This window comes from Gymnoscopelus microlampas, assembly GCF_963454915.1.
Source record: "Gymnoscopelus microlampas genome assembly, chromosome: 12".
Classification (NCBI taxonomy): Eukaryota; Metazoa; Chordata; class Actinopteri; order Myctophiformes; family Myctophidae; genus Gymnoscopelus; species Gymnoscopelus microlampas.
Genome location: NC_139949.1, coordinates 17,832,870 through 17,903,744, shown reverse-complemented (window position 1 = coordinate 17,903,744; position 70,875 = coordinate 17,832,870). Strand labels below are relative to the sequence as shown.

The following is a 70,875-nucleotide window of genomic DNA, read 5'->3' as shown; positions in this document are numbered from 1 at the left end:
ACTCCTATCACTTTGTAAACATTCTTTTTTTTTTTACTAATGCTAGATAAAAAGCCTAATCACTTAAGCCGCATTTCAGACGTTCACACATTTTCAATCATAAATAGTCGATCTACAAGCTCACTCACAACACGTTGCATAAAGGTTTGCCTATTGCACAAAATTGGAACATCAGGTTGAAAGTGGTTAAAATATATATATTTTAGGGTATAGAATTTGCATATGGGAAATGAGTGTGCACAAAGTACTGATATAGTAAATTGTTATCACTTTTTGTATAGTTGCAAATATTGCTATTGTTATAATAATGTGTTCTTGTCACTAAATCCACTAAAAGGCACACTGGGACTAAAAGGCACACCGGGACTTATCTCACGGCACACCTTTGGGAACCACTAGACTAGGCCATCACTGTTATGTCTGTTGACAGCATGAGACAAACTCTGTTGTTGACGAATTATTGTGACATTTCAACAACACACTCGATGCAACAGATTACTCTCTACTAGAATGGAAAGGCACTCAGACGTGGTGTAGTGGAACCAACCACATGAAACCTTGCTGGCCAGCAGTGGTGGGAAGTAACTAAGTACATTTACTCAAGTACTGTACTTAAGTACAATTTTGATGTACTTTTATTTTACTGGTGTATTTCCAATTTGTTATACTTTTACTTCTACTCCACTACATCTCAGAGTTAAATATTGTACTTTTTACTGCACAATGTGAGCTTGTAGATCTGCTATTTTCAAAAGATTTGTATACATTTTTGATGTATGATAACGGGACATTCTGCATAATGAGTGCTTTTACTTTTGATACTTTTGTACTTTTACGGAAAAAAAATGACTTTTACTTGTAACAGAGTATTTCGCCATTGCAGTATTGATACTTTTACTTAAGTAAAACATTGTAGTACTTTTTCCACCACTGCTGGTCAGTCAGACTGGACCCTATACAGTACTTGCACCTAGCCTCTATTGCAACTCATGGCTTCCAAAATGCTCCATTCCAAGGACCCCAAATAGACATAGCCTCTGGCTGCGGCCCCCAGATTGCAAAATGGCCATAATAACATGCCCAAAATACTGATGTTGAAATGGGTTGAACTGGCACAATCATCTTATGAATTGAATTTAAGAAAGAAATAAACCTGTGCTGTAACTAATCCATCTCAATAAAATAAAGAACATGCAAAAGGTAGAGAACTGCCTACAAAATTAAAGAGGAATTAAAAGTAGCTCTTAAGGTACAGTATGAGCAATTCAACCAGAAGATTACATTTCTGTTCTGGCAGGCAGAACCACCATAATGTAGGGAAATTAACTGAATGTATTCCTGTTCTGGTTTTGCAACGACAGGATGACTCATCTTACTTCTCCATCTGCATATTCTAAAAGTGGCTTCACTTCATTTACTACATGATTATGTTGACATTTCATTTGATGTTACCCATTGGAAGCTTTCACGTCCAAGCATTGTTCTTTCAACCCAGACATTGTTCTCTGAGCACTGTCTACATCACCTTTGCAAAATTGCTTGCTTTATTTATTGCAAAGCCCGCTTTATGCAACGATGTCACAGACCAAAAATAGCCGATCTGTAAGCTCACAGTCACAACGCATCGCGGTTGCAACGCGTTGTGAGCTTATAGATAGCTATTTTCGGTCCACCCCGCAAAGAGCAAAGTAGGCACAACGATGATTATGTAAAAGCTACGTTTTTACATGGAATAATGCATTTGTACTTCAGTGCTCTTCCTATCATTTGGGGACAGAGACTGTCTTCTTTTTCTTCTTATTCTTTAGGCTAATTCCCACCTGGGTCTCCTCTTGCCTGGCAGCTCTGTCTTCAACATCCTTCTCCCAGTGTACCCCTTATCACTCCTCTGCATATGTCCAAACCATGTCATCCTCACCTCTCTTGTTTCACAGAGACTGTGACTAGCAGTATTTCCTGGGCCATACACTTAATAGTATGTATACTATAATTAACGGAAAGCGTCCGACTGATCAGTCTCAAACTCGCCGTGTGTGTCTTATATGACCCCGAGCTGTGCGGAGCCGAATGGCAATTCGGACGGAATAACGGTTTCTGAGAACATAAAAAGCACGAATATCTGTATCTGTCGGTCTGAGAAAGAGGCAGAAACTCTCTGTGTGTTCGGGGATTGAGTGCATCAGCTTCCCTGATTGGAAAACCCGACGGATTGGCTGAGCATCACGTCACGTTTGTGCCACTAAGCCAATATAAATCCCTAGTTGGCTAACTGTTTGGCCGACCTTCGCATCATGTTTGTGCCACATAGTTAAATGGAACGACTTGCGTCGTTCCCCACATGCAGGGCCCCAAGTTGCAGCGACTTCTGTTAATTACAACAACACAAATTACACACAGTACCGGCCAATATGGTTCAACCCCCAAAACATTGATACAAAAGGTTTTTCTGGCAGTATTGGGCATGCTAAATGACATACTAAACGTATACATGTATACATATTTTTTTGTGTGTTATCAAGCATGCCTAGAGGTACCAGGATCAATTAAACTCTTTTGTATCATTTTCTTCAATTGAGATACCTGTAGCCATTTCTCGCTCCCAGCAGCAATCTTGGACGCCATCTTGACAATTACGCCTTTCCAGAAGTTTCTTTTTGATTATTGGTATGTTATTTAGCATGCCCAATACTACCAGAATCCATTGAAAAACCTTTTGTACCAATTTCTTTGGGGTTAAGTGATACTTTTTCATATCAAAGACCAACCTGAGTCTATTTTGCCCTCAGATGTTTAATGAGTGCTGTGCATTGAGTGCAGTGACAAGCTATTCTTGAAGTGGACTGTAGCAACACTGAGGTTATCATAGCCGACGAGAACCTCCCAGACCAGTCTGGACTTTTTTCCCGTCATCACCACTGGCTTTACGTTATGCACACCACTTTAAAAGAAGGGCACTGTGCTCAGATCAATCGGTGTGTGTGAGATCTATGTACACAGACGACTCCTTATGTAGTTAAGCAGTGTTATGTAGTTAAGTATTTATGTTAAGACTCTCGCCTGCAGAAACGTGACTTTACCCCAGTTGGCCTTGGATTGAAACCTGCAAGAGCAGCTCTTCCTTTGTCTGCACTGCACTGTCCGCCCAACACATCATTAGGCACTCAGCAGCGAGTAATTAAAATAATAACTAGAAAAAGTGCTCCTCGGAGCACAAGTCTCCGCCAGCAGACTTGTGTTGGGAATGTTGGGAATGTTCTACTTCTGTGAATGTTCTACTTCTTATGTTCTAATTATTATGTCCTATCCGTCCTGTCTATGTAAGTGTCCTATCCGTCCTGTCTATGTAAGTGTCCTATCCGTCCTGTCTATGTAAGTGTCCTATCCGTCCTGTCTGTGTAAGTGTCCTATCCGTCCTGTCTGTGTAAGTGTCCTATCCGTCCTGTCTATGTAAGTGTCCTATCCGTCCTGTCTATGTAAGTGTCCTACCCGTCCTGTCTGTGTAGGTGTCCTACCCGTCCTGTCTGTGTAAGTGTCCTATCCGTCCTGTCTATGTAAGTGTCCTATCCGTCCTGTCTGTGTAAGTGTCCTATCCGTCCTGTCTGTGTAAGTCTCCTATCCGTCCTGTCTGTGTAAGTGTCCTATCCCTCCTGTCTATGTAAGTGTCCTATCCGTCCTGTCTGTGTAAGTGTTCTATCCGTCCTGTCTATGTAAGTGTCCTATCCGTCCTGTCTGTGTAAGTGTTCTATCCGTCCTGTCAAGTGTCCTATCCGTCCTGTCTGTATAAGTGTCCTATCCGTCCTGTCTGTATAAGTGTCCTATCCGTCCTGTCTGTATAAGTGTCCTATCCGTCCTGTCTGTGTAAGTGTCATATCCCTCCTGTCTATGTAAGTGTCCTATCTGTCCTATCTGTCCAATTATGTATCCTCCTATCTAATTGTTACAGTATCCACCATTTCTCAGCCATTTCGTGATGGTTCCTGTCTTACCTCACTTTGAAAGAGGCACAGACTCTTTCAAAGTGACGCCATGTATATATAGGCCGCTATACGTCACTAGCCAATCAGATCACACTATTTCCCCGTATTGTCACGTGTCACGTGAGGCTTGACCAATCGGTGTGTCATATTTAGAAAGTGAAAACAAAGTCTCCTGGCGGAGACAACAATAAGTGTACACGTGATGCGGAAGTCTGCCGCGGAGGAGCTGTTGAGAGTGGTCGAGGATACACTTGATGTACACTCGCTCAATGCGGAAGTGGAGAGCCTCCTCGCCTCCTCCACTCGACTCCACTCGCCTCCTCCAAGACGCACATGAACAATTGGACCGCGACTACTTCCGGTTCGAAGTCGGAGTGACCGAGTGGGAGTGAGCGAGTGGCCGAGATTTTCGGTATTGGAATCTGGCTTATGACTCTTTCAAAGTGACACATGTATTTATACTAGGCCGCTATCCGTCCTGTCTATGTAAGTGTCCTATCCGTCCTGTCTGTGTAAGTGTCCTATCCGTCCTGTCTGTGTAAGTGTCCTATCCCTCCTGTCTGTGTAAGTGTCCTATCCGTCCTGTCTGTGTAAGTGTTCTATCCGTCCTGTCTGTATAAGTGTCCTATCCGTCCTGTCTGTATAAGTGTCCTATCCGTCCTGTCTGTATAAGTGTCCTATCCGTCCTGTCTGTATACTGTAAGTGTCCTATCCGTCCTGTCTGTGTAAGTGTCATATCCCTCCTGTCTATATAAGTGTCCTATCTGGCCTATCTGTCCAATGATGTATCCTATCTAATTGTTACAGTATCCACCATTTCTCAGCCATTTCGTGATGGTTCCTGTCTTACCTCACTTTGAATATCATTGTCTCCCTTGCCTCTGAAAACTGTAGCATCAAGTCAGAATACACTCACTGAATTTGATTCCCTGACCCCATCACAGGAGAAACTCACAAGATCCTGATCCCTGTCCCCCTCTGCCCCACTCTGTCCTCCTCTGTCCCTATCCATATTTTTTTACATGATGTACATTTACAGTAGTATCATATTTCTATTATTATTAGTAGTAGTAGAAATAGTGGTATTAGTAATAGTAGTATTAAGTCATACCGCTGAGAAAAGTGCATATCCAGCCAGTTCTGCATTGCCTATATGACCACAGAATATGGTATTCACAAATGACAATAGGAAATTGAGAATCCGAGTTATCAGCTGTAGAGGGACAGAGAGAGGGAGGGGGAGAGACAAACAAGACAGGGACTTTTAAAGTATATGACCATGCACATCAGGAATAGAATAACAATCAGATAAAAGCACTGTTTTGTCTAACGGGGGTAGAGGGCACATACATGTTAAATTGTACAGTGCATAGACGGAGCATTAACAGCACCCCCGCTGTGCTCCCAACTTTCCCCTACTCACCAGCGGGCCTGTGAGCCGCAGGACATGGTACAGTTCCTCCCTGTAGGCCAAAGGTAGCAGTCGCTGCACATACGCACACCGGAACAGCTTGGAGCTGACGGCCGTCGCCTCGTCTCCCTCAGCCCCAGCCCCAGCAGGGGCCCCCATGGAATCGGGAGCCCCGGCAACCGGCAGCAGGCTGGCAGCCGGTTCTGGACTGGCCGGTTTCTCCATTCAGATGAAAGGAGAAAGCCAGACAGTGAGAGAGTGTGAGAGAGAGAGAGGGAGATATGGAGAAAAGGGGAGACGGAAGAAGGGAGAGTGGAGAGAGGGAACAGGGGGAGAGAAGGACGCTGCCCTGTTCGTCGACATGGGGGCAGTCGGTCCATGAAAGCACGGGGCTAGGTTACTTATTAAATCGGAGACCGACCACCTGCCAGCGGAGAGGGAGGGAATAAAGAAGATAAAAGAGTGTAAGGAGGAGGGGGGAAGTTTTTGTAGAGTCCCCGGACAGCCTTTGCTTGTTTCTGCTTTTTGTGTGTGCTATGCATGTGCGTGTGCACATGCGCGTGTGCGTGTGTGTGTGTGTGTGTGTGTGTGTGTGTGTGTGTGCGTGCGTGTGTGCGTGCGTGCATGCGCGTGTTGTTTACAGTACAATACAGTGCAACAGACACCTTTACGCAGCTGTTACGCAACAGCTTAAAGCAAAATTTGGTGTCAGCCAATGGTGAAGCAATCTGGGAACCCAGACCTAACTGAAAATGAAAAACAGTGACCTCTGCTGTTTGTTCTATCTCAGTTAGCTCTGGGCGGAACAAAACGCAGCACACGTGCGCAAGGAAACCGTTTTTTTTGGTCTGCCTTCACGGCTCCACTTCCGCGTGGTGCGACTATGTTTTCATTCCCACTAACAATATTTCTACACGAAACACTAACACCACTTCTCCCAGAGAACATGGATCGTTTTGGTTATAAGCCCACTTGTTTCTATGATTCACAGCCAAAGGAATGCATGGTAATAGAATACAAATGTCATCATCCATGATCTTTTTCTTTCCAGGTTGACTGAGGGACCACTAAAATGGAGCTGATTTTGAAATCCTTTTCCCTCCATTTGCCGCTTTGCTGTGCATCTCAGGCATCCTCTCCGATTTCTAACGTTCCTCTTATTCATGCATGTGTGTGTACATTGATGGTTTAATCTTTTTCCCTCTGTATCTCTCTCTCTCTTTCTCTCCCTCCCTCCCTCCCTCCCTCTCATCTCTCTCTCTCTCTCTCTCTCTCTCTGAAATTCGTATAAAAAATCTTTATTTGCATGATGAAATGTGTTTCACATTGCCAAAGCATGTAACATATACAGTAACAACATTATACAATATACAGTATATTATCTAAGCAGAAAACAAGTGAACAACAAACAACCTAACGACAATGAAATGAGTTAATAACCGAAAATGAAACATTAATGACAGGGTTATGGAGCAGCTAGTGAGGCTTATTTTTTCAGACTAATGTGCTCTGCTCTTCTCTCTCTCTCTCTCTCTCTCTCTCTCTCTCTCTCTCTCTCTCTCTCTCTCTCTCTCTCTCTCTCTCTCTCACACACACTCGACTCACTCACTAACTCACTAACTCACTCACTGTATTTTACCTCTTTTTAAGGTGTGGACATCGAGTCTCAGCCCAGGGTTTGGTGCTGAGGAGTCTATCTGGACAGAACTGGATGAGACGGTATCTCTGACCTGCCTGACTCTCGCTGAGAACGAGGTGGAGTGGCGGAGGAACGGAGCTCTAGTCCAACTCCTGGAGGCCAACAGTAAGGGCCGCAGCAGCCTGTGTGTCTCTCCTGTCACCCGCGAAGACGCCGATGCAACGTTCTCCTGCCAGCTAAGTGGAGACGCCAGTGTCAAATGCCTCCGTCACCCTGAATGTCACCTGTGAGTCCCTTTCAAACTTGGGTTTAAATGAGTCAGAGAGGAAGTGTTCCAAACCCCCATAAGTGGAAAGAGCCCATAGGCATAGACTGTGATTGAGCCCTGAGGTTACCCATTATGGCAGGGGTCTTCAACCTCTTCAGGCCAGGGACCCCCAAACTGATGGGGTGATGGAGCAGGGACCCCCTACCTCGTAGGGTAGGGGGGGCTACCACATATATCGTGTATTTATGTATAAAATTGTGTTTTATATGTATAAACATGAAAAAAAGTGATTGCCTGCTCCTACACACAGGTTGTCCCAGTAGTAGCCATGGTTCACATGACGCTCGTCTGTCACAAGCGTCATGGCACTACTTGTTCCTGTTTTATGAAAATGTTACATTTACAACCAGTACATCTACATAAACATTCAGATTTCAAATATAAAGTGCTGACCCCCCGGCCACGGACGTTACAAGTTAAAGCTCACAGGTCTAAGTACCCGTATCTTCCGTATTGTTCAATAAAATAAAATTAATCCGATCACCGGCCATTTCCTCTTTTTTTAAAAACTGGAATACTGTCATGGTATGACAGTCGTGTTTCAGGGCTATCCAAGTGTGCAAAAGGATCTTTCTCTACAAAATATGTATAAACATACCATGTTATTGTGCATTCAATACTAAGCTATTGAAATATGTCATGTTATGTTTGAAGACAAATTGACAATTAAAAAAAAAAAATACAAATTAAAGTTAACTTTGTTTTTGTTTTTTTTGTTTAATCAAACAACAATTTCGCGGACCCCCTGTTGAAGACCTCTGGCATTATGGGGTTAATTCCAGCCACCAGGGGGCAACATGGCCACTTCTATCTACAGGAAGTCCTAGCTTGATGGTGCGGATGTTGTCTATTGATGACACAGAGACCACGCTGCAGCCATGGACGCCTTCGACTTGTTCCGAAAGCTTGGAGCGGGAGCAAAGTTTGATTTTAAGAGGTTTGGGAAAGATGCCGAACGTTTTAAGGTAATGTTTGAAACGTCCGACTGTTGCTTTGTCAAAACGAGACGGCTATTGGTTGTGAATGTCCACGAGTTGGTTATTTTATGCTGATTTGTAGTAGCACGAAATCCTGCTGTGATGTCAACAGCCCTTTGACTCAGTGATGCCTCTTAACACCAGTCATTAACAGCACAGTGGTGGAAAAAGTACTCAAATGTTTTACTTAAGTAAAAGTATCAATACTGCAATGTAGAAATACTCTGTTACAAGTAAAAGTCTGGAATTCAAAATGTACTTGAGTAAAAGTGCAAAAGTATTGGTATAAAAATGGAAGCAAAAGAAGAAATGACTGCATGCAGAATGTCCCATTTCAGAGGTATCATTTTCACTAGGTATCATTATGTATAAAAATCTGAAATAGATGAAAAATCTGAAAATAGCAGATCTACAAGCCGCATTGTGAGCTTGTAGACCGGCTATTTTCAAATAAGTGAGGGCTTAAGTGGTTAATGTATGTTTTGTGACAATAATCAAAATCTACAAAGTAACTAAAGTTTTCAAATGATTGTAGTGGAGTAAAAGTATAATGTTTGCCTCTGAGATGTAGTGGAGTAGAAGTATTGATAAATGGAAATACTCCAGTAAAGTAGTACCTCAAAATTGTACTTACTGTAAGTACAGTACTTAAGTAAATGTACTTAGCTACTTATCACCAGTTCAACAGTTCAGGAGTTTGATTGTGGGACTAGTTCCCATGTGGAGGCAGATTTTATAAACCTTAATGTGTTATTTTGCACAGATGACGAGACCCAAAAGAGGGGAGGCTACCTCGGATCTCCTCTCTGGAATCGACTACTTCGGCTCAGGGACAGTCAATGGAACCCCAAGCAGGCTTGAACAGGAGGAGGAGGAGGAGGAGGGTATTGATGGGGATGAAGAGGACGGTGTGGGACAAGAAGCTGAAGGAGTTAAGAGGAAACGAGTCGAGGAGAAAACTGTAAAGAAGAAGAAGAAGAAAAAGAAATGTAGCCAGGTGGACACAGAAGGTAAAGTATCATCATTACAGTGTTTGAGGAGTTAAGGTTCATTTACTTGCTTTTGATCAGTGGTCAGTAACATATTTATTTATATTATTGATATATATATATATTTATATTATTGAGATATATATATATATATATATATATATATATATATATATATATATATATATATATATATATATATATATAAACATGATCATGTTTTGACTATAATCTTCATACATAAAAGCTACAGTTCTTCTACTCGAAACATGTTCACAAAAGCCTGTATTGTGATCTCTGAGAATGTATTCTCAGAGATAACAAAGCTGCTTTTGTGTGGTTTCATTTCAACATGAAGCAACTCAGGGAGAGACAGAGGGCTCTGGGATCCTTTGGACCTCTTCTCTGGACAGAAAGACCAAAACCCTTCAGAAGGATGGGAAGGAAACATCCTCACTGAAAAGGCTGAAGCATCTCCACCAGGAAAAGGTATCTGACTTGTTGATGATCGCCAACAAATGGCGATTCACCTTTTAAATGCTAGAATGGTATTCTTTTAATCATACTTGACTTGTAAGACCTTGCTTGCACAAAATCCTTCAAAGGCAATTAAATTGGTCCTACACAAATACAGCTTTTAGTACCGTGTGAACCATTAGAACGGCATGTGACACTCTGTTTAAATACATGTTTCATTGTCTGATCTTGGTGAGTAATAGTGAGTTTGTGCCCTTTTGATCTGATTCAGGTGAACCACATTCGTGCTCAGCACCGCATAAATGTACATGGCAGTGACTTGCCCGACCCAATCTCCACGTTTGAGGAGCTGCAGTCTGAGTACCGTCTAAATGCGCGGGTGCTGCTCAACCTGAACGACGCAGGGCTGAACTCCCCAACGCCCATACAGATGCAGGCAATACCGCTGATGATGCATGTGAGTTCACTTTTAAATGCTTTCAATCTGTCATATTCCTATATTATAGTAAAAAAAAATATGTTTTTCTGTGATGTATAATCAAATGCTCTGTTCTCGTGTGTGTGTTTGTCAGAGTCGTGAGCTGCTGGCCTGTGCTCCTACTGGCTCAGGGAAGACTCTAGCCTTCTGCATCCCTCTTCTAGCTCATCTGCAGCAACCGGCTAACCTGGGTTTCAGAGCTGTTATCATCTCCCCAACCAGAGAACTGGCCAGTCAGGTACAGAACACACACGCATTCACACTCATAAGTGTATCTATTTGGTTTTTCACATAAAGTTGAAGGGTGATCAACAGTAGGTATAAGTGATGGTGAAGCTGTTTTTTTTACTGCCAGAAATATTGCTGCAAAATGCTTGAACTTATTCAGTTGTCAATCAATGCCTAATGATTTCTCAGTTGTGATGCAGCTGGTGTTTCAACTGATTGTGATTCTTTTTGTTTAGCATGTACATGAGCGCACACATTCACACCGACTACTTTGTATCCTTACATCTAGACACACAGAGAGCTACTTCGTCTGTCAGAGGGACTGGGGTTCAGAGTTCACATCATTGACAAGGCTTCCATCGCAGCCAAGAAATATGGGCCACAGTCAAACAAAAAATACGGTAAGATTGCTGCAGAAGATGCCAATGTCTTTCTTCTCTCCTCAGTTTGCCCCTTTCTCACTCTTGTCTCTAACTCCCTCGTTCTCATTCTTGTCCGTGTAGATATTCTGGTCAGCACACCAAACAGACTCGTCTTCCTCCTCAATCAGGACCCTCCAGCAATAGACCTAAGCAGGTGACATTTGGGTGGCGTGTGTGTTGTCTTTAGGACAAATGAGTACAGATGCTCACTGACATATTAGGTTTGTCTGTTTGACTTTGTGTTTTTTCTTTTTGTGTGTGTGTGTGTGTGTGTGTGTGTGTGTGTATGTGTGCTGTCAGTGTGGAGTGGTTGATAGTGGACGAGTCTGACAAGCTCTTTGAAGATGGTAAATCTGGGTTCAGAGACCAGCTTGCCACCATTTTCCAGGCCTGTACCAGTCCCAAGGTCCGCAGGGCTTTCTACAGTGCCACCTGTACACCAGACGTGGCACAGTGGTGTCGTCTAAATCTGGACAATCTGGTCTCTGTCAACATCGGACACAGGTAGCGTTTCATCTACAACACAGACCTCTCTCTGCATCCACTAGGTTTCCATTTTCTTTAAACTATATTTTTGATGAGTTGGAATTACTCTTTATATTTCTTTACTGTTTGTACCTAATTTTAGAAACACTTGATAAGGACATTGAGCTATATTTAATGTCTGAACTGTGTCGATTAGACATATTTTTTATTCTGGCCAAAATAAAATGGTATGAAATAGTGAATACTTTATTACATCTTCCAAATCATCAGTTCCTTTAGTGAATTCAATCGACATAATCAATATAGAATCATGGTAATATTAGGGATTTCATGATGCATTTAATCATTTCCCAAAAAACAAATTGAATCAAATTGTTGTGAGGTCAGACATTTACACTCTACATCTTTATTTTACATAAATAATCGGAATAATCTGTGTTCTCAGGAATGCAGCGGTGGAAACGGTGGAGCAGGAGTTGCTGTTTGTGGGGACAGAGAACGGAAAACTTGTGGCCATGAGGAACATTGTCAAAAAGGTATGCAACTTTTTATAAATGTGATTAACTGAGAGAGAGCGAGAAAAGATTTCTCTGTATGTTTTCTCTCTGACCATCCTGTTCAATCTACTGCTCTCTTATCAGGGGTTCCTGCCTCCCATGCTGGTGTTTGTACAGTCGATAGATCGTGCACGGGAGCTGTTCCATGAACTGGTGTACGAAGGCATCAACGTAGATGTTATTCATGCAGACCGCACGCAGCAGCAGGTACAATTGTATTACAATCACTTTGCACAGGTACTCATGTTGAACATATTGGACTTGACACACGATTACACAACATTGGTTTTAAAAAAAGGCAGTGGATATTCAGGCGTTCAGACAGCATTGGTAATAAAGTCGTCGGGCCTCCCCAGATCCTTGCCCTTAAAATGTATTCTACTAACAGTACCTGACTTGAACCAGCTGCAAGCTATAACCACATCATCAAGTTTTCATAAGCAATAGTGGTCATTTTGAGCCATGATTTCTTTTCAAGTGTAAGTTGATACTTGATAGTTGTCTTTCTTATATCTATGTCTCCCAGAGAGACAACGTTGTCAACAGTTTCCGCTCAGGGAAGATCTGGGTCTTGATCTGCACTGCACTGCTTGCCAGAGGAATCGACTTCAAGGGAGTCAACATGGTGCTGAATTATGACTTCCCCACCAGCTCTGTTGAATACATCCACCGGATTGGTTAGTTCCTCTTCTGTAATTAAATGTAATTTGTAAAGTATTTTAGTCTTTCTCTCTCCCTCTCTTTCTGTCAATGTTTCATGCTCTATCTGTTTCCTTTTATTATTTGCAGATCATTTGTACTTGTTTTATGACGTTTTCGAAATATTTAATAATCAGACATATAGCCTTAAAATATTATTAAATATATTATATTGTAGTAAAAATATGAATGACGACATGAAAAAGACACTAAACAATGTGTTATTGGTGCTTACAGTAACATTTTTTAGTGTAAATAGTGTCAACATAGGTAGGTACCTATACCTAAAGTAGGTATAATAGTGTTGTCCTTTTTTGAAAATTTACTTGACTAAAGTCTGTACATGCTGCTTTCCAGGGCGTACTGGTCGAGCTGGACACACGGGGAAGGCCATCACCTTCTTCACAGAGAACGATAAGCCGCTACTGCGCAGGTACACAGGATATTACACACCATTGGCATAGTTTAAAAACTGCCATTTTGTTTGAATTTGAGATTTGCTGTCCTGACGTCTAAGTCAACATGTATCTCTAGAAGTTCGGGCCGCTATGCGGCCCGAACGTCTAGCGTGACGCGTCGTTCACTTTGCAGTGCCACCTTACAGGCACCTCACAGTGTGAGAGAGAGTTTTGTGCTCTCCTAAATCCACGGCAGGCTTTGAAAGTACCCACTGCTGTCGTGAGATTACGTCACACTGGCGTTGTGTCCATATTCGGGACGACCGTCTCATCGTGATGTCATGCTGTCGTGAGATGACGTCACACTGGCCACATACAACGTTACAACGTACATACTGACAACCGACATGGCGCAGGATTCAAATTGTATATATAGCCACTAGTGTTGTGCAGGTGTTTCATATTTTACTGACTGAGTTTGTTCAAATCAAACTGGACAGAAACTTGCCAATCTTTTGTAACAGAAAAAACAGGAATGCAATGTGCTCATTTTGTGATCCCCCCCCCCCCCCCCCCCAGTGATGTCAGTGCTTTTGCTACCCTGTCTGTAAATCTATATTAATTAATAACGTTAGAGCTTCAGTTTGTGCGCTCTCCCTGCGTTTTAGAAGAACGAGAATTACATTTAAAATCTAAATTTAATATTTGATTCCCTTTCAAAAGAATGACCAGTCCAACCAACCAGAACAGACCATTACTTTACTTTATTTGTTTATTTGGGGTGGGACAATACATATTCATGAACACGGCAACAACATTACAACAGTAAAGTTGGAATGCAGTGTAAATACGTTGGAGTTAGAAAGGATGCTAATTTCCATCCGCAGTCCCAAAGAAGTGGGCTTGCTGTATCTAGGATCCAGCTCAATTAGGCTTGCTTAGCCCTTTTTTTCCTACCCTTTCATTAACAATTTGATCTATTCTGTCTGGGATTTTATCTATTCTGCCTCTTCTACAGCATCGCCAATGTAATGAAGCAAGCTGGCTGTCCTGTGCCTGACTACATTGTGGGCTTCAAGAAGACAAAGAGGTAAGGTTCCTGTACAGAGAATTGGGATTGGTTAAACAAGATGGGGTCAGATGTCATCTAGTTGTTGTTTCTAGATCTAGATTTATTTATTTATGTCCCATTCCTGAGCCAATAATTTAGATGACTCAGTCTCCTACCGGAGACTCTTTGAGTCTCTTACCGGAGACTCTGCCAATCATCAAATTATTGGCTTAGGAATGCGACAAAAACACAAAAATCTCCATGAATTCAAGGCTTCATGGAGTGTGTGATAGAAAATAAATCATTGTTTGGGTGAACTACACCTTTAAGTGTCCTGCTCAGGGACACTTTGTAAGGGGGCAAACCAGCGACCCTCCGATTCCCTGACAGCCTTTCTACTCTCTCGGCTACTGCCACCTTTATAATGATGTATCTATCTATGATTCCAATTGTATCTGTGACTCCAATTGTGGGAAAGGTTTCAGCCCGTTCTGACCGTTGACTTCCATTATAAAATGTGTTAAAGTCAAATATTTCAAAATCAAGAACCTGAAATGTAATAAGAAATTTGGCACTGATCGGTCCAGTGGTTTGCAAGATTAGGCTCGGACAAACTAAAAACTAACAACTCTTGCATTGTGTAAAACCATTTTACTCCTGGGGTAGGAAGCCCTTGGCCCCTGGGGTAGGAAACCACTGGCACCTGGGGTAGGGCACTCAAAAACAAGAGTCAATAGCAACAGCAGAATAAGTGCTTTCATCGGCGTAACCCATGGTGTAACCCACATAATCAGTTGTGCTGCTCATCCCTCAAATGCATGTTCCTTACTAATGGGGTACCAATTTTTGTGGCTTTTTCTGCCTTTATTTGATAAGTACAGTAGACTGACAGGAAATGGGGAGAGCGAGATGGGGAGTGACACGCAGGAAAGGTCCAACTGTATAAAAGTTATTGCCAAGAAGCATTGTTACAATAGTGAAATAATCTACCAAACACAAATGTCCAAACTAGTTGTGCTATCTCTCCCTATAAATACATACAGAGAGATAGATAGATAGAGCTAGAGGGACACATAAATCTAAAATTACACAAAATGCTTTCCCGACCTGAAAGGTATAAAGACGGTAGTTGTTCTCACCTACTTGCATTAATTGGGCTGTATGTTGTTTTTGTGTCCAGTAAGGTGAAGCGACAGCTTCAGAAGAAACCTCCCAAAAGGAGCACCATTTGCACAACACCACGTTTCCTGCAGAAGAAGAATCCCACCCAGCCCAGGAAACATAAGCAAGGACAGGAAAGCACAGGAGAGGGTTTGCAGAGTGGAGAAAAGACACCTAAAAAATCAGACGGGCAGAAGAAAAGGGAAAAGAAGAAGAAGAAGAAGAACGCAGAGAAGATGAATAAAGTGAGATTAGATAAGCCAGGGGCAACAGACAAACAGAAGAAGAAAGAATCGCTTAAGACGGGAGCCAAACTGAAAGAGTAAGTTTTTATAAAAACACGCTCACAATCAAGGCACACACACACTAGCTATGCACCTATGTATAAATGTGCACTCGAGACTGTTTACCTCCTAATATGTTTTTTTTTTTTTTTTATCTTTAAAATGACATCTCAAAATAACACAAAGGTCAATTGTGTTCTTGGAGCCTGTTCATGGCTATGGCAGGTGAACATTTACATACAGCAGAACACTTCATACAGAACACACTCATAAAATTCACACAACATATGGCAACCCCCCTACCCCCTCAACTCATGCATACACACACGCCTACTAGTAGAAGACAATTGATTCTGTTTTTCTTGTATTGCTTTCAATACAGAGCCTTTATTTGGAGGGAAACTGAGATTTATATGGCATAACTGGATTATTTTTCAAAGCCAAAATGCATATACTGTAGTTGTACCTTTTTTGTCCCAGCTCCCCTGTGAAAAGAGTAAAGAAGAAGAAGCTGGGAGGTGTAAAAAAGCAGAATGAACCAACAGCCTGAAGTTACGGAAGAAGACGGACGTGAAGATTCTACTGCTGTTTTCCATATTTGTGTGGTGAACTCTTTAGACCTGTTTTATAATGACATCAGACATGTTCCTTCTTGCCTTCTTGCACATGTAAGAGTAACAAGGCAACACACATGGTTAGCTATCTGATAATGAATGGACACAAATAACCTGTCAACACGCTATGCTGCATAGAATCATTTAAATGCTTTTGATGGAGATGGGGAAAAAGTGACAGTTTTAATTTATTTTCTGTCCTATTCAAGGGTTCTGGTATCAGTGTTCTTATTTGATTCATCCATTGAAACATTTCCACCAAGTGTTATTTTATTGAAAAGAACAGTACAGTACACACTGTACAGTAGGGGTGTGCCGATATATCGTCCCGCGATACGTTTTCGTGACGATATGTATCGTTTTGGAGAAAAATTAAAATATCGTTTTGAAATCGTTTTTTTTTTTTTTTTTACAATAATAATAATCAGGCATGCAAACAGCCCCGAGGGGAAAAGGGTGACAACATTTTTTTTTTCGGGTCAGGTGTCACACTATTGCCCTATTTGGATTCAAAACGGCTATTGTAGCTGAAAAGCTACAAGTTTGCGTGTCTGAATAATGCAAAAACAGAATTATTTGTTTGCACATTTGCTTGTTTTCTCCCCCATATATTTTCATAATAAAAAGGTGTGTATCGAAATCGTATCGAAGTTGTGAGCCCAATATCGTATTGTTTCGTGAAATTACTGTATCGGCACACCCCTACTGTACAGCCATTTGGAGTAATCTCAAAACCAGTAAAACCTTAAATAAATGTGCATCATTTTTCTCCATTAGAAAACATATTTAACGATTTGAGTGTTTGGGTGTATTGAACATTAAAGTTGTATGTAACTGGTTTGGATACCTCTGAAATGTACATTTACGAAAATGTAATAAACAGTATTTTTCTTTTGTTGACAGGCTTGAAAACATTCTCTAAGAATGGTTTAGACTTCATGTAAAAATTAACAATACAAACAAGATTAGGGAGGAAGAAAAGAAAGGGTCTCATTCAAAACAGTACAAATCTAGATTCATTGCACATAAAGTGAAATATTTCAAAACGTTTCTTTGTTTTAATATTGATTCCAGCACATGAAAATCGAAGATCCAGTATCTCAAAATATTCAAATATTATATAAGACACACACAGTCACAAGTCCACAGCCGTCATAGTTTTTGACCACGGTGCCAAAACTATGAAAAAGGTTTTCCCACATTAAATTGACAGGAAGTGATGCCCTTAATTCACACACACCCTTTACCCAGTAAGCTCCCTAGGAAACGTGTGGATAAGGTTTTCAACTACTTTCTGTAACGGTGTGGTATTATGACCACAGCTTCTCTTTGATAGCTATCAAAATCTTCAGAAAAGAAAAAATAAAGCTCACATTGTGACGTGTCGCTTTCTTACGTCGACAAAAGATTGACCTCATACTACATACTATAATATTGTAACAAAACAATTGATAGCCAAACTGTGCCTGTGTTTATTTTTGATTGAAAGTGAAAGTTTGGTGCTCTGGTAGCTCACCTGGTAGAGTACATACATTAACATTTAGTCTTTTTCGGCAGCCGGCCTGGGTTCGAATCCGACCTGAGGCCCTTTGCTGCATGACAGACTCATTCCCAAACTATCTCCTGACATTCATTTCTCTCTACTCACTGTCAAATAAAGCAGATAATGCCCCAAGAAAAATATTTTCACAAATAGAGACTTTGGCTCTAATCCTTATATGAAGAGCATGTAAGACGATGGGTATCCCACAGAATGCAGTGGTAAAATATGTGCATGTTAAAGCAGAGATTGAGAGTTCAAAACCTCAGCCTCACATCTTATGTCTAAGTTTGCACTAGCTATAATACTTCACTGAGGAGCATGCTAGAATATGATTTTTGATTGAAAATGAAAGCTTTCAGATGTCTTTTTCCGACACCCAAGCGACGTTGCGGATACGATGAAAAACCTGTAGGCTACAACTACTGACCAGTGACCAATCATCACCACCACCATCCATGTCAGCAGTGTCTTCCATGCTTCTGTGGTGCTGGGGAAATATGTTGTAAACAGGTTTACAACATAAAAACACAAGGTTTGTGGTTTGAAACCTTGAAAGCACCCGTGGGAACATTTTCTGCATCTAAATTCCACCAGGTCAAGTATTGACATGTCACAGATAGTTTCCATACCTCTACACAAGGGATGTGTTCGTTTTGTAAACACAAATTTATTGTGATACATTTTTTTACCCAGTATTTTTTCATCTTGCCAACCACAGTTTGTCTTATATATTAAGCTTAAGTAATGATTAACTAATGATGCAAAAAATGTATGGCCTATGCAGTGACTCGTGAGGCAGTCCAACTTGGCAGACCCCTGCATAACACAGAGCCATGCACCACATGGAAGTTTTGGAAACAAACACCACCAGGCAGAGACCAACTCTCCTCGCTACTCCTAACCTAATCACCTATGAGCACTCATCCTGGGCATAGAAGACACAGAAAAAAGCAGATCTATAAACCCACCATGTGTGGCCCTTAACTAATGCTATATTAACTTTGGCTAAGTCTTACTGACTTAACTGGGTTCTGCCTTTTTTTTTTTTTTTTCCACTGGTGACAAAAAGTCATACTGACTTAACCATGAACATGAATTCATGATAAATTCATCATGAATTAATGTATGAGTTAATCATTAATTCATCATCATTACCCATGTATTACGTGTATGAATTTGCTGGCTATGGTAAGTTTATGCCCATTTATTATTCATTTTTGGCAAAAATAGCCAATTTAACATTGAGTTGCCCACTCAATATCTGTATCCATACGACACAATACTGGTGTAATTACGGCTAATGACCAATAGTAGGCGTTATTTAGGGTTTTATATAATATCGCGATATAACGGCGCTTGAAATCTCGCGATATGATGGCTCTTGAAATCTCGCCCGTGCATTAACTGCAGGAAACCCCGTCTAAACTTTCTTTTCCAAACATGGCACCGAAGGTGAAGAAGGAAGGTTTGTCAATCCATACATTTTTATGATATAAACTGTGTAAATGCTCCATGTTATTCAACACAATACGGTTTGATGTGGGTATGGTCACAACCCGTCTCAGCGCCGTGTTTTTGAGGGTGTAAATACGTTTATAATTCACACATCTTTCAAGATAGAATTAATCTCGCATGTCGGTAACGCTGTGCGGTGCTTCGCTAACGTTAGCGAGCTAACATGCTAACGTTAATTCTGGTGTCAGAAACCCGTTTTAACAGCCCGCCGCCTACGTTCAGTGAGCCTTTGTGTCACAACAGATGTATAATTATATACGTGTCATTTCTTATTGTAGTACCCTGGGAATTAGTTTATAGAGATTATGGTAACATGAAGGCCGGTAGTGAACAGTCTTGTTTGCCACACGTGAATGTGAGATGGACATGCGTACTGTGTACAACTCACTCATAATGACGCGGATCTTGAGGAAGCTAGAATGCTGCTATTAACATGTTTGTTAGCATCATTCAGCGTGTCAAATGAAGTTATGGATGGTCTAAACTACGATGTTGAAAATGATACATTTCGGGCTGTGTTGTTGGCGCTGTAGTTAAAGTGTTGGTGACGCTAGGATTGCAACAGTGGAAAAAGTATTCACAATTTTTCATTCAAAGTATCAATACTGCAATGTGGGAAATACTGTTATGTTATATTTTTAAAGTTCGGAATCCAAAATTTACTTAGGGAAATGTACGAAAGTATCTGCATCAAAATATACTTTAAGTATTTAAAGTAAAAGTACTCATTGTGCTGAATGTCCCATTTTACAAGTTCAAGATGTATTTAAAAACTTTTGAAAATATCCCACGCATTGTGAGCTTGTAGATCTGCTATTTTAAATGGTCGAAATGTATATAAGGCTGGAGTGTTGTGATCATAATTAAAATCTACAAAGACAGTAACTAGTAATTCATATAATTGTTGTGGGGACCCCAACGGAAACAAGCCCGCAAGGACTTTTTTGGCCGGACCTTTTAGACAAAAGCATTATAAATGTAACTGTGTTACATGTTCACTGTTTTGGCTTCAATGGGCCATTGTCATTATGGTGCCCTGAAGTCTTTATAAGGGAGACCAGAATGCATTAGATAATGATTAAAAGTTCAAATTCAAGTATAGCAAATAAGATGAATAAAAGTTGGGGAGAATAGTGTGTAAATGATCTAATATTGCTTTTCAGCATGAGTACTCTCAAGAAATGTAACATGAATTTGTTTTTATTTCATAGCTGTCCCGGCCAAGACGGAGGCCAAGTCAAAGGCCCTGAAGGCCAAGAAGGCTGTCCTGAAAGGAGTCCACAGTCAGAGGAAGAAGAAGGTCAGGACTTCTCCCACTTTCCGTCGCCCCAAGACCCTACGTCTGCGCAGAACGCCCAAGTATCCTCGCAAGAGTGCCCCTCGTAGGAACAAGTAAGTACCCCGGCCTGATGAGTCAGACTACTAAAGTTGACATGACTTGGACGGTGCAAATGATGGCAAACAGCGATCAAAGTATGAAATCAATGATTCTAGCTTTTTAAACTACTGATGCACCTAATCGGAGACGTCATGTCCATATTTGCTCAGTATGCTGTGATGTATAATGCAACATGTGGAATGGTAGAATAAAACTATAGGGACATTGGATTATAAAATGATGGGGCCTGTCTTCATGCAAGCCTTTAGAAATGGCAGCACAAGGAGACAAGCCATGTTGATGGTCAATAAGCAAAACAGATATTGTAGCCAGTTCTCCATTAACATTGAACCAGCACAGCATAATCTGTGTTGGCTGATAGCTATACAGTAGATCCACTCGTATACTAAACAAACGCATGAATAACAAAGACGGACTTAAGTTAAAACCCATATTAATAACTAAGACAATCATTTACCAAAGTTTTCTCTGCGATAGTCCAGTGTTGGGAACAATTATAAGTCAAAATTGATATCAAACTTAAGTCCAACTGTAAGAACCATTCATATCAGAGTCATTTGCGAAAGCTCCAGGAGTGCTAAACACTTACAGTTGGAGTTTGCATCCCCTCGTTTTATAATCGTACTATGGAGACACTGAGATTTTGAGTCTCAGCAATAATTTCAACCTAATCAACCTTAAATGGATTTAAACTTGTTTTTAAGATGCATGGAGTTGTGCACATCAGCCTAACAAAATGCTCCTGTTCTAGGTTGGATCACTATGCCATCATTAAGTTCCCCCTGACAACTGAGTCAGCCATGAAGAAAATCGAGGACAACAACACATTGGTGTTCATTGTTGATGTCAAGGCCAACAAGCACCAGATCAAACACGCTGTCAAGAAGCTGTATGACATCGATGTCGCCAAAGTCAACACACTCATCAGGTATGACTTTGGATTAGTCTGTTCTCAATAGAACACAAACCTGCATCTTGAACCCAGGATTGCTAAATTAATCAACGGTACAAGGGTTCAGTCATTCAACTCTGAAGAGTTATGAATGATTGAGATGAGGGTGAATGATTGTTTTGATAATTTGTAGGAATGTGCTTTACTTTTGACATTGTGATGAGTTTAGATATTGTCTTTACATGTCCTCATTAATGCTTGTAAGATGTCACCATTTCTGTCTACTTACTGTCTCAAGAGTAGGGCAGTGGACAGTTGAGCAATGCCTACCAATGATCTCATCGGTAGGCATGACAATTTAAAAACATATATTTTTTAATTGATGCAAGAACATTGGCTTCTATTCCAGCATGCTGACTTTCCAGGAAGAGAGAAGCCGTAGTTAATGGTTAGCTTAGAATCCCCATCGATGTCATTCATAGGTGTTACTGAACTGTCCATAGCCCACCAATGAGACGGTGTATAGATGGAAATTGTGACCTTATGATCATTAGTGAGGACCAATTATATGGATAAGGTGTTAAGGCTGCATTTGACCTTACTCTTCTAGCTGTTCTATTTGCTTTTACCTACTTGGTTATCAGGCATAACTGATGATCAAAAATATCATTGTGAAAATGTGTTTATATTTTTTTAAGATGAATTGTCGTCCCCACAATGTTAATGTCAAAAATAGTCAATGCAATAGTCATATTTAATTTCTCATTACCTCATTACCATGCCCTGCCAGGTAGGTTCTCCAGCACCAGTTGCTCAAAGAAAAAATGATTATTAAGCCTCTGACCTATGTGCCTTATATTTTCGTCATTCTTCCTGTCTGCAGGCCTGATGGTGAGAAGAAGGCGTACGTTCGTCTAGCTCCAGATTACGATGCGTTGGATGTTGCAAACAAGGTGAGTCTGTTGGATCATGCTATCCTCTAAACCAAAATATTTCACCCTCTAGAAAGACTCATTCTTAAGATTCTGTGCAAGTGATGTAAATTTAGATCGTCTGACTGCTTGTGATGATTACAAAGGAACCACTGATGCCAGAATTGGATTCCGTATGGTGTGCATATTGTTGGGGACAATATCTAATTATTATCTAATTCTTTATTTTTTTCCCCTTCCAGATTGGCATCATCTAAACTGTAGCTGAAGAGGCATGTTGAATAAATATTTGTAAAAACTCGAGTCTGATTCAGTGTCCTTTGTCTTTGAATGACTTGTATGCCTTGCTTTAAATCTTGAGAATTAAGCATTAGTTGGTTTGTCTTTTCACATCAATGTGCTTTCATTGTCGTTTGATTATTTTATTAGTCAGACATGCAAACAGACATTTAGGATAGTCCTGAGGCCTAGTTTCCATTGTGATCCCAATAACACCTCTTTCGTAGTCTCCTGATGATGGATTTTCAGGCCTGTTTTGAAATAAGCCAGTGATACACATTTTAACCCATTAAGACCTGAGGCCGATTCTACACATGCCTACGGGTCCATTTGGTTACATTTGGATGTAAATCGGTGGTTCCCACACTTTTCGTGCCAAGGACCCCCATCTGAAAATGTTGTGTCAAAGAATTGTGTGTATATAAAAAAAGACACAGATGCTTTCCATCTTTTAATGGGTTAAGGCAGGCATTTCCAAAGTTTTTTTGTGTTGACATTCTGAAGATGTGAAGGGGAAATTGTAGACTTGAAAACAGCTATAGACTAATCCACAGACGCGCTGCCTGTAGGTGGCCATTACTGTGGTGTCGCGTGTCCGGAGCCTTGACACCGCAGCAATTGCTGCGATAATGCGCCATGCATCCAACCAATATGTCTGAGTCTGTGCTCAGGATGTGTCAAAAACAATGAATTCAAGGCTTCATGGAGTGTAATTGATAGAAAATAAGTATTTTTTGGGTGTTCAGGGACACATAGTTGAGGCCTGGGATCGAACCTGGGATTTATGGCTTGACATGCATGCTCTCTAACCATTCAGCTATGGCCACATCATCAGCGGTGATTCTAAGGCAGTTGTACTCTGTAACAGTAAAGGGGTTTTGGGGGAAACCAGCAAAATGAGGAATATAATAAAAGACTGTCTTGCTAATAAAGCGTCATGTAACATTTTCTACAATGTAGTTGATATTATCTTTATATTATTTAATAAATTATGAATTTGATCCTCTATATATTGTCCAGCAACCTTTATGATAAAGGCGAAAAAAGATAGACCCATAGGAGCCAGATTGCTCAGATGCCAAGGATCCTGTGCCGGGATTCAATCCCATGACCTTGTGGTCTGATGTCCAGAGCTCTTCCAACAGAGCTAACCAAGCAAGCACACTGACCTTTGTACATTGACATTACATGAACGTGATGGGTCATTCCACCAAATTAAAGGCATTTGGCTCATGCACTTTACAAGTGGGCTTATTGTCAGCAACAGCCAAGAACACAGGAGTCTATCCCTATTACAGCACTAGACCCCAGGGAGACAGACACATGCTGATTTGCCATTTCCAGGATTTGAGTCTTGAGTCGAACGCATTAGATCCAAGTAGACATCAAATTTCTCTTTTGGGCCTTAAGTCCCAAGACTCAAAGGCCCAAAAGAGAAATTTGATGTCTACTTATCATTTGTATATAAACGCAATGAGATTATTCTAATGATGCTTAATCTCTAAATATATTATTTTGTGACAGTGTGAATACCAGACTGGTAAATTTTTGTATTTAACTGAATAAATTGTTCAGTTTGATTACAAATCATATTTATAGCCTTATACAGTTTCCATACTGTTAGCTGATACATAAAGATGTTCCCTTAATTGTGTCTTGTGTCTCTTTGTGATTACAGTTGGTTGATGACCAATTATTGTATTTAGTCACGTTTAATTATTGGTTATTACTCCATCAATTGTTCTGTTTTTGTTGCTTAATCATTTTAAATAACGGTCACCTTATTTTAACTGAAGCGTTTGTTGTTCCCTTCAGATTGTTGTGTTGACATCCGTCACATCTTAAATAAACAGCTTTTAAAAAGAAGTTTCGTGTAAGTGTGTTTGGGGTATGTTTGAGTGTTTAACCCTCTTTTTGGACAGACTGACTAAAAAGACTAAAAACTGCTGTTTGGACGCCATCTAGTGTCCATCAGCAGACACTACATTGTCTGAGGATATGGGTGTAAAATGTATTTCAGATCTCCCGGTGGAAAAGTGACGCATGTGCTTACTCTATTGATTTTATCCCACTGTTAGGGTTGTTTTATATATATATTTGTTAAGACTTACAGTAGGCTGCCATGTCACCCTGGAATACAGTGACTGATATGAATTAATAATATACTGGGACCATACGTAAAATGAAGAATACCTTGTGATGTCAGTGACATTTTATTACAAATGAAAATAAAAATAAGAAACAGTGCAGTAACCCAGTGAGCCATAGTCGGTTTTTAGACGTTCGTTTTTTTTGTAGACCTAAATTAGATGGTTTAGATTCGGTCTATATCTATACCAAATCTAGCCGATTGAATTTAAACAATTATTCCATAAATATTGATAAAAAAAAACAACTGTAAGTTGCATAACTGATCTCCAAATATTGGACAAAAATAATTTGAATAGCCATTGATCAATATACAGTATAGTTTAGATTTAGCCTTGATCTAGACGTTTATATCAAAACTATATATCAACGTTCAAATGTAGACCATTTCTAAACTTTTATTTTTTATTCATGTTGTTTGAAAATCTTTATTTTAGGGTGCTAACATTAGGTTCAGAAATTATTATATCTCACTATTGTCACTATTGATCAATATACAGTATAGTTTAGATTTAGCCTTGATCTAGACGTTTAAATCAAAACTATATATCAACGTTTAGATTTAGACCATATTTAAACCATTAAATGTATTTTATTTTTTAGTCATGTTGTTTGAAAACGTATTACGTACATATTAGGATGCTAATGTTTAGAAATACTATTACAGCAAAATAATGCAGTTTTGCATAATGGTGATAATATGCAAATATATTTTTTAAATATGTATAAATATAACAAATAAAGGCAGTTTGCACTAATGGTGATAGGCTAATATAAAATACAGAGGAACGAGTGAAAGCCAAGCAGTAAACTGCTAACCTTGCATCACTAGACTTTCTACAGTAAACCGCAGATTGGGTTTGGAGGTAGTTTTGCTTGTTTCTTTCACAAGACTTGGCAACATTGGTTTTGCTTAGCGGTCTCACAAGACGTGGCAACCCCTGGACTGCTCTCATAACAACACGGAAGTCAGCAACGTGTTCTAAAGGAGGCTTCTAAAGGCAAGCGGAAAACTGAACAGAAGAGACTATAAAGAACATAATTGCAAAAAACATTCATTCTGAACTCAGTACACTGCATAGGTGAGTGATAAAGGATACGTTATTTGAAGGAGATGTTTATTTGTGTTGACATAAAGTTAGTTGGTCATGTACTAGTTAGCATTAGCCAACTAGCTACCAGCTAGCTTCTGCCCAAACACAAAGTACTGGTGTTCAATGTTTTTTACTGGTGGACCGTAACAAAGTACAATCACTTGAGTTTAAATATATTTGTTTAATACTTTAACAATAAAATCATCTGTGACCAGATGGACACTGATAATACTTTTGGATAACCCAGTGACTACGCCACTCTCTTTAAGGGGAGAGACCCTGAACAAACTATGCATTTACTCTGTTACTGTTGTGACCAAATAATATCCCCACACAAGTTGGACAAGACTGACAGAGGCTTTTATGTGTACAATCATTCGACCATTTTATTAAATAGCAGCATGGATAGAATCCAAAGGACACAATGTGTCTGTACCAACACTCTCGTTGACCGGGGGGCAAACAACACTTTAATAATAATAACACAGCACACTGATAAAACTATAGAGTAATAAACACTGCAACTAGTTAAAACACTGCGACTTAAATTGCGCACACACAAACTAATGAAATGGGACACTCTGGTTAAAACACTGCACTCTTACAAAAGGGGGGGAAGGGGCAAGCACGGTCATCAATGTGAAGGTACGATCAATCAGGACTCTTTATAAAACTGCACAAAAGGGAGGCACTTGAGCATAGCAACTAATAAAATAAAATGGAGAAAAAGAGCAGCGGCTGCCTGCTGACCACAAGCCTGTGTGTCACCAGTTTCAGCCTACAATATACAAACATATAATTACTCACTGAGCACCATCATCATTACATGAAATACATGCAATATACTGGCAAGCCCATCTTCCTACCTATAGGCCCGAGGCACCTGTGCACCAAACGGCAGGAGCATGGGCTGACCAGGGTCTGGTTCGGTCTGGCACTCTATAATATAATACAGAAAATCATATTATTTAAACATACCAAACAGTGTAGTTTTAGTCATAAACAACCATGCTGGGTGAATGCAATAAACTCAATTATGTACATGAGCCTCTAGGTTGTTATCAACCACCCTGAATATATAAGTTAACTCCTACCTCAAACTCTGTTAATACACATATGTGTGGTTTCTGGCTCCCACACAAGTCTGTTGACTGCTGCACAGCACCACCAGAGATTCTAGGAGTGCAGTAATCATTCAGTAAGTAATGGCTTAAATAAGTACAAAAGTACAACAAACAAATTAAGCATAACTCGAAATGCATTTTGTAACATACCTCTGTAGTTAGTTTGCAGGCACGGTGCTGGCCACCGGCGAGCGACGCAACACAAGGACAGACGAGAACAAACGCGACTCTGTTGTTCTCACGAGAGCTCCTCTTACCATATATAGGCTGCTGGTGCTGCCTGCTCTAAGCTCCCAGGTCCTAAGGTCCTACCTCTCACACATCGTTTATATGTGTAATGTTTAATCTGGAGTTAAAACTTTACAGAACCTTGTGAAATGTTTGATTAATGTATTCTTTTTTTCTTTCTTTTTTTTTTTAACGACCTGTACCAGCAAAACCCACAAAGAACAATAATAATGGTGCTATCAGATCAAACACCACAGGTAATTATTCATTGATTGTTTCGTGAGTTTTAACTGTAACTGGCCTTAAAAACAATATATCTAGCTATTTCTCACCACTAGTAAGACAACATTATTCACCTTTCCTTGAGTTGGGCCATGTGTTGAATATATTGTTTAAATCAATCAGTAGCCTATTTACATTTATTTACAGCTCTCTTCTAGGTGTTGTCTAGAAGTGGCAAACTGCTGACTTTTGTCACATTGTATCTATTTATCTATCTATCTATCTGGCTATTCCACGACAATGACTGCAACTCCTTGCAATTATTTGTGGAGCAGTTACTCTGCTCTCTTCCTTATGATAGTAGGCCTAAGGTCTAGATAATCTGGATGGTAAAGTGCTGAGAATATAGCATCTCCTATCTGTCATATTATTAATAGATGTTAGGATGTGGGTCTATGTCAAAAGCTGTGGAAGGAGGCTAAGGTTATTCCTATAAGTATTTTACCTGTTTTGAGAAAAATCATGGAGAAGTTGGTGCATTCACAAATTCAAGCTTATTTTGTTTTAAACAAGCTTGCAACATATTCTCAACATGCCTATAGAGCTGGTCACTCTACTTTTACTGCTTTGATACAGCTGACTGATGACTGGCTTAAAGCTATAGATAACTCCATGCTGGTGGGAGCTGTGCTGTTAGATTTGTTTGTTATTTTGTCCTTTTTATTTTGGGAGTATTGTCATATTCGTTAATTACAATAATATACATCTGGCCTAATTATCTTCCCCAGGTGAATCACTGCCCAGTGCCCATAGCTAAGACAGTTTTGACAGCCCCTCTACACACCTCAACACCAGGTACATTTAAATGCTATGTTAATTGATTTAAGCCCAAAAATAAGTATCGGTGTTAATGTCCAAACAAAACCTTAAGAGTTTTCTAATTCCTTTATTTATTTTTCTGAGGTAGATCTTGACAAAACTCCGGTCAGCCGTAAAAGACTGTCAGTGAAAAGATGGTCGGGGCTCCCGAAAATTCTCTCGCAGAAGCACTGCTGCGCTGAAAATAGCAGATCTACAAGCTCACAACGCGTCGCAATGCGACCTGTTGTGAGCTTGTAGATCTGCTATTTTCAATTATTAAGTAGGATTGGGTCAGTTAATTTCACACAAATATATAGTACATTCACCCCCTGATAATGGCATGTAGAAAGTCTACTCCTCGAATATAATATAGCTCACCTTTTCAGCTGTTCTGTCTGAATAATAAACTTGCAGATACAGAATAAAATATTCCAAGAATAACTGTTTGTAGAAGACGAAAGAAGCTCTTAAACCAAAAATCTGCAAGCTTGTATATCAGGTATTTTCACAGAACGTTCACCCAGTTTTCGCAGAATGTGAGCCTATTTACGCCAAATGTTTGCACCTTTTTCACAGAAAAGGGCAGTGAGCCCATTATGACAGGCCCAGAATAGGGACGCTAGGGTTCATTTGGTTAATATCCGGTCATGACATCGAACCCCTTTTCCACTCAGGTTTTACCCCAGTCCTGTGATCAAGATGGACTCTTACCCAGAGGCCCTGCGTGTGCCCTCGAACAGCAGTGGAGGAGCACCCTCGGGTGTCAGGGGCCGCAAGGAGGCGAGGGGTCATACGAGTTCCCTGACCACCAACCAGCGGCGGTCCCTGAGCACCTCCCTCGACCGGGCCATCCGAGCAGCTAGAGACATGAAGCGGTGTTCACTCTCCATTCCGACATCTCACCACTCCGACTAGTGGCTTCCGCGTGCGGTTAGGGTTAGGGTTAGGTATAGGGTTCGTCAACGTCGGAAAGGCGACATGTCGGAAAGGAGAAATGCACCCACATGAAGCATACCTCACGACGCATGGCTCGCTCTCTAGCTAGTGGACTGCACTACCAGGAGCTACTGTCCCAGTCCTGCATCTACTAGTCCCATGTTACCATCTCAAACGATATACAAGTTTCTGATGCTGTTGGTCAGAAACCTCTCTATATTCTAACTTTTTGTGCTTTTTCATAAATCAATGCCCTACTTGATCATACTACAGCGTCACACAAAAGTATCTAAAGTTTGCGTCGCGTTTCGAGCTTTTTTTTTGTGCTATTTTTGGAAAGTAACAGTTTTTAATTTGGACATATGAGGTTTCCACCCGACAGAGACGATATATATTGAATGTTTCAAAATAAACAGCCAAATATAAACATCCTACAGATGGAAGCTTGCACGACAAAGAATTTCACCTACTTTTTTTACACTTGCAAACCTGTGATGTGACATTTTAGCTGAAGTTGAGTTGAAGAAAAATATATTGTGGGAGAATATATATTGTCAGTAGCTAAAATATATTTTTGAAAATGGATTTCTAATGACCAAATTATATTTTTTACTACACTTTACACTTGAGTTCCTAAAACAAGCCACTAGAGAAAGTTTTGCAGTTCCAGAACTAAGAGTTGCCATGTCCAGCGTTTAGGATGAAAAAGAATTGGGGGCTGAGCACTGGAGATGGGGACCATAATAATAATGTGCCCATTTTCTAAACATTGTTCATGTAAGGAAAACATCCAATCCGCTTCAGTAATTGCTTGTCTGAATAATTGTAATTCTGTGTCTAGAAACCTAGCGCTGCACCAGTCACTCATGTGAAAGATGTTTACTTGCATCTCTTTCAAAGAACGGTTTACTGTACGGCCAAATGAAAAGGTCATCAGAATTTCAAGCCGGAGATGGAGCCACCATGCAAGGGAAAGGTGTTTCGCACAGAAAATAGAAGATGTACAAGCTCACAATGCGTCACAGATCTGTGAAGCGTTGTGAGCTTGTAGATTGGCTATTTTAACCATGTGACGCCATTGTACGATATAAATCAGGCGTGAAATTGCTTTTAACCTCAGGATGTGCTTTCTTTATTTGGAGGGCGTATTGAACAAACAATATTCCACTGTAGACTCTTACACAATTGTATATTTGTTTGTCTGTATTGCAGTTGTTACAATAATGAATTACTCTGTCATCATTTATTTGTGGATCCTTGCAGTGAAGTAGAATCATCTGTATGGGTTCATTTGTTTTTATCTCAGGATTATTATTCTACATCCGTAGCAGATGTTATATTCACCTGTGTATACTGCTGCACGTTGCAGTGGTAGAACTGAAGTCAGTTCTTCATACTAGCCTTCTGCACGCATCAACCGTTTTAAATTGATAATGCATCATTTCTGTCATACAGTGCTTGTCTTAAGGGTCAGGCAACAAAGTATGATTTAAGCCTTAGCTTTTTAACAGTGTTTTGTTGAACAGTTTGGATTTAACAGTTGATTTTTCAAACCAACGATGAAAGAATAGATAATCGCTGCTATGCTGTGCTGGAAATGATGCGATGCTGACAGGCCTCAGAATGATTTTGTTCTTTAAATTATTGGTAACGTAGTTGTAAATGTTTTTTTTTTGTTAATTAAATGTGAGTTTACTCAGTGTTAGTTATTGTACAACACTATTCTTTTTAACACTACAGGTATAATTGGCTGAACATCACTACTTTGTTGTCCCAGTTGAACTGGGCCACGCCATTTAGACTTACTATGATTCGAAATGTTCACTCCGTATAAATTACATTTTGACAAAATCATAACCTGAATTACAAGATGATTTAACATAAATTGTTATACATGAATACAGCAAAAGCTAATAAATCAAGCATGTCATTGGAACCTGAACTAATATTAGATTAATTTAATCTAGGATTTAATGTTTATTTTCCTCTAATTTGCTTTTTGATTTATTGTTGATCATTGCATGTAAGAGTGTGTTGTGTTTTGTTTTGTATTTCCAAAATTTATATTTTGGGCTTTTTCCTAACCAGATTATTTTCTACCTTTGTACAATGGTTGATTTTCTTACACTTGTGTTCATGAATATTTTGTAGTTTTAGTTTCTATTGTTCCTTGAGAGCCAAATAAAAAAAAAAATATTTATCTCTGCCAGATAAAGCCTGGATTATGTTTTCTGAGTACTTTTTTGGCACCAGGTTTACAATTCCTGACATAGACACAGAGAGAGAGAGGCGATTTCCTAATTAAGGGGTCTTTTAAGTGGAATTCATAATTAATAATGTGCCTGCCCCATAGATAAGGATGATGATGATGATGATGATGATAACAATGATAGAATATACTTAAACCGATTTCATCTTGGTTGAGTGTCTTGCTCAAGGACATCTCGACACATTGTCAGGGCTGGGATTCCAACCTTTACCCATTCAGCTTTCAGCCAATATGATGATTCTTAAACATTTTCATGTCAAGTCCCCAAATGAATATGTATTTGGCAGAGGACCCCCAAAATCACAAATTGAGCAAATGTCACACTATACTAGGCTACATCAATAAAAATATGCCAAGTCTACGGTGGATTTTTATGACATTAGCTCATTAAACATTGATAAACTACATGAACACACTGATGTAAATAAATTTGATTACATAAGGCCTGTTCGCCGTTACCCGCAGCGGTAAGGGGTGTGTTTTTGGGACGAGCGTTCCGCAAAAAAAGATAAGCAAACTCAGAAACAGGCTAATGACTAGCCTCAGTTAACATGCTGAACCCGAGGGGGGCTGCGTAATGCTAACAGCAAAGATGGTTAATAAATCAAGATACGCATCTCCAGTTTACCTCCCGTTTCTGCGTGACGTAGGAGACCGGAAGCAAGTTGGAGTCCACCTACGTCACGCAGAAACGGGAGGTAAACTGGAGATGCGTATCTTGATTTATTAACCATCTTTGCTGTTAGCATTACGCAGCCCCCCTCGGGTTCAGCATGTTAACTGAGGCTAGTCATTAGCCTGTTTCTGAGTTTGCTTATCTTTTTTTGCGGAACGCTCGTCCCCAAACAAACACCCCTACAGTTTTGGCCATAATGAGGTTTCCGCCCGACAGACAATATATTTATATTTATATTGTACATGCAAAATTGCTGCTATACGAAAACGTATTGTTACTGCACTGTTTCTTATTTTTATTTTCATTTGTAATAAAATGTCACTGACATCACAAGGTATTCTTCATTTTACGTATGGTCCCAGTATATTATTAATTCATATCAGTCACTGTATTCCAGTGGGACATGGCAGCCTACTGTAAGTCTTAAACAAATATATATAAAACAACCCTAACAGTGGGATAAAATCAATAGAGAGTAAGCACATGCGTCACTTTTCCACCGGGAGATCTGAAATACATTTTACACCCATATCCTCAGACAGATGTAGTGTCTGCTGATGGACACTAGATGGCGTCCAAACAGCAGTTTTTAGTCTTTTTAGTCAGACTGTCCAAAAAGAGGGTTAAACACTCAATCAAACATACCCCAAACACACATACACGAAACTTATTTTTAACAGCTGTTTATTTAAGATGTGACGGATGTCAACACAACAATCTGAAGGGAACAACAAACGCTTCAGTTAAAATAAGGTGACCGTTATTTAAAATGATTAAGCAACAAAAACAGAACAATTGATGGAGTAATAACCCAAGAATTAAACATGACTAAATACAATAATTGGTCATCAACCAACTGTAATCACAAAGAGACACAAGACACAATTAAGGGAACATCTTTATGTATCAGCTAACAGTATGGAAAATGGTATAAGGCTATAAATATGATTTGTAATCAAACTGAACAATTTATTCAGTTAAATACAAAAATGTACCAGTCTGGTATTCACACTGTCACAAAATAATATATTTAGAGATTAAGCATCATTAGAATAATCTCATTGCGTTTATATACAAATGATAAATTATCAATACAAATAATCAGTTTTCTTCCCCTACATATTCATAATCACACAGGGAAATATGTTTGTCACAGTCAAGTCCTGACAGTAGTACTGTATATCTGTGCTGTCGGGCAGAAACCAGCTGTGTCCAAAATATTATTAAGTCATTGGTTCGACTCAAGACCCAATAGAGTCTTGAGTCGAACCAATTACTCCTGCGAACGCATTAGATCCAAGTAGACATCAAATTTCTCTTTTGGGCCTTTGAGTCTTGGGACTTAAGGCCCAAAAGAGAAATTTGATGTCTACTTGGATCTAATGCGTTCGACTCAAGACTCTTTTGGGTCTTGAGTCTTGGGACTCAAGACTCAAATCCTGGAAATCAAATCCTGGAAATGGCAAATCAGCATGTGTCTGTCTCCCTGGGGTCTAGTGCTGTAATAGGGATAGACTCCTGTGTTCTTGGCTGTTGCTGACAATAAGCCCACTTGTAAAGTGCATGAGCCAAATGGCTTTAATTCATTTGGTGGAATGACCCATCACGTTCATGTAACCACTTAAACCCTCGATATACACAGTGAAACGGATCACTGAGTTGCAACTGTACAGCAACTGTACTGTACTACACCAAATCTCTTTGTCAGAAATAGCTGATCTCCAAGCTCACAACGCGTCACATTTTGACGCGTCATGAGCTTGGACATCAGCTATTTCTGGTGAACGTTCCCCCCAGAACAGTGAAATTTGGGGTTGAAGCGATGAGTGGTCCGGCACTACGCTGTGCTCCTGGGCGATGGCCGCCAGCTCTTTCAGGAACTCGGCGTACAGGATGACAGCAAACACTCTGCTCCAGGCCTGGGGGGGATGGGCGGGCAGGTGGGGGGGGATGGGCGGGCAGGTGGGGGGTGAGGGGTGGGCAGGGGGGCAAGATGGAGCCATCCGCCGTTCTAGAACCACATGACGGTATGCCAGACTCCGCTGTGAAGTCATCACCTGGAGACGACGAGAGAGAGAGAGAGAGAGAGAGAGAGAGAGAGAGAGAGAGAGAGAGAGAGAGAGAGAGAGAGAGAGAGAGAGAGAGAGAGAATGGGGGAGTTATTAAAAGTTGAAATGCTAAGTTATAACTTTCTTCAATATAGTTAAAGGTAGGGTAAGTGATTTGCTTAGGTTAAAATAAGTGTTAAATAGCTCTATATTCTGATAGTACTCATTGCTATGAGTGTTTCTTCAGTAAAAGGAGTCTGCTTGTCTCTCCACCTCTTTATTAAACAGAAAATGCATTTTTGTTTCAGTTTCAGTTTCATTTCCAATTTTATCCAACCAGGACAGAGAACTCAATCAGGATACAGATTAAACAAGTGAAATTGGAAGTGATGACACTAAGAAATGAGCAGACAAAATTGGAACTGGAACACTATACAAATTAAGCTTAAAAATGGGTACTTTCTCCTGATTGGCTGAGATTTTGACACCTACCGAAAAATATATTTTCTGTTCATTAAAGAGCTGGAGAGACAGGGAGACTCCTGTTACTGAAAAAAGACTCTATAGCAATGATTACTATCAGAATATAGTATTTTAACCTTTTAACAAAATACTTTTTGTTTTAACCCAAAAATATCACTTACCCTACCTTTAAATATACGACAAAATGAATGATAACAATAATTAAAATAAATAATATACTATGGTCAAAATAGGCCATATTTAATAATTTTATCTTAAAAATTATGTTTTTTAAAAAGTAGTGATTATAGCCGATCTACACGCTCACAACGTGTCGCATTGCGATGCGTTGTGAGCTTATAGATCAGCTAGTTCCACTACTTTTGAAAAAGTTTGAAAACATAGGAACATTTTGCAACATGGAAACGATGACGCCGATTATATCATTATTGTGACAGGCCTATCAATCAATCACAGATGAAAAAGAGAAAGAAGCTGTGGATCACTCTGCTTTCATTTCTAAATGATTCTAACATGAAGGACCCATCCAGTCCAAAGGAACATTTTAAACAGTTAGCTTCACAAACCACATTTATTTTTGTCCTGAAGGCCTTCTAGGGCTATAAAGGTCCTATACTTTAACTACATGTCCATGTCATTACAGTTCTCAGATAGCGTCCATACTCACTCAGAAACGTGTTGAAATGTCTCACACAATCTCTTCTCCTCCAGGCTATAATGTGTTAGTTGACCAGGCACAGCCCAACTTGTTATTATTGTCAGGTCAGGTGGTTATGGTAGAAATACTGAGCAGCTCCAAACACACAAACATGCTGATATATCCACACTGATATTAATCCCTAGCTCTTCATTTTCCAGTTTTTAACAGACATCTATGTTTTCACCTGTTTCTCAGCTGTGTTCCGTCAGCAACGATAAGGTGGCAACAATAAGACTTACGGTGGACGATCTCTTCAGAATAAGAGTACCCTCTAGAGCAAAAAGGAGCCATTGAAAAACGGTTAATTTGCACATTTAGAGTTGATTGGTAATTTTCGTTTTGGTAAAATTTATTTTACCGAAACGAAAGTTAAATCCGAAAAAATCACTAAGTGTGGAGGCCAAAATCGTTCCCCCAAAAACCTGTTAGGAGTACGTTTCAGGCAATTTAGAGTTGATTGGTAGTACTTTGTAGTGACTTTTTTTGGTCCCTAACATTCATCGAGCTCTGGACTTAGTACATTTATTTTTTCACCATTGTGTCACTACCGAAACGAAAGTTTGTCACTACCGAAACGAAAGTTTGTCACTACCGAAACGAAAGTTAAATCCGAAAAAATCACTAATTGTGGAGGCCAAAATCGTCCCCCCAAAAACCTGTTAGGAGTACGTTTCAGGCAATTTAGAGTTGATTGGTAATTTTCGTTTCGGTAAAATTTATTTTACCGAAACAAAAGTTAAATCCGAAAAAATCACTAAGTGTGGAGGCCAAAATCGTCCCCCCAAAAACCTGTTAGGAGTACGTTTCAGGCAATTTAGAGTTGATTGGTAATTTTCGTTTTGGTAAAATTTATTTTACCGAAACGAAAGTTAAATCCGAAAAAATCACTAAGTGTGCAGGCCAAAATCGTCCCCCCAAAAACCTGTTAGGAGTACGTTTTAGGCAATTTAGAGTTGATTGGTAGTACTTTGTAGTGACTTTTTTTGGTCCCTAACAGTCATCGAGCTCTGGACTTAGTACATTTATTTTTTCACCATTGTGTCACTACCGAAACGAAAGTTAAATCCGAAAAAATCACTAAGTGTGGAGGCATTGACGAAACGAAAATTACCAATCAACTCTAAATTGCCTGAAACGTACTCCTAACAGGTTTTTGGGGGGACGATTTTGGCCTCCACACTTAGTGATTTTTTCGGATTTAACTTTCGTTTCGGTAAAATACATTTTACCGAAACGAAAATTACCAATCAACTCTAAATTGTCTGAAACGTACTCCTAACAGGTTTTTGGGGGGACGATTTTGGCCTCCACACTTAGTGATTTTTTCGGATTTAACTTTCGTTTCGGTAGTGACAAACTTTCGTTTCGGTAGTGACAAAAATAAATGTATTTGTCTTGTTTGTTGTTCAAGTCAAAGCACCAGGAAGGCTGTATTTCTTGGCCAACAGTTAGCTCAATGGGTTGAGACGCAGTATTCATGATCCAGAGGCCATGAGTTCAAATCCCACTGGTGTCTTTACTGTGATGCTTCCCTTTGCAGACTAACTTCTGGAAAAACAAGTTAAAACCACCAGGAAACCTGTAACTCTCACCCAACAGCTTAGCTCAACTGGTAGAGCGTCTGTCCAATAACATGACTTGACTTGAGTGGGTTCGATTCCCACTCGAGTCAAGTGTCCCCGGTAACTTGGGGCAACGGATAAATTGACTGATATCCTTAGTGATGCTTCCCTTTGCAGACTAACTTCTAGAAAAACAAGTTGAAACCACCAGGAAACCTGTAACTCTCAGCCAACAGCATAGCTCAACTGGTAGAGCGTCTGTCCAATAACATGACTTGACTTGAGTGGGTTCGATTCCCACTTGAGTCAGGTGTCCCCGGTAACTTGGGGCAACGGATAAATTGACTGATATCCTTAGTGATGCTTCCCTTTGCAGACTAACTTCTAGAAAAACAAGTTAAAACCACCAGGAAACCTGTAACTCTCAGCCAACAGCTTAGCTCAACTGGTAGAGCGTCTGTCCAATAACATGACTTGACTTGAGTGGGTTCGATTCCCACTCGAGTCAAGTGTCCCCGGTAACTTGGGGCACGAATAAATTGACTGATATCCTTAGTGATGCTTCCCTTTGCAGACTAACTTCTAGAAAAACAAGTTAAAACCACCAGGAAACCTGTAACTCTCAGCCAACACCATAGCTCAACTGGTAGAGCGTCTGTCCAATAACATGACTTGACTTGACTTGAGTGGGTTCGATTCCCACTCAAGGCAAGTGTCCCCGGTAAGTTGGGGAAACGGATAAATTGACTGATATCCGTAGAATAACTTGTAGGAGTGTGCTGGTTCAAATCCAGTTCAACCCAGGACCGAGCGGTCCTGGGTTCGATTCCCACTAACGTCAAGTCCCCGGTAAATTGGGGCAACGGATAAATTGACTGATATCCGTAGAATAACTTGTAGGAGTGTCCTGGTTCAAATCCAGTCACCACCTTAGTAACTGAGACCGAATCTGGCCAATTCGGTCTCAGTTACTGAGATAGATAGAGGGTGTGTAGAGTAGGCGGAGTAGAGTAGGGGTAGAGTAAAGAGGGAATATAGTCGGGGAGTAGTGGTAGGATTAGGGGCCGGGCAGAGTAGGAGCCGGGCAGAGTAGGGCCGGGCAGAGTAGGGGCGGGGTAGGGGCCGGGCAGAGTAGGGGCGGGGTAGGGGCCGGGCAGAGTGGGAGCAGGGTAGGGGCCGGGCTGGGGCAGAGTAGGGGCCCGGGCAGAGTAGGAGCCGGGGCCGGGCAGAGTAGGGGCAGGGTTGGGGCCGGGGCAGAGTAGGAGCCGGGCCTACTCGGGCCCTACTCTGCCCGGGCCCCTACCCTGCTCCTACTCTGCCCGGGCCCGGCTCCTACTCTGCCCCTACCCTGCTCGGGCCCCTACCCTGCTCCTACTCTGCCCCACTCTGCCCCGGCCCCTACCCTGGTCCTACTCTGCCCCGGCCCCTACTCTGCTCCTACCCTGCCCCGGCCCCTACCCTGCTCCTACTCTGCCCGGGCCCGGCTCCTACTCTGCCCCAGCCCCTACTCTGCCCGGCTTCTACTCTGCCCCGGCCCCTACCCTGCTCCTACTCTGCCCGGCCCTTACTCCTCCACCTAGTCTTCCCCCTAATCCTACTCCTACCACTACTCCCCGACTATATTCCCTCTTTACTCTACCCCTACTCTACTCCGCCTACTCTACACACCCTCTATCTATCTCAGTAACTGAGACCGAATTGGCCAGATTCGGTCTCAGTTACTAAGGTGGTGACTGGATTTGAACCAGGACACTCCTACACGTTATTCTATGGATATCAGTCAATTTATCCGCTGCCCCAATTTACCGGGGACTTGACGTTAGTGGGAATCGAACACAGGACCGCTCGGTCCTGTGTTGAACTGGATTTGAACCAGCACACTCCTACAAGTTATTCTACGGATATCAGTCAATTTATCCGTTGCCCCAACTTACCGGGGACACTTGACTCGAGTGGGAATCGAACCCACTCAAGTCAAGTCAAGTCATGTTATTGGACAGACGCTCTACCAGTTGAGCTATGCTGTTGGCTGAGAGGTACAGGTTTCCTTGTCGTTTTAACTTGTTTTTCTAGAAGTTAGTCTGCAAAGGGAAGCATCACTAAGGATATAAGTCAATTCATCCGTTGCCCCAAGTTACCGGGGACACTTGACTCGATCGGGAATCGAACCCACTCAAGTCATGTTATTGGACAGACGCTCTACCAGTTGAGCTAAGCTGTTGGCTGAGAGTTACAGGTTTCCTGGTGGTTTTAACTTGTTTTTCTAGAAGTTAGTCTGCAAAGGGAAGCATCACTAAGGATATCGGTCAATTTATCCGTTGCCCCAAGTTACCGGGGACACTTGACTCGAGTGGGAATCGAACTCACTCAAGTCAAGTCAAGTCATGTTATTGGACAGACGCTCTACCAGTTGAGCTAAGCTGTTGGCTGAGAGTTACAGGTTTCCTGGTGGTTTTAACTTGTTTTTCTAGAAGTTAGTCTGCAAAGGGAAGCATCACTAAGGATATCAGTCAATTTATCCATTGCCCCAAGTTACCGGGGACACTTGACTCGAGTGGGAATCGAACCCACTCAAGTCAAGTCATGTTATTGGCCAGACGCTCTACCAGTTGAGCTAAGCTGTTGGCTGAGAGTTACAGGTTTCCTGGTGGTTTTAACTTGTTTTTCTAGAAGTTAGTCTGCAAAGGGAAGCATCACAGTAAAGACACCAGTGGGTTTTGAACTCATGGCCTCTGGATCATGAATACTGCGTCTCAACCCATTGAGCTAACTGTTGGCCAAGAAATACAGCCTTCCTGGTGCTTTGACTTGAACAACAAACAAGACAAATACATTTATTTTTTCACCATTGTGTCACTACCGAAACGAAAGTTTGTCACTACCGAAACGAAAGTTAAATCCGAAAAAATCACTAACACTCCACACTTAGTGATTTTTTCGCATTTAACTTTCGTTTCGGTAAAATAAATTTTACCGAAACGAAAATTACCAATCAACTCTAAATTGCCTGAAACGTAGTCCTAATAGGTTTTTGGGGGGACAATTTTGGCCTCCACACTTAGTGATTTTTTCGGATTTAACTTTCGTTTCGGTAAAATAAATTTACCAATCAACTCTAAATTGCCTGAAACGTACTCCTAACAGGTTTTTGGGGGGACGATTTTGGCCTCCACACTTAGTGATTTTTTCGGATTTAACTTTCGTTTCGGTAAAATAAATTTTACCCAAACGAAAATTACCAATCAACTCTAAATTACCTGAAACGTACTCCTAACAGGTTTTTGGGGGGACGATTTTGGCCTCCACACGTAGTGATTTTTTCGGACTTAACTTTCGTTTCGGTAAAATACATTTTACCGAAACGAAACATTTTCCTGATTTTTTTGGGTAGGCTAGAAAATTGGAAAAATGGCAAAGACATTCTTTGATTTTTATTCTGGGATGAAAGATTTGAAAAAAAAAAACTATTTTAAGCTTTTTTCAGTGTCAGTCCCAAATCAAAAGAAGCCAAAATACTAAGCAGAATATCAGAAAAATTGAGCATTTTCCTGATTTTTTGGTGGGATAGAAAATTGAAAAAATGAAGCAATACGATACGATACGATACAACTTTATTGTCAGCTTTCAACGAAATTTGCTTTGTGTCCATGACGTCACCGTTCAAGATACAGGCAGGACATACACAATACATTACACAAAGTACATTACAGGACATACATCACAGAAGCAGACAGAAACAAGCAATGTTTTATTTAGGTTCTGAAACGAAAATCAGTAAGATAGACTTGAAGATAGAAGTGAATTTGAATTGAATCTCAGATTATACTAAGATACCTTCACAGGCCCGGGGGATCTTAGTATAATCTGAGCTTCAAATTGGAAGTGAATATTTGAAAAATTGAGCAATATATAATTTGGGGTCTGAAAGGAAAATCAGTAAAATAATTGTTTAAAAAGTGAATTGGAATAGAATGTGAGATTATTCTAAGACCCCCTGACCCATGTCCACAGTAAGGTGGAATGTTTGAACTGTGAATGGAGTTTCTAGGTGAAAGTGTTTTTTAAGGTCCCAAAACCTTCCATCCGCCTCCATTCTAAATCTCTGAACTTTTAAAGGAGTACAATTCTAAAACTATGCAACATTTCAAAGATTCCTTTTCAGGCAAACATGTCCACGGTAAGATGAACATTTTAAAGTATGAATGAGGTTACTAGGCGTAAGTATGTAGTTGTAAGCCTGCCTTTAAATGTCCATTGCCGCATCAACAATACATGGGGCGCTTAAAGTTAAATATCTCCCAAACTATAAATGATTTCAAAGAAAAAATCTCAAGCATGCATGTCGGCCCGGGGGATCTTAGTATAATCTGAGCTTCAATTTGGAAGTGACTATTTGAAAAATGGAGCAATATTCTATTTTGGTTCTGAAAGGAAAATCAGTAAAATAATTGTTTAAAAAGTGAATTGGAATTGAATGTGAGATTATACTAAGATCCCCTGACCTACTAATCCTACATACTTACTGCTAGTAACCCCATTCATACTTTAAAATGTTCATCTTACTGTGGACATGTTTGCCTTAAAAGGAATCTTTGAAATGTTTAATAGTTTTAGAATTGTACTCCTTTAAAAGTTCATAGATTTATAATGGAGGTCGATGGAGGATTTTGGCACCTAAAAAATAAACAAAAAAAAACTTTCACCTAGAAACTCCATTCACAATTTTAAAATTCCACCTTACTGTGGACATGCATGCTTGATATTTCTTCTTTGAAATCATTTGTATGATTTTTGTTTTGGAGATATTTAACTTTAAGCGCCCAATGCATTGTCAATGCGGAAACTGACATTTAAAGGGAAACGAGTACAGGCTACTAATCCTATATGCGCCTGCGCGCATGGCAGCGCTCCGTGGATTCGTGTATATTGGGCTATGCCATTTGAAAAAAAGACATTGAGTGTAAATAGAATAGCAATAGTGCATGCAGGGGGAAAAAAGGCTGTTTTGTTTTGTGCAGATGAGTGGCTTACATTTGGCTACACTGCCTATCAAATTGTTGGTCCAAAGCTTAGCAGATGCAGTTTGCCTTTGCCCTAAAGGTATTTTCAAATATGGCCCCTTGAAAAAGTTTGTACACTCCCCCCTGGGTAAGGATGGTGTCAGGGCGTTTCCCCATGTTCTATGGTAGTACCTTCACTTTTTAACCCATTGAGACCTGAAGCAGATTCTACATGTCTTCTAAATCCCAACAGTATTCTAAAAAACTTATGTTTCTATATCAGTGGTTCTCAAACCTTTTCATGTCAAGGACCCTCAAAATCAGAGGTCTTCAACAGGGGGTCCGCGGAGGTACTGCAGGGGGTCGGCGAAATTGTTGTTTGATTAAAAAAAAAAAAAAACTTAAAAAAAACGTGTCAATATGTCTTTAAACATAATATGACATATTTTAATAGCTTAGTATTGAATGCACAATAACATGGTATGTTTATACATATTTTGTAGAGAAAGAAAAGGTCTTTTGCACACCTACTAGGACAACCTGTGGGTAGGAGCAGGCTCCAGGCAACCATTTGTTCATGTTTAATTGTTTATACATATAAAACACAATTTTATACATAAATATACGATATATGTGGTGGCCTACCCCCTACCCTACGAGGTAGGGGGTCCCTGCTCCATCACCCCAAGCAGGTTTGGGGTGTTGGGGTGAGATGGTGTGTCTTGCCAATTTTGGTGGGGAGAGTCTTGTTTTTTTTCCGTTTTTTTGCTGAATCTGCTGTTTTTTTAGTGTGTTCTGGTGCCACCCCTGAATCGCTAGCCGTCGTCCTAAAACACCCCGCCCCGGGTCTAAACCAGCGGCCTCGGAGCGCGAAAAAAATGGGGCAGTGTGTTTTTGGGACGAGCGTTCCGTTTACCACCCGGTAGTGAAAATAGCAGATCTACAAGCTTACGATGTGACGCATTGTGAGCTTGTAGATCTGCTACGTTCACTGCTTTGGGTCCCGGGGAGACATCAAATATATGTTTTGGGTCCCGAGCTTAAAGGTTTGGGAACCTCTGGTTTAAAAGATGCTAATAATATCTTTGTTTATTGTAGCTACTCCACTTATTCATTTAACTTCTTTTACTTGTATTAAACGTTATAGCTGGATAGCTGTTCTGAATTGTGAACCAGCAGTAGTCTAATTTTTTTACATTAACCACTTGAACCCTATTCCTTTTCTGAGGGGAACATTAGCCGAAAATAGCAGATCTACAAGCTCTCAACGCCTCGCACGTTGAGAGCTTGTAGATCGGCTATTTTTGGCAAAGAGGCTAGGTGTAGAGGGAAAAAAGAGCAGACTAAGTAAAAAGAAATGTTTTTATCTGAAACACAATTGTATACAATATAGAGGGGGTCCCTGCTTCATCTCTCTCTCAGCTAGGGGGTCCCTGGCCTGAAAACGTTGAAGACCCCTGCTCAAAATTATATGTATTTGGCCGCCGACCCCCATCTCAAAATATGTTGTTCCAGGGACCCCCCAGATGCAAAGATTTGCACATATTTTTCACGATTTTTCAAAAATAGCAGATCTATACAAGCTCGTATGAGCTTGTATATCTGCTATTTTTGAATAGCCAAAGTGTAAAATAATGCTTTTTAGCTCAAATCAAAAAGTGACAGACGCGTTCCAAGTCTTAATGAGTTAATAGAATCTCAAAATGGGGAGAAAAACAACCAGCCACAAGATGTGAAATATTTTTGTAGTTTTTATTTGACAGGTAAAAGGCATGGTACTTTGCATTGAGTACAGATTAGTGACAGACATTAATCCAAATGTTTCTGTATAATAAGACAAGATCTTAATGGCATCTATGCCAAAGGGACAAGTTGTAAAAAATGGGGAATAAATAAATATGCAACTTGAACTTATTTCTCCTTGTAAGTTAAAATGGTATATTGCTTTTAGTCGATGGGTGCAGATGAGACTAGAGGAAACAAACTGTTCCCTTAACATGGAGTCCAAATTAAGAGAGGAAGGTTCGGACCGTCCCTTTCACTAAGCCTCTACAGATGGGGCACTTTCGCAGTGAGGGGGCACACTCCTTGCATACCACCAGGTGTCCGCATGGTATGAACACGATGTTCACCTCTTTGTCCATACACACCTTACAGGTGCGCTCCTCCTGCAGGCGACGTAGCTGCTCCTCCATAGGTAGGTCTACATCAAAAGGTGGAGATGGCATGGAAATTGAGAAACATGGATATTTATTAGATCTAGCCATTGTAGTAAAAGTTGCACTACAACTGTTGTTCTGACCCTGAGGCAGGTTTTAAGGCAAAATTAATAAAGTGAACTTTCAACCAATCAATGTGTTTATGTACGGTATATATACACATATTTTAACAATTTCCAAGCAATATGCACTTGCCCAAGAAATATGTATACTGTACATACCTGAGAGATCTTGACTTGGTGATGTAGCCTCATTTGCCTGGGCTGAAAGCGCAGAGAAAACTGTCAAAATTGCAAACCGGTCAGTTACTGCCACTCTGGATTTATACCCCACTCTTATGTGTGTCTATTATGTGTATAGTTTTGTTTGGTTCCATTTTATTGTGGTTTATGCTTAGTAGTGGGTGTAGTACCAATCTAAAATCTTACAAAAACGTTTTACAATGAAATGGTTAAAAGTACAAGTGCTATGTATGTACCCATGAGATCTCGGAGCAAGTGGACATCATTCTTCTGGATCCAGTTGCGGAAAACCTCAGCGGCAGCATTGCCCTTAGTTAGGACTATTTCTATCAGACGAGCTGTCTGCTGCTGGGCTGACGTCTGTGCCTGGAGGCTGGCATATTCTTCAGCAGCTGGTGAACAGATTTATGGTATTACCTTTCATTCACGAAATGAAGCTCAGTGTGCTTTATATTAATTCAAACTAAAGGCAAGACAACACTCAATGACAGAACAAGAAATAAAGCCGTTTTCACATAATTTTCACAGAATGTTCGTCTATTATGAAATGCTCAGAATTGGGACGTGCGTCATGTGTATTATGTGGTTTTACTCCAGCAGTTATCCAGATGGAAAAATTGCATTAAAGATGTACAGTGTGTAGTGGTAACAAAACATACTTATGACATTTTCACCCCTCAGATGCTCCAATACAGTTTCAACGCTCTTCAGGCGCAGGACCAGGGCAGCCTGGTGTCTCTTCAGAAAAGTAAACCCATCTGAGGGAATAGAAATTACATAATGTATTTATACGTTATAAAGAATAGGAAAACAACGTCTTCAACCCGTCCTATACAGTAAGGTCTTGTCGTTATCCCTGCTGTCACTCTGTGGTACCTTACCCAATGCCCTAGGCCTAGGTCAGGATAAGAGATTGCGCACTATGGTTCTGACCTGACTGACCTGTACGTCTAACTACTGTACAACTAACTATGGCTGATTATACTGTTGGTGTAGTGAAGCTTGCTGAACTGAGATTGCACCTATAGCATGTCACTCAGTGCCAGCTAAAACCCTACAATGTCAATGTAGGGGGTTATAATTGCGCTTAAAACATGGAGGTCTGTCGTACCGGACGCCATGGCCTCTGCCAGCATTTCCCGCTCCTCCTCTCTCTTCTGGTCTTCAGCACTCAGGAGATCCGAAACCAACTCCTGGACTGTTTTGTAGTTCTCTCCACTGGTCAGGATCTTACTCTGGACCGTTTGCTTGACCAGGCTGCGCTCAAAGCCCATCTCCAAGGCAGACTTAATCACTGGAGTGTTCATCATGACTGCATCCTCAGAGCGTTCCTCGCCCGGACCGAGGTGCACCACTAAGAGAGAGAGAGGGCAAAAGTCGCAGAGAGAGACAAAGAGAAAGAAAGATAAGAGATGCAACGATATGGCATGCCAAAAGTTAAGCTTTGTCTATCCCGATACCATCCCAAATGAAGGACTGCCCTAAAGTCTTAACATTCGTTCTGTGAAGCTGTTATTTTTTAAATTTGTTTAATTTCTGAATCACTTCCACCCAGTTCTAGCCCATTAATTGAATTTAGATGTCACCATCGTATCAGCAGGCGGAGATCTCCGATTGTCTGACTACGCAAGACCTAAGCTGTGTATGGTTGACCATATTTGATATATTTGGCAGCCATTAACAAAATGGCTGCCATGTGAATATGGTCAATAAGAGTGCCCCTATACATACATTATTATTACTGGGCTGGTATACATGCTGTCTTTTATAATTTTAGTTGTCTATTACGTTGGAAATTGTATAAATGTATTTATCATTGTATCTTTCTGTATGTCTCTGCTACACCCCCCACAAACACATGGTACTTAGTTTACACACATTTGCATTCAAAGGACCACAATAGTGTGTGTTTTATCCTTTTGACAGATATGTAAAAAGATGTATTGTTGTCAATCAACTTGTGATGTCTGATAAAAACTACACTAAGTAGTGATGAGCGGGTCGGGTTTTTTCATGACCCGCCCCGCCCCGCGACGGAACCCAACCCGCCTCAACCCGCCCCGCGAACCCATATATAAATCTATGGCTCAACCCGCCCCGCGACCCGCAATTTTTTTTTTATTCTGTAAAATCATGGTCAGAAAAGAATCCCCAAGTATATTCAAACTGTTTTATTGTTATTATTCTTATTCTTATTAGGAATACAGACAAAACAAGAGCATGTGATTATTTTTATTTTTTTTGCGTGTGAGAGCGGCTGACCCGCTCACCCACAGCCCGCATAATTGCCTCTGAAATTCTGACTCGACCCACCCGCGCCGCGGGTTGACCCGCGGGTCCCGCGGGTTACGGGTCGACCCGCTCATCACTAACACTAAGCAAAGACCTAAGTGGATGGACTTAATCATAAAATAATAAGATGCAAGGCAGGTCAATTGTTACCCACATAGGAACAAGGAGAACTCTTGTGCAAAGTTTAATTGCCACTCCTGTAAAATCTATTTTTTATTGTTTCATGCTCACCTGGGGGATCTACAAACTCCCTGGAGCTGCTGTCTCCATTTGTAAGGAGCTGTAGGGAGAACACACACACACACACACACACACACACACACACACACACACACACACACAGTTCTATTTTCTATTCTTGACTTCTTTTTATTTTGACTTAATTAAATAAGGAGAATTTCACTGCCTGAAATGCCAGCTGTATATGTGCATTCAAATGCCAATCATTCCAGTCAAGAAAGGTGGGGAGGTTCTGTACCAACCTGTTCAAACAGTCGAGGGAAACGAGCCTGGATCTGATGAACAAACTCCTGTCCCTTCTCTTGGAGCAAGTATTCACATCTGCAATAAACCAGAGGAACATGAATCAACACATTTACTGTATGTAAACAACTCATTATTTATGTATTTAATTCACTATGTTGGCCTGCAGTAATGAAGTAATAAGTAATAATAAGCAATAATGTTAGTGCTGACACAACAGTGCAGCTAATATTGATAGCTATAATAACACACTTTTAACAGGGTTTACTTTGTTCAAGGGACTTTGTAACACTGTAACAATAGTGACGCATAATAAAGTATTTATTTTAAATAGCTGTGTTTACCTGGGAAACCATTTAGCATGTTCCACCCAAGGATCATCTCCGGACTCCCAGCATCGCAGTCCTCCGTCACAGCAGAAACACTTCACGTCATCGTTACGACCTGAAACACAATGCAAGACAGTTCAATTATCTGATGTCAAGTAAGAAGAAACAGGTGTTGGGGGATCAACCACTTGAACCCTAGCATTCTGGGGCTAATATTTTCTGCAAAAGCAGATTACCAAGTTCGCAAAGCGGTGCACTATGACTATGAGCTTGTGAACTGTTTTCAGCAAAGATATTTAGCGTAGCGTGAGGGGGCCTAGCATAGAACCAATGGGAATCCGGTCAACCAAGTATAGGGTTTGAGCGGTTAGGGGGGAGTCAATGCTTTGGAGAACGCTTCTCCCTCTCTTTCTTGGTTCTGTACTGCGGTGACCTATACATAGTTTTTGGCTTATTAAGGGGGGGAAGCTCTAAGTATGTCAAAACCATCGTGTTTAAACCGGTAATTTTTCTTCAACTGGACTTTCCTGCTTTAATAAAGTCTAGAAATTGCAACCGTTACACTGTAGTTAAAATAAAGGGAATTGCTGTTTTCATTGGAAAGTCCAAAGAAGAAAGAACATACTTCCAAGAAATAACAAGTGTAAGAAGAAATTAAGTCCTCCCCTCCCTAGCTCTGCTCCAATGCGTTAGCTATGAAGTCATGCCCTCTCTAACTCCATTCCAGTGCTTTAGTCAAGCATTTGAAAAATATGAAACTATTCCCTGACTGGTAATTTCTTCAATAATGAATGCTTCTGTGAAAACCCAATAAAAAAAAAAGAACAGTAAATGAAGAGTTCATTAATTCCAGTCATTAAAGTACAGACGGTGAGAAATCATAACCTCTTTAACAGTGTATTAGTGAGGCACAGCCATAACAATCACACTAGACCTGTGCATGTATTATTATAATATATCAACTACATGATACATCAAATGACTACTCTGCTCTGATACACAATTCTTACCTACGTAGTAGAAGCCGGCTTTGGCCAGCTGGTCAGGACGGACAGGGATGCGAGAGGGCCAGTTTACAAAGGTGAGCAGTCTCTCTTCACTCTGTTGCATGGCTGGGTTGGATACATTACTGAGAGCCGTCACTCCCTGCTGGGAGGCTCCAGGCGCTGCTACCGCCGCGGCCACTCCCCCAGGCCCAGCCCCGGCAGCCCCAGCCAGGGACACGTTGTCGGCCCTGTCCCCTCGGACGAAGCGGCAGTTTGGGTAATGCCTCTGGTGTTCTGACACAGCCCTGTCGCCTGGCTCCCAGTTACTCAGCTACAAATAAGTAAATGGTTTATTTGCATATTCCCCGACATATTTACATAAATAGAGGTTCTGTTTATTTGAATATACAGATGTATAGTAGATACATATTTATAAACTGACCCACACACTGTTGAGCAATTATCTAGAGAAAAGTTCTTGTAAATGAGAAACACTTGTTGGTTCATATAAACTGTAGAGATAGGCATTTCTTTGTAAAGACACATGAGTGTTTGGGGTTATCAGCCATTCACTGTAACATGAGGTCATATACTAATTAATATTACAGTGCACTCATAAACAAAAATTAATATTACAGTGCACTCATATACAAATTAATATTAAAGTGCACATCATTATGGGCCTTGGACAAAGAAACTGCATCAATTATGTAGAGCAACTGACATCAGTACTGTAGTGAACGAAACCATGAGCCATCTCATTACAGAGAGCCTACAAGGTGAACAGAGACTATAATGGAAATAAATACACAATTATACATACATTTGGCAATCTATAAATTCAGCCACCACAACACCAAATCTGTCGTCTGGAAAAGTTTTTAACTGCCTTGAGGTTTCCCAGTTTTGTCCATCAGCTACGATTTCAGAGCAAAGACTTTATTTTACAAGCCAAGCCTTTCAATTTAACTGGGATTAGGATACCCATAACATGCCACTTGTTTTGATGTTACAATTATAGATTTCATGAAAGACAGCAACACTGGATATTTGATGCATATGGTGGATAAATCCAACAGGATAAAGTTAACATTAACATTGAGGCTCTGGGCCTAAGTAGGGTTGCACATCGGCAACGCTCTGTGGCAGGAAAAGCAGCGTGCGTCTCATATTTGAACCAGCACTTCTATAACCATTTAAATGTTAAATCAAATCTGATGCTATACAATGCTGCAATAATAATGTCATTATTATTTATAGTATGCAAGTTAATTTTATAAAGTTTTCAGCTGATTGGGCTTATATAGATAGCGATTAACCATGCATCTGTCCCATCCCTAAATTACATATTAGATATGTCTATCAGACAATACACATTAGGTAATTGAAAGCTCATTATATACATCAACACATTGTCCCATCTATCAACACAACTAGTCCATCACAACACAGTCCTCCGGTGAAGAGAAGCCACCAACATGTATGAGGTTTCACGCACCTGTCCTCCACAAGTGAAGCAAGCCACTCTGTCCCCCTGTCCCAGGTGGTAGAAGCCAGCCTTGGCCAGCTCTGCCGGGGTGATGATAGAGAGAGTCCACGAGTGGAAGGAGTCAAGGCGTTCCTGCTCTCTGCGCATGCTGGGGTTGTGGCACGTGGGTGGCCTCTGGTGGGACATGTCCTCCACGCCGCGGGAGCTGAGGGGGCTGGAGGGTGGTGGTGCGGAGAAGCCCATATTCAGGTAGCCTGCCACTGGCTCCTCTCCTTGGCTTCCTGTCGGAGGGTTGGCGGCAGGGCCTGGGCCAGAAAGCTAGAGGAAAACATAAAACATCACAAAAAAAAACACTTAAAAATGTAATCTAGATTCTTAAAATAAGATTTAGTTTTACAAAAGGTAAATAGGTACAAACTGAATTAATAAATGAAAAACAGCAACAAAGCTGTTGTTAGGACAGAGAACTAGTATGATTCTCCACGGTTTCATGTCAGTCCCTTCTCGTTCTCTGTTCCCAAATCTGTTTCCGCATGTCTTCTCGTCAAGTGCTTTAGTTGTTTTTCATTGCACGTTTGTTCTGCTGCTTTCTCAGGTTACATGAGCCATTATAGAAAAACACAGGGAATGCACTTTACATTGACGTTTACAAATGTCAAAACTCTCAGTATTACAAGTTGAATTAACACCACAGATGTTCACAGGTTTTTATGAGATGAATTGAGATGCCAACAGCGCACTACTAAGCCGCTTTATATTACAGTAATTTCAGAATTTAAATATAAACACATGGTTACACCATATTGATGGAAAAAACAGCTACATTTTTGCAAAATATTGTACGTATGTAAGGACTGCTATACAAGGTAAATGCAGTTGTAATGGTAAATGGTTCAATTAGACATGAGACATGCAACTTCATTTGCTGACCTATGGGTTCTGCACAGTTCCAGAATACCTTGTTTTTTTTAAATGTCTGAAACATTTTTCCAACAGAAAGAAATTGCAGAGTCACTGTCTTGCCATATGAACCATATGAAATGATGGTCATCAACCATCATTGGCATTTTGAAAGAACATGCAGCCCTGTTTATTGCCCTTATCCTCACGTTACTTTTTAGCAGCGCTAGCCGTTACTCTATACCTGACTTTGTCCGTGTTCACCGTCAACGCTCTGATTGGTCAGACCCGTCAACGCTCTGATTGGTCAGACCCGTCAACGCTCTGATTGGACAGACCCGTCAACGCTCTGATTAGTCAGACCCGTCAACGCTCTGATTGGTCAGACCCGTCAACGCTCTGATTGGTCAGGTGCGTCAACAAAGTGATTGGTCAAGCTTCACGTGACACATGTCTATAAACACATTATAAACACATATCGATGACAAAATGTATCAAAGGCGCCGCTACCTTCACACAGGGTGTGATTTTTCATGTCTTACTGGTATGACTGGTGCACTGCGGAGTGGGGAGAAGGCAGAGTGGGAGGAGGAGAGGAGGTTTGCCGTGGATGGAAGGCTCTGAATGAATGAGCAGGAAGGAGAGAGCTGTCTGTGTTTCTCCGTGGGACAGTCCCCGGCCTGCCAGCCCTCTGCCGTCACGTTACACCGGAAACACTGCACTCGGTCGCCCACGCCCGTGTAGAACCAACCCGCCCTTGCCAGACTCCGCTCCGTGACCCCCGAGGTGGGAAAGCGGGCGAAGGTAGAGATGCGAAAGAGCTCTGCGGATGTAAAATATATTGTGTTCAAGAGACAATCGATGTATTCTAATTTGCACACACACACAATAAAGAAGAAAAAAAAGTTGAGTTTTAACCCATTAAGACCGGGAACGCATCTGTGTCATTTTAAGATTTCTTTGGGCTATTCAAAAATAGCAGATCTACAAGCTCATAGCGCGGCACCGAGTGCCGTGCTATGAGCTTGTAGATCTGCTATTTTAGAAACATCTTGAAAATTTGAGCAAATCTGAATATATATATTTTTGAAAGCGAACATTTGTAACTCAAATCTTTGCTTCTGGGGGATTCTACAAATGTCTTCTAAATCCTAACAGTTTTTTGAGAAAAAAATGATGTTGCTATAATCAGTGGTTCTCAAAACTTTTTCATGTCAAGGACCACGAAAAGTATATGAATTTTGTCCGCAGACCCCCATCTCAAAAATATATTGTTCCAGGGACCCCCCAGAAGTTGTAATAGAATTAAAAATGTTCATTATGGAAAAAAAAAATTCAAAGATTTGCACACATTTTCACAATTTTTCAAAAAAATTGCAGATCTACAAGCTCATAGCGCGGCACTCGGTACCACGCTATGAGCTTGTATATCTGCTATTTTTGAATAGCCAAAGAAATCTAAAATGACACAGTATGCTAGCCGCTGTAACTCATTTTATTTTAATGCCCATGCCCTTCTTCCAGTTCTTTAGCATGGGTTTTACTTTGTGTATCTTTATAATATATGTTGTTTAAGTAAAATGATGAAAAGAAATAAAACATTTTGTACCTGAGGAGTTGTCGTATTGCAGGTCTGGTGGAGGCCCATTGCGACACAGACCCATCAGAAATTGGTTGTTTTTCAGCTGAAGAAGTGTTTCCATTTTTCAAGGACAAAAGATTTTATGATTTAAAGAAGAGATGCCCTCCAATAGGGGGGAGAGGTTTGAGAATACCCAGGGTGTCTCATACACACACACACACACACACACACACACACACACACACACACACACACACACACACACACACACATATATTGAGATAGAGACAAATGGTAAAAATTACATGGGTATTTCCAAATTAAATGACTAAACTTTTGTGCTAGTTTCGTGGACATGAAGAGAATGTAATTGTATGAAAGAAGAAACAAAGGTGGTGTCCTGGGCGGATGGAGCAGGGACATAGTACCTGCACATCACGAGACTAGATTTGCATTCCTCCTCTGGAAGGGCTAGGCGCTCCAATGAACACAATTAGCTGTGTTCACAGGTGAGCAGCCGGCAGGGGAAGGCATCCTCTGTGGCTACACTAGTGTCTCCTACAAAAGGGAGTGGAACTGGGAGGGATAGCGTGTTATGCCCTCCTGGTGAAACATTTACTCAAGTTCTGTACTTAAGTACAATTTGGAGGTACTTTTACTTTATTTGAGTCTTTCTATTGTATTTATTTCTATATCCCAAAAGGCACATTTTTTACTTTTTACTCCACAACAATTATTTGACATCCTTAGTTACTAGTTACTTTGCAGATTTGATTATTAATACAAAATATCCGTTAACCACTTAAATCCTATGTTAGAATGACGACGTGACAAGTTGTTGTTCTGTTGTTGCTTGAAGATCTGATATTTTCAAAGAAGTTTGACAAATGTTAGTACTTTTACTTTGGTACTGTAACTATATTTTGATGCCAATAAATTGAATACAGGGTTTTACTTGTAACAGAGTATTTCTATATTGTGGTATGGCTACTTTTTACTTAAGTAAAATATTTGAGTACTTCTTCCACCACAGCGAACCGTGCCCAAGCATACATACTAGAAATCCTGTCTCTGGGTCCTGCCGATAAATAATTCAAAGCAGAATGATAAGCAGCATATTGCTCCATCCAGCCAGCATTACCACATGTCACTCCTCTCCTCACCTCCATATGATGGAGCTGCAGCACAGAATTTCTATTTTTACTGCAAAATAAAATATGTTCAGTTTTAAAACGATGAGATGAGAAATGCTCAAATGAAAAAACAGGGATGTTGCTCACGGACGATACTCATCCAGGATCTGAGTTTGACAGATTTTCTAGTACAGTCCTGGGAGACGAGCATTTCATAGTGTCTATCGTACCCTCTAACCGTGACAACAATGATTGGAGTCGAAACATAACTAATTAGTTAAGCATGTATTACACAACACACACAACACACACACACACACACACACAGGCCAATGACTATGAACTCTCAAACCTCCCCCCCAGGTGGGCATCCCCTTCGTGGGAGTTTAGGCTTCCATTAGAATATTATAAACTCCACTTGATGAAATGAAAGTCCCCTCTGAGGACAATAACTATCTCAGCAAGAACGAGGAAATCCCCTCTTTACGGCATCAATGTTGGCAGCACCTGTAGAAACAAGAAAAAAATACAGCTTAATTGACGATGGCGAGACAATTTTAATCTTGATGTTTTTCTAGTTCCCAATGTAGCCATCATCACTGTTTTTACAATCAGGTTCCAAACAGTTACATAGTGGGTTATGCTTATTGATCTATAGGCACACCCAGAGAAGACATCATTTATCTAGACACCCAGAGAACATAATAATATGAGTGACAGAAAAGTAGAAAGTTGGTGTACATCATTTGTATTTATATTCATGTTGATGGTTTAACTGTATTGTTTTCTTTAATTTCAGAGCTGAGCAAAGTGTGACCCATGTCTGCAATTGACAGCAGATATACAGTATCTAGGACTGGGACATGGTCAGCATTAGATGTATCAATGGAGGTCAGTTCTGATTTACCAAGTGCATGCATAACTGTATCATACAAAGAACGTTCTGTGTATGATATGCGCTAGGCCAGTGGTTCTTGACACTTATTAGCCCGCGGACGCCCATTTGAAAAGATATGCCAAGGACCCCTTTGAGAAGATTTGTATGGCTCTAGCAGTGATTCTCAACCATTTTAATTTCAAGGACCCCCAGTTTGACATGCATTAGGCTACAGACCCCCATTTGATGGCATTTCTATCTCTGGGACCCCAATTTATATTGTGAAATCAATGTTAATTTAACTCTGAGAGTGTACAAATGGAACCAAATGGACCCATTTGGTTCCATTTGTACACTCTCAGAGTTACAGACCTATAAGGGTCCATTTGGTTCCTAACTATCTGTCATTTAGCTGGGGACCCCCTGGAACTCCCTCAAGGACCCCTGGGGGGTCCCCGGACCCCACTTTGAGAACCAATGCACTAGGCTGCCTTGCGTCACGATACGACGCGTTATTTAGCTTGTAGATGAGTTTTTAGTTTTATTTAGTTTTTATTTTAGTCTTCTCCAGCTAACTAGGCCTTTAAAAAAAATATATAGGATGAAATCGTCCAGGTTTGAGATGGGCAGCTAATTAATTAGCTGCCCATCTCAACAAGAAACATACATATTACCTGCCAAATGCATGCAACAAATGACAGTTTAGTTACAGGGTATTAACTACAAAAATGAGATGATTTCACAACCACAAAACCCCATCGCTAAACACTTCCGTACGAACCAAACGTTAGCTAGCTATTAGCTAATGGCAGCTAAATAAAGCCAGCTGCTTAAACTTCCATAGAACAATCTCGCTGTTGTCTTTTTAAACCACACAATTACAAAAAACGGCGAGTTTATATGCAGCCTGGCACTAGAATAGGATAAATAAAACGCACCTTTTCACGACAATATAAACGCAGTAAAGTAACTCTGTTGTGATACAGTATCTGTAAGGCCAGCCCACTAGTACCACTTCCTGTCTGGTGAAACGTCACAATAAACCCATGACTAGATAACAAACTAGATACATTATGATTTGTTATATTTGCAGAACTATCCAGTGGTGGGAAAAGTACTCCAATTCTTTACTTAAGTAAAAGTACCAATACTGCAATATAGAAATACTCTGTTACAAGTAAAAGTCCAGAATTCAAAATTTACTTGAGTAAAAGTGCAAAAGTATTGGCATCAAAATGTACTTAAAGTGCCAAAAGTATACTAAAATATTTGAAAATAGCAGATCTACAAACATGAAACACAAACATTGTTGTTTGTATAAAATGGTATTCAAACAATAACTGAATCAGTGGTGTAAAGTAACTAAGAACATTTACTCAAGTACTATACTACAATTTTGAGTTTTTTTTTTACTTTACTGGAGTATTTCCAATTTTCAATACTTTATACTTATTACTCGACTGCATCTCAAAGGCTAATATTGTACTTTTACTCCACTAGAATCATTTGAAAACTTTAGTTACAAGTTACTTGGTAGATTTGGATTATTATTACAAAACCACTTCTAGCAGATTGTTTAAAGACAATACATTTTATACAGACAACAATTTTTGTGTTTCATGTTCCCATACATAGGTACACAGCCTACTGTTGTAAAATGTTGATAGTTCTGCAAATACAGTGATGGAAGAAGTACTCACATTTTTTACTTAAAAGTAATACCTTATTGTAGAAATAGTCTGTTACAAGTACAAGTTCGGGATTCAACATTTACTTGAGTAAAATAACAAAAGTATTGGCATCAAAATAAAAAAGTTTTAATACAAAATTAATTAAAAAAAAATCCTTTTGAAAATAGCAGATCTACAAGCTCACAACGCCTCACTTTGTAGATCGGCCAATTGCTAAAGTAGGCTCTAGGTCTGCTACACACTGGAGACATACATTTATGTATTTATCCCATATGCCTGCCTGATCTACTTCGTCGTATGATGGTGTCGCTCGCCAAAAATAGGCGATCACAACACTATGAGCCTATAATTACCGTAAGCATTGGGCCATGCCCCATGCGTCTATCTCGTGGTTAAAGCAGGAGAACAGAAAACGTACTTACTTCTCTCAAGTTAGTGAAGAAGGTATGATGATGACATGAGTCATCATCATGTCGGAGAGTTAGGGGAAATCCAGCCCAGAGGGCTTGCTCCTGTGCAAAAGGAAACTGAAAACTGTCTAGTCACCCGGGATTTCCTTAACAAGTCCCTCATGGCCATGATTATTAAATAACTGTTGAACCACATAATATTATTGACACACTATTCCAGTAGTTTGTTCCATGGGAGAACCAAACTGGTTCTTCTTTTAATGGATGACTTCATCTAAAAAAATAAAATTTCTGTTTTGTTTTCTGCACTTGATTATTCTTTCTTAAGGTCAGGAGGAATGTATTCATTTTTAATACTTTTTTTTAGAGGTAGTTCACCCCCAAAATGACTTTTCTATCAGCCACTCCAATTTACTTCAATTAATCAAATATTGGAATATTGGATCAGTAATGTGGCGCAAACAAAAAATAAATCTCCATGAATTCAAGGCTTCATAGATAAAGAAAAAGGGGGGGGGGGAGAGTTAATTTGGTGGGTGAACTACCCCTGTAAATCATTTAGGTTACAATACAGATGACTAAACAGACACATCAAGTTTACATAAGTATATTCAACAGTTTTATTAATCAGTAATGTGATTCAAAATGATTATAGTGAAAATAACATAAAATGGTTTCTTATAAAACACATGCATAAAACACAAAAGCAAAAACAAAGAAACAAATAATACAAAACAATGGTCCTGCCTTGTATGTGGCAATACAAAGCTGAAGTCTGACTTTCAACAACAGTCAGTAAACAGAATAATAAACACACACAACATACATAGCTACAGTCATGCATGATAAGATAAATAATATTCTATATAGTATCTTGTATTAGATTGTATGAGAGAGCTTTTATCTCCCGAGAGTACCTTTATTTGGGCAAATTGACAACATCGTTGATTCTGCTTTTTTAGCTCAGGGTTCTGCATACAGAGCCTTCAACACATTCTTAAGAAGTTATATAAGCGAGCAAAGCTGGTTATTATAAACAGTCTTATAAATCATTTACAACTCAGAATGTATCTAAGATTGGACAGCACATTCAGTAAACAACCCAGACGTTAAAATAGTATAGGTTATAATATAGTTTACATGGGAACAGGCGTGGAATGGGAAGAATGTAAGAACTCCCCACAGGAGGCTTAAACCTTCTCTATACTTAGTTGAATGATCGTGTCACTTAATGACAATAACCTTTTTTTTCCTCAGTTGAAAGTCAGTTATTTTCGTTGAGCGACGAGGTCGTACGGGGATGAAGTATAAATGAGGCTTTAGGCCTAGCTCACCGATGTAAGCGAAATGACTAAGCCTCAGTTGTAGAAGGCTTATCTTGTAGAACTTTGCCAATGGTGTACCTCATTATTGGAGAAGGATGGAAAAAGAAAAGGACCCAGGAGGCACAATATAAAGGTGAGGAGGGTGCAACTACCCAAAATTCACATCTGCAAAACTGCATCCAAAGGGAGAAGAAACCCAGCAGCGTTCCACAGTCTTGTAGAATGAAAATTCATAATCCTTAAGGGTTGGAGTATTAATACTTCCATCACACGAACAAGTTGTGTATAGTGTTCTGTACCATTTTCAAAGCGTCGATTTGTCCAAATCTCAATGGCATTACAAAGGCCTCACCTCAAATCATGGTAGGTAGGTAAGGTTTGTGTGTGTGTGTGTGTGTGTGTGTGTGTGTGTGTGTGTGTGTGTGTGTGTGCGTGTGCGTGTGCGTGTGCATGTGCGTGTGTGTGTGCGTGTGTGTGTTTCTATAGCCAGGTGAGAAGGCTGTCTTTGTCCATGTGTGATCCAGAGAGTACAGTCTCCATGTCCATCAGGAGGTCAGAGCTCAAAGCTTCTGGGATGCATGGCATTAGCTCCTCCCCCTCAGACATGGGCAGTACAGACATGGACTCCACCTCTCCAGAGTCACCTAAACCAATCAGAGAACAAGTCATTTTTCCATGCACGCATAGAAAAAAGGGGTTTTCCTCAATTAAAAAACAACAACGGCATGCAGTCAGGGATGCTGCATCGAATTATGGGCCCTGTGACTAATATCATTACTGTAATATCTAATTAAACAATCAAATCTATGAACCATGGTACCTTGGATGAATGTAATCAGTCCAGGGCCCTTGGAATATTCCAGACTGGCTACAGTTCTACAACCATTTGAGAGTATCAGAATGGGTGCATCTTTCTGACGTTGCTTTTATGGGTACTTGCATGTGTAAATTACCAGTGTCCATATGTTCTGCTGTGTTCAGCATGTGGTCTGAAGCGCGGGGTAAGCTGCTAACACTCAGGCCACTGTCGGTACTCTCATTCCGGGAGTGGGCCCTGCAAGAGATTTTGGCACACACAACCCAATTGTTCCTTACAAAGCATCTGTACCAGATTTCTAACTCGAAGGTTGGGGGGGAAAAGTAATAAATTTGAATAAAATATACAACCAACTTATCAATGCAAACTCACCCGTTGAGCGCAGTCTCATGCTTAGATGTTCTGATCCTGACATCCAGAGAGGGAAGGAGATTCTGTGCGTTCCTGTCATGGTCCATTCCACTAGGCAGCTGGTTCCTTCCACCGGTATCCTACACAGTAAAATGCTCAGTATTCATTTAACAGAGTTGCAAATGGATACATTTACTGTGTACAACACTTGACACACACTTGTTTGTATATGGTCATACTGAACTAGAAATGCATTGTATTCAATACTTCAATAACTGCCTATTATGCATAAATGTAAATATTCAGCCAAATATACAGGTATCAGACTTTTGGACCTCCAATATTGATTAAAAATGAATTTACATAAAATATGATGCCTTTGAAGACCTCTGTCATGCTAAAGACTGTAGCATACTACTTGCAGAAACAAAGTTCGGCAGGGTCATAAGAACAAAATTACGTCATTGCAGAGCAAAGAAACAAACCCAATTCCTTGCCAAAATTAATTTCAAGGTGTTCGTGATTTGTGTTGTTTAATTCCCGCAATATGCTGGCAATGTACCATGGACATGTTACAAACCTACAGTAATCCCTCTCTAAGGGGCTACTGTACAAACACGACCGATTAATTAATCGAGAGACTGTACACACTTAGTCCACTGTGTCTGTCGCCAGAAATGGCAAAATCTCTGAGCCAAATAATGTCAAAACACGTCGGAGGTTGATGTAAATAAAAGAGAGGAGTTCCAGGTGTCAAAATCCACCATTCCAGCACTGTATACCAGTGGTTCTCAAATCAACAGTCAACAGCACATGTGTTTGGCCGCGGACCCCCATCTGAAAATGTTTTGTGCAAGGGATCCTCAGAAGAGAAGATTTATGTAAAAAATTATATTCTTTTTTACACAAATCTTGAGCTTGTATATGTGCTATTTTTTAATAGCCAACGTATAAAATATGGATAAAGTGGTTAAAATGATTGGTATGCTGTATTAACAGATTTTGCTGGGGACCCCCTGGCCCCACTTTGAGAACCACTGCTGTTTTACGCTGCCACCCCAAACCTATTCATATGCAATTCATTGATTTGCAAATATGCATGCATTGCTTGGTATATATCTAGTATAATAAGACCAGTAACAGTAACACAGAAGTGGAATGTACACAGCAAATTGTTATTATCATTATCTCATATTTGAGTGTGTAGCCCTATTGAGATACAATATAAAGATACTTTGCTAAACTCTTATGGACATAAACCTGGATACAGTTACATTTGACCTCTGACCTGTGCTGTGATGGGCTGAGTGAGGCCTTGGTGTTTGCATCTGAGCCTTTCCTTGTCTTGTCTTTGCTGTGTTGTGATGCCAACAAGGCCAGGGTTGACCTTCTGGGCTGGAATACAGTACAATATTCATACATACATGTTAATGGTTAACACATATAACATCAGGCCTCTTTTACAGGGGTTAAACAGATATAAAAAGGTATAAATGTATTTGAATGTATTTGTATTTATGATTTGTTACCATGCCAAACAGTGGTATCTGCTGGCAGATATAGGAACAAACATTTATGTCCATGAATTTCTAACAAGAATGTATTGTGTTTGTTACCTAGGCGTGGGTCAAGCCATGACGTAGTCTTGGTTAAATGGTTAATGTAGTAGACCTCTCCCTCCGGAGTCACAGCCTGCTCCCAGCCTTCAGGCAATGGACCTGGACAGTACAGTCACAACACTATTATGATTATTAATATCTAGCCTATATTATTATTATGATTTTTTTAGCTGGCAGGGCTCTAAGGATGGCAATGTCGGTTTGTCCAACACTTTGGGCCATGGCATAAATGCTGTGCGCCTCCATATTACACAGAGGATGAGATGAGCCCTTCCGATTTTGGTGACCCCCACAACATGTCCTCTGGCACCACCTTCAGGCCAAAATCTCAGCATTGCACAAATATCTCAATCTAACAGGCAGATTGCAGGATGAACCCTACTGATTTTGGATGCCACTCAGCAAAGCACCTCCAATACAATGTGTAACTAGGCATCTAGTCATGGTATATTTTACTTTTGATCAGCAAAGGCTATATTAAGCCCAGGCAATCTAATCATTTGCATATTTTACACCTGTCATTTACACAGATAGTATCCACAGATATTTCATCTACCTGAAGTTGCTCTTTATTTTTTGGGGGGCGAAAGCCATGATTGACGTCTGTGTTTTAGTCCTTACGTTTCTTCAAATTGATTCATATCATTTGGGGTTGCCAAAAGATAAAAATGGCCATTCTGTTGATTTCACAAACTGGCCATTTCATTTACTACACATTAAAGTGATGGCTATATTCTGTAGTCGCTCCCACCAAGTCCTCCAGTGGGCTGAGAGAGTGGACTGCCTGTCACTCTGGAAAACTCTCACATCGAGGAGGAGGTGGCGTCAGAAACAGCCTGTTGTTACAACTGGATATTTGTTCAACCCACAAGCTAAACATCAAAATGAAGCCTAGAACCTGTAGTTTTTACAGTAGCTGTATGTTTTAGTTCCCCCATTTAAAAAGAACACCCTTCCAAGTATTTCATGGTTATTTAAACAGATAGCAACAGGTTCCATTGAAAGCAAAGTCATTTGTGAATAGGTCAATAAAGTTAATGTACTGTAACTGGTTTTAATTTCCAATGCTGTTTTCCAAAGCTGTTTTTCTTTTTGTTTCCCAGTCCAAAATGGTTATTCATTTACCCATATTAGGGTTGTTTAAAACTGACTGGTCAACTGAATCTTTCCATTTGTAATGAATTACAGTATTTGCCAATATTAATCAATTTGATGCTTTTATCTGTACACCTATACTGTTTAGCAGCAGCTAAAATGTTGTCCATTCAATTCTCCTATCCTTTGACCAAACTCTCTTTATTTCTATTCTATGGTGGTGACACCTTTCCATTTTCCATTTTCCAGAACCTGCAGATAATGCTACATGACTGTGCTTTAGCATCTTTGGCCCCCAAACCAAAATGCCTGGTATCCCGTTTGTGGTGGTTCTAAAACAAAACCATGTGGTGCATGGCAGTGGCCGACTGATGTTGGAGTGTGAGAAAATGGCAAAACACTACACCATCCAACGCCCCTTTATGATTGGAAGGTACTGCTCTTGCTACTACATTTATAAACCTGATTAAAGGGATATTCCATCACGCCTCAAACCTAAATCAGGCTGATCCCGTGTGCCTCAGGAGTGGACACATATAACTGAATAAAGAAGGCACTGGAGAAATTCGGACGATTGGAGCCTTTCTATTTTAATAACAGGGTGCAAAGAATAGAAAAAAAACTACAACGTTTCAATGTCAGATTATATCTTCATCAGGTCATTAATAACCTGCCGAAGATGTAATCTGACATCGAAACGTTATCGTTTTTTTCTGTGCTTTGCATCCTGTTATTAAAATAAAAAGGCTCCAATCGTCCGAGTTGCTCCAGCGCCTTTTTTATTCAGTTACATTTATAAACCTTTCTTTTTAATCAACCGCTTAACCATGTCATGTGATATGCTACTTCAGTACATTTCAACAATAAATATTACTTGGAAAACTTGCAGATGATGAACATTTCATATCCAGAAATTCACATTATATAAAAACTTCCACTGATTATCCCTGTAACACATTGCCCACAATTTGCCCACAAGCTCTAGTGAGCGTGGGGTAGTGATGGGAATTATTGTTAATTTCAGTGTTCGAATCATTTTGTTCTTGTACACTAAAAGGATTTGTTCCAATGATTCGTTCGCCGTTTCCAGTTCCGCCCTCCTCACATAGTTCAGTACAATGACAAAAGAGGCATGTCTCTCTTCAGCCAGTCAAAATGTTGCCACTGACTGACTGAACCTCGCGTCACCAGGCTTTCCACGCGGAGGAAAATGAACGACTCGAGGAACAATAACACTTGAGGAAGTGACCAAATTCATTCTCGTACACACAAAAGATTAATATAATTATTTACGAATTGTTCATGAACGTCACAACACTAGCTTGGGGCTCTAAGGAATTGATGGCACTGTCCATCAGTTCAAATCACTTTGGTGATTATATGGACTCACATGTGGGTGTCAAGAATGTCAAATCCTCTTTGTAACAAGATGTAGGTTTGTAGTTTGGCAAGTTTGCAAGTAACCCTACCTACACAGTAATAGCCCAGTATTATTTATTAATGTATAACTTTGAAAGTGTACAAATGTAACCAAATGGTGGTCAGAGTTAAATTAACACTGAGGGCCTGGCCCGCTGGCGGAGCAGTCCAGGCACCTAGGCTCAGTGTAGCTTGACAGCGTGTCTCGGGTTCGAGTCCCGATCCCGACGGCCTTTGCTGCGTGTCACTCCCCATCTCTCTCCCCATTTCCTGTCAGCCTACTGTCCTATCAATAGAGCATAAAAGCCACAAAAAAAATCTTTAAATTAACACTGAGGACTTTACAGTGTAACAGAACGGCAATGTGGTGGATGGACATGTTTGTGCCTAAAGGTGGTGTATTGGCCAAGGCCACTGGCTCCACAAGTATCACTACTGCTGGTCGAAAAGTAATAAAAACACAAACGCAGGAAAAATACCCACTCTCCTATTTTTCTAAATGCAAAGTGCTAGATATTGTATGCGAGAGGTGATATGAAGGGTTGCGGGTGGTGGTACCTGTTTCTGGGCTGGTGCTTTGTGTCTGTGGAGTGGATGTGGAGTTGGACAGAGATGGAGTATAAACCGGAGCAAGAGACACAGGAAGCTGTAGAGCCACTGATTGAAGCTGGGAAAGACGAGGGTCATGCCAAGTTGTTGTCTGATCCAGGTGACTACACGCACACGCACACGCACACGCACACACACACACACACACACACACACACACACACACACACACACACACACACACACACACACACAATTAGGAACTTTCATTGATTTCAACATAACATTAACCAAACCATAACAATTATACCTAACCTCAGCCTTAAACTAGTTCTAAACCTAAGCTCTAACTCAAAAGAATACCACCTTGAAAAGTGAGGACCAGTAAAACATCTTCATTTTCATCTTAGTGTGGCTCAGATGTCCTCACAAGGATTGACAGAGGTACAAGAGCACTCTCTCACACTCTCTCTCTCTCCCTCTCCCTCTCCCTCCATCTCTCTCTCTCTCACACACACACACACACACACACACACACACACACACACACACACACACACACACACACACACACACACACACACACACACACACACACACACACACACACACACACACAGTACCAAAAACTACACAGTAACAAAAAGTATATTAAAAAACCTCAACAAATTAAAATACCTGCTATAGAACAACATAGTTATATCTGCTAAACCAATGAAACTGGTTTGACATTTCTGTGCGGGCACGTTTTGTCTGGACCTGCTTTACCTGTATTACCAGAGATGTGTGTGTGTGCGAGCACGCACACGCGCACACACACACACACACACACACACACACACACACACACACACACACACACACACACACACACACACACACACACACACACACACACACACACACACACACACACACACACACACACACACACACACACACACACACACACACACAAACACACACACAAACAAAGACGAAATTCTGAGCTTATGCAACAGTAAACTTGTCATTGACTGGAACAGAAGCTGTTAGGTCACAGTCTCACGTAGAGGCATCTTGCTTACCAAACCAGCTTGTGCCTATACTATCTGTGTGCAAGGGCTTAGATAGTGCCCTGGCTCCAGCTCGTATGGTACAATCACATTGCCCTGTGAACCCTATGTTTCTCTGCACTCTGGAGTCATGTTAGAAAATGTACAGCCACGTATCTGAAAACTGGACCTAAAGCACTTTGTAATTTCAGTTTTAAGAAATGCAATCAAAATTAAGTTTACTATGTATTACCATTATTATAATTGATATTACAATCAATGTAGTGCAACTGTTTTGATTCTTTAAACTACACCACCACACCTGCCTACCAGGGCAATTAGACAGGTCCTCATATTGCTCATCGCCTGGACCTCTTATTCTTTATCAATATACTTTGTTATTTTCTAGATTTCTATTTCTTGTTTATGTGATTGTGGTTTTGGGGTGAACAGACACGTGGCTACAAAGTCAAATGCCTTGTATGTAGTAATGTACCTGGCCAATAAACTGATTCAGTGCGACAATGTACAATCAGTGAGCATGTAGGAGTTCAGTGTCTTTGCTGACAGACACTCTCAACAGTACCGGGATCTCTCTGTTACTGGACAGACACACTCAGACCATCAGGCCATTCTGTCAAGAAAAAGCATGAACTTCCCTGATCTCTCTGTTAGACAGACTCACTCGAGCCATCAGGCCATTCTGCCAAGAAGAAGTATGGACAGCCCTGTCTCCTTTATGTAAAGTTAGGGAAATGTTCCAGTACAGTTAAAATAACTATCTCTTGTCTTAATCCTAGGGTATGGCTGTCTTCTCTTGTTGATGAATTGGTTGGTTTGGTCTTAATCGACCAAGGTTTTGTTAGTTCATCTGTCGTTCTGCCAGTCTATAACTTTCAATGGCCAGTAGCCATTGTGAAATCAATATTAGAATGTTCTGTTTCAGCTTCACCAACCTGAAAAGGCTGGTCTCTGCATGAGCGTATGCAGCAAACACAATTTTGCAGATTTGTTGATCAAATCAACTACCCGATTAGTCGACAAATTCCTATTAGTCGACTAAAGGTCAATACGTGCTTCCTCCGAAAATATAGTTATTATCTCACCTCCTTTCCGAATAAAAAGGTTCAGACGTTGGAAGGAGCATGTATTGCACTTAAGAATGTATTTTGTCAAGAACATAGAAACATAGTTAGTTTCTGTTTGGAGGTTAGCAGATGTTGCAGAGGTGAATGAGGGAGAACCTATGGTGAGAACCCCCTGATGCAACCAGCAAGGCAATGGAAACAGAAAATGTGGCCCTACTTGAGGAAGTATCGTTGGCCGGTAGCCGTCTTGGCCATCTCCCAACCAGGGGGGAGTGGCACATCATCTGGGATGATTGGTGTGGCTGGTACACCTGTTGCTGGAGCCGAGAGGGAGTTGACTGGCAGCGAGGCTGGGGAGGAGTGGGCACGGACGTGGTGGGGAGTTAGAGAACCACACACACCTCCATCTGAACTGGCCTGGAGAGAAACAAGAGCAGTTTAAAACATAACTGTACTTAAGGTGATCAAAACTATGAGGAAGTAAGGAAGAATAAAAGAAAAGGCTAAATGTTACTTGAGGTTTTGGTTTCATTTAGTCTATCCTGTATTTATATTATGCTGCTAAATCCTTTGTTCTCACATAGTTCTGTCTGTACCTTATTGGCTGCTGTAAAAGTCTAATTTCCAATCAGAGATCAGTGTTGTTGTTGTTTGTTTGTTTTTGATCTCAGTACAGGCCACCTTTTCCGTGGATTATAGATTTACCATTTGCATTTTAGGCAATTAGCCTAGTGTGTTAATAACAGCTATATCAAGTGAAACAGTGTACCATTCCCAATGCCCAGATCATCAGCATTTGCAAGCAACCAAAATGTAAGGTCCAACATTACAAAGATCATAAAAACACACTGGCAATCACAGGCAGCAAAACAATTTTATTGAGTTCATTTAAAGTATTTTAATTCTGTTTATTGCCAGCCCACTTAATGTTGTTTGTTGTTGTGTAGTTGTTTACAGCCGAGCCTGAGGGCCTCCATACTTGTCTGGAGTGGCCACCACGGGGATCTGGCTGTCTGAAGAATGAGTCTGGAAGCTTCCTCATGCGCATTGGCAGGGAGGTCGGCAGTCTTGTGGTCTTGTTGGGGTTCATCACTGCATTGAAGAGAGCCTCCAGATCCGTCTGAGAGTCGCCGCGGACGTGCACGACCTGCTGCCCAGCCTGAGGCGCGCCATGATGCGCGTCCATGTTGCCACAACTTGTGTCAAAACAATTCTGTCAAAAAATAAGAGAAAGAAAATAAAGCTATAATCACTGAATAAACAGAAAAGAATACGCCAGGTCGTTGGGAAGAAGCGTCTCGCCCGTAGCATGAGATGAAACATTTGTTGACTATTTTCTCCAGAGCAGTTTGGTGCGCTCTTTGCCTATAGATCCATTTCAAGGTGGAGTAAGTTCTAGCAAAGTCTATCAATGTCAAAATAGACGCAACCATCGACTTAAAGACTATAACGAGTCGAAAGACTGCCTGCTAAACGTTAGGATCCCTTACTAAACCAGTCGCAAGGCTTACAACACGTTACAATCCTCCCACATACCTTCAAGTAGGCAGACCGTTTTTTTTCCTTTCTATTCCTGCAGATAAACTTGGTGAAATCACAGTCGGTGAGTGCTCAGTCGCGATAGTGATTTACTACGCAAACTTCAGAATTCAAAGACGACTACATAAAAACTAAGAACCAAAACAACAGCCATGCGAAAAAAGTGTTTTCAGCAAAACCTCCAAACTTTTTTCACATCAACTGTTAGTCCAGATTCATGTGATAGTGCTGAGGGGCGGGGCTGTGGGGTTTAAAGCCGCCGCAGTTCCAGGCCAAATATTTCCCATATGAAGGACAAGGACTGATTTATATCATAATTATCAACAACCAAACAGCGTAGTTTAAATTAAATTCAAGCCAGTTCTTCGACACGTGGTTTGTCCTAAAAATATTTCGCATTTTCCATTGAAATGCAACACATTGTAGCCTATATGTGCTACTAATGCCCTTTTTATTATCCTCTACGCTGTTGCTTTTCACTTAATTTGCTCACATCAGCACTCCTGGAGGGTATAGCACATGATAATAAGAGGGGGGTAAAAAGACGAAACAGACATGATTGACTGAGATGTGTTAGTTGGGGTACGAGCTGATAAATGAATTTAGGAGGCTGGAGTGTGGTTTTTTTGTTGGAGGGGGTTGGGGTACTGGGGAAGTTGCACTGAGAAAACATCCGCCCCTGATGAGGCCAGGCCCAGTTCAGTCTGAGCCTATCTGTTCACCCGAACCAGTGTTGCCAGGTTTAGCGAGAGAAACAAGCAACCACGTCTTTGAAAACAAGCCCAAAATAAGTGACTTAGGCCACAATCGCATGAGCAATTTGAATTTAAATCTATATTTAGCTATTTGAAAAGTGTGAGCTTATAGATTTACTATTTTCAAAAACATCTTGGGAAAAAAGTGAAAATCTTTGAATATATATATTTTAAAAAAAAAACGTTTTAACACAAATCTGGTATGGGGTCCCTGGCACAAAACATTTTCCAGATGGGGGTCCGTGTGGACAAATACATATCAATTTGGGGGTATTTGACATGAACAGGTTTGAGAGCCACTGTTTTAAACAACATTAGGAAACAAGCCCAAATAAGCAACTACACTTTAAATACAAGCCCCAAAAAACCGCAACCCGCAACTACCAATATTTACAAGCAACTTTACAGAAAAATAAGCCCAAAATCGCGTATAATAAGCGGACATGGCAACCTTGATCCGAACCCGACCACACGAACGCGCCCTCTAGTGGAAAACACGCACACGGATTCCAACGGCTGTGGGTCAGCAGCACGGCAAAGGCCCATAAACTTCAAACACAGAGAAGTACACTGGATGACCACGGTCCATAAACACCACATCAATAGCCTTGTGTCAAGCACATTGCCACTATTTGATAGGATGCATAGCTGTGAATACACACAGCAATACACAGCTTGCTTCAAAATAGTTATTTTGAAGCACTATTTTGAAGTTCTTGCTTAGTTAGGCCCTGTGCTTCTTGACAAATCTAAAACTTGATTTGTCAACTTCAAGTTTGTTGTCACATCACACCTTCCTTGACAGGTGTGAAAGAATGAGGGAAATGAGTAAACTGCCACAAATTGCAGATTCAAAATATAAAGGGAAAATGTCAAATAACAAAACAGCAATAGGCCTGCCTATCAAATATCATGTGTGTGTACCGTGTACTCGAAGAATATAGAAAGTAGGATACTTTAGTGTCTTGTGCAAGCAAGACATAATTTAGCAGCAGATGTCAAGTATTAAATGTGTCAGAATGGAGTGTGTGTGTGTGTGTGTGTGTGTGTGTGTGTGTGTGTGTGTGTGTGTGTGTGTGTGTGTGTGTGTGTGTGTGTGTGTGTGTGTGCGTGCATGTGTGCGCGCGTGCGTGCGTGTGTGTGTATGCTATGTAGCTACAGTATGTATATAAATAGCACACTCCATAAGTAGCCTATAGCTGCAGTGGTGGCAGTAAAGTGAACAATAAAGTGTTGTATAATACTGAATAACATGACAATGGTAACCAGTCAACTCTGCAGTCTTCTTAAATATACTTTTTTAATATTATAGAAACACAAAAATGCATGCAAAGAAGACATAACATTATTGTATATCAGGAGCTTAAAACATGTTTTTTTATCAATAGGTTTGTGCACTCATGCACGTGAGTCAAGTCAAGTCAAGCCATTATTTATATAGCACATTTAAAAACAACAGGAGTTGACCTAAAGTGAATCACAGGCCAAGTCAAATGGGGACTTGCATCATACAACTGTAAAGAAGTTATGAGGGCAGGTAAAGTAAAGCTGTGTTTTTCAACATTTTTGTGCCCAAAGCACACTTAAAGGGCAAGTCAAAATCTCAAGGCACACCTGCATTCATATCAGTGCAATCACAGCCCTCCTATGAGACACAGACCGAGTAGAAAATAATTGTACCATTTTATCATGAGCATTAGAGAGGACCAACTATATGAAGATAGGTTGAAAATGGGTGAAATTGACCTTTAAGCCCTTTTTCATACTTCCACAAATTTAAAATAATTGCCAATCGACAACATCACATTAAAATATATATTTTTGGGGTAGTTTGCCTCTGAATTGGAAGATGAGTGTGCTCAAAGTACTGATATAGAAAATTAAGAGATCATTTTGGAAGTGGAAATTGGGTGTATTGTAAAGACCTCTATACACACATACACCCATATGTCAAAAAGAATGACAAGCGAGCAATAATATTATGTAAAAGGAAGTGAAAGTGGTTCCTTGGTACATGGGACTAAGATGCATTCATGACATAAATCTTTTCACAGAAATTGTATAAGCAATATAAGAATGGACACACACACACACACACACACACACACACACACACACACACACACACACACACACACACACACACACACACACACACACACACACACACACACACACACACACACACACACACACACACACACACACACACACACACACACACACACACACACACACACACACACACACTCTCTCTCTCTCTCTCTCTCTCTCTCTCTCTCTCTCTCTCTCTCTCTCACCCCAAATATATCCAAAAGAAAGAACATTCTTGTTAAAGGACAACTTTGGGTTTTTACAACCAAGGTTTATATTTTAGCTTGCAATTAAAGTAAATAAAAGATGAGTGTTATTTTTTTTTCATTTACTGCTTTCTATAGTTTTAGCAATTTTCACGATATTTTTTGCAGTGGGCGGGGGCATTCTGTCCGGTGGCTAAATATGCCTTTTTTACACAATAAAAAAAGGTCCTGTGGTCTTTGATGGCCAGATGTGAGTTATTGGGG

At 40.5% G+C, this 70,875-nt stretch overlaps 5 protein-coding genes and 1 long non-coding RNA gene across 10 annotated transcripts in view; 3 read left to right on the top strand and 3 right to left on the bottom strand.

Moving 5' to 3' along the window:
- LOC311057242 (multidrug and toxin extrusion protein 1-like) overlaps window positions 1-5,547 on the bottom strand; it is a gene marked incomplete at both ends in the record, with an annotated part of 18,456 nt that extends 12,909 nt beyond the window's left edge. The window contains 2 exons of the mRNA XM_084074193.1: window positions 5,089-5,190; window positions 5,401-5,547. Coding sequence (XP_083930319.1) covers window positions 5,089-5,190; window positions 5,401-5,547 — 249 coding nt within the window. The remainder of the gene's footprint in view (window positions 1-5,088; window positions 5,191-5,400) is intronic.
- A 2,674-nt stretch (window positions 5,548-8,221) lies between these two features.
- Window positions 8,222-17,073, top strand: ddx52 (DEAD (Asp-Glu-Ala-Asp) box polypeptide 52). The gene is made up of 15 exons (XM_084074656.1): window positions 8,222-8,320; window positions 9,096-9,342; window positions 9,680-9,810; window positions 10,070-10,255; window positions 10,371-10,514; window positions 10,794-10,905; window positions 11,008-11,080; window positions 11,227-11,430; window positions 11,858-11,948; window positions 12,054-12,176; window positions 12,496-12,646; window positions 13,026-13,101; window positions 14,085-14,156; window positions 15,298-15,600; window positions 16,043-17,073. The coding sequence occupies exons 1-15, from the start codon at window positions 8,234-8,236 to the stop codon at window positions 16,110-16,112; spliced, it is 2,070 nt and encodes a 689-aa protein (XP_083930782.1). The 5' UTR covers window positions 8,222-8,233; the 3' UTR covers window positions 16,113-17,073.
- A 2,067-nt stretch (window positions 17,074-19,140) lies between these two features.
- On the top strand, window positions 19,141-22,760 carry rpl23a (ribosomal protein L23a). The gene is made up of 5 exons (XM_084074678.1): window positions 19,141-19,184; window positions 20,446-20,626; window positions 21,385-21,561; window positions 22,409-22,478; window positions 22,700-22,760. Exons 1-5 carry the CDS (start codon window positions 19,160-19,162, stop codon window positions 22,712-22,714), a joined length of 468 nt encoding a protein of 155 aa, XP_083930804.1. The 5' UTR covers window positions 19,141-19,159; the 3' UTR covers window positions 22,715-22,760.
- A 3,081-nt stretch (window positions 22,761-25,841) lies between these two features.
- On the top strand, window positions 25,842-31,551 carry LOC311057667. Of its 2 annotated transcripts, none has more exons than XR_014601984.1 (4): window positions 25,842-25,966; window positions 27,537-27,587; window positions 28,341-28,407; window positions 29,088-31,551. It is a non-coding gene; the product is annotated as an uncharacterized lncRNA (long non-coding RNA). The 2 variants fall into 2 exon arrangements; XR_014601985.1 differs by lacking the exon at window positions 29,088-31,551 and adding an exon at window positions 28,520-28,570.
- A 12,276-nt stretch (window positions 31,552-43,827) lies between these two features.
- birc2 (baculoviral IAP repeat containing 2) lies at window positions 43,828-56,808 on the bottom strand. 3 transcript variants are annotated; one of them, XM_084074657.1, is made up of 14 exons: window positions 55,558-55,637; window positions 52,884-54,249; window positions 52,637-52,839; window positions 51,570-51,850; window positions 50,137-50,445; window positions 48,663-48,969; window positions 47,668-47,767; window positions 47,323-47,401; window positions 47,072-47,120; window positions 45,660-45,902; window positions 45,208-45,306; window positions 44,785-44,940; window positions 44,528-44,587; window positions 43,828-44,290 (listed from the first exon to the last, which is right to left on the bottom strand). In XM_084074657.1, exons 3-14 carry the CDS (start codon window positions 52,728-52,730, stop codon window positions 44,097-44,099), a joined length of 1,971 nt encoding a protein of 656 aa, XP_083930783.1. In that variant the 5' UTR covers window positions 52,731-52,839; window positions 52,884-54,249; window positions 55,558-55,637; the 3' UTR covers window positions 43,828-44,096. The 3 variants fall into 3 exon arrangements, with proteins under 3 accessions (XP_083930783.1, XP_083930784.1, XP_083930785.1); XM_084074658.1 differs by lacking the exon at window positions 55,558-55,637 and adding an exon at window positions 56,733-56,808 and having other exon boundaries at window positions 52,637-54,249; XM_084074659.1 differs by having other exon boundaries at window positions 44,528-44,569; window positions 52,637-54,249.
- Window positions 56,809-58,439: 1,631 nt separating this feature from the next.
- LOC311057656 (transcriptional coactivator YAP1-like) lies at window positions 58,440-67,783 on the bottom strand. Of its 2 annotated transcripts, none has more exons than XM_084074665.1 (9): window positions 67,554-67,783; window positions 66,997-67,230; window positions 66,235-66,434; window positions 63,905-64,059; window positions 60,830-60,931; window positions 60,502-60,608; window positions 59,235-59,353; window positions 58,999-59,099; window positions 58,440-58,689 (listed from the first exon to the last, which is right to left on the bottom strand). In XM_084074665.1, the coding sequence occupies exons 2-9, from the start codon at window positions 67,201-67,203 to the stop codon at window positions 58,526-58,528; spliced, it is 1,155 nt and encodes a 384-aa protein (XP_083930791.1). In that variant the 5' UTR covers window positions 67,204-67,230; window positions 67,554-67,783; the 3' UTR covers window positions 58,440-58,525. The 2 variants fall into 2 exon arrangements, with proteins under 2 accessions (XP_083930791.1, XP_083930792.1); XM_084074666.1 differs by having other exon boundaries at window positions 58,566-58,689; window positions 58,986-59,099.
- Between the last annotated feature and the right edge of the window lie 3,092 nt (window positions 67,784-70,875).

What these genes read in the sequence shown, in the direction of transcription:
- ddx52 (XM_084074656.1), top strand. Translation starts at nt 8,234, where the DNA reads ATGGACGCCTTCGACTTGTTCCGAAAGCTTGGAGCGGGAGCAAAGTTT. An exon ending in AGCATCTCCACCAGGAAAAG is followed by an intron (nt 9,811 to 10,069) that starts GTATCTGACTTG and finishes GATCTGATTCAG; the next exon opens with GTGAACCACATTCGTGCTCA. An exon ending in TCTGTCAACATCGGACACAG is followed by an intron (nt 11,431 to 11,857) that starts GTAGCGTTTCAT and finishes CTGTGTTCTCAG; the next exon opens with GAATGCAGCGGTGGAAACGG.
- rpl23a (XM_084074678.1), top strand. Translation starts at nt 19,160, where the DNA reads ATGGCACCGAAGGTGAAGAAGGAAG. An exon ending in ACCGAAGGTGAAGAAGGAAG is followed by an intron (nt 19,185 to 20,445) that starts GTTTGTCAATCC and finishes TTTATTTCATAG; the next exon opens with CTGTCCCGGCCAAGACGGAG. An exon ending in AAAGTCAACACACTCATCAG is followed by an intron (nt 21,562 to 22,408) that starts GTATGACTTTGG and finishes TCCTGTCTGCAG; the next exon opens with GCCTGATGGTGAGAAGAAGG.
- birc2 (XM_084074658.1), bottom strand. Translation starts at nt 52,730, where the DNA reads ATGGAAACACTTCTTCAGCTGAAAAACAACCAATTTCTGATGGGTCTG. An exon ending in AGCCGGCTTCTACTACGTAG is followed by an intron (nt 47,768 to 48,662) that starts GTAAGAATTGTG and finishes ATTGTGTTTCAG; the next exon opens with GTCGTAACGATGACGTGAAG. An exon ending in CATGCTAAATGGTTTCCCAG is followed by an intron (nt 47,402 to 47,667) that starts GTAAACACAGCT and finishes GGTTTATTGCAG; the next exon opens with ATGTGAATACTTGCTCCAAG.
- LOC311057656 (XM_084074665.1), bottom strand. Translation starts at nt 67,203, where the DNA reads ATGGACGCGCATCATGGCGCGCCTCAGGCTGGGCAGCAGGTCGTGCAC. An exon ending in GGCCAACGATACTTCCTCAA is followed by an intron (nt 64,060 to 66,234) that starts GTAGGGCCACAT and finishes GTGTGCGTGTAG; the next exon opens with TCACCTGGATCAGACAACAA. An exon ending in AGCAGAACATATGGACACTG is followed by an intron (nt 58,690 to 58,998) that starts GTAATTTACACA and finishes TGATTGGTTTAG; the next exon opens with GTGACTCTGGAGAGGTGGAG.